The 71,720-nt window shown below is 47.0% G+C and overlaps 1 protein-coding gene and 1 pseudogene across 3 annotated transcripts; one reads left to right on the top strand and one right to left on the bottom strand.

Annotated features, from left to right (window-relative positions):
- Positions 1-16,013: 16,013 nt before the first annotated feature.
- AKAP1 (A-kinase anchoring protein 1) lies at positions 16,014-45,898 on the bottom strand. 2 transcript variants are annotated; one of them, XM_006095595.3, is made up of 11 exons: positions 45,771-45,898; positions 27,749-29,420; positions 25,008-25,141; positions 23,283-23,409; positions 23,000-23,127; positions 20,864-21,041; positions 19,962-20,112; positions 19,419-19,486; positions 17,899-17,972; positions 17,607-17,669; positions 16,014-17,095 (listed from the first exon to the last, which is right to left on the bottom strand). In XM_006095595.3, the coding sequence occupies exons 2-11, from the start codon at positions 29,394-29,396 to the stop codon at positions 17,021-17,023; spliced, it is 2,646 nt and encodes an 881-aa protein (XP_006095657.1). In that variant the 5' UTR covers positions 29,397-29,420; positions 45,771-45,898; the 3' UTR covers positions 16,014-17,020. The 2 variants fall into 2 exon arrangements, with proteins under 2 accessions (XP_006095657.1, XP_023615348.1); XM_023759580.1 differs by lacking the exon at positions 45,771-45,898 and adding an exon at positions 35,268-35,411.
- Positions 45,899-63,470: 17,572 nt separating this feature from the next.
- LOC102426932 lies at positions 63,471-64,236 on the top strand (annotated as a pseudogene). Its single transcript, XR_001349568.2, has one exon. The product of XR_001349568.2 is annotated as a myosin regulatory light chain 2, smooth muscle major isoform pseudogene (transcript).
- Positions 64,237-71,720: the final 7,484 nt, after the last annotated feature.

Raw genomic sequence — 71,720 nt, 5'->3', positions numbered from 1 at the left:
ACTGAATCAGGCCGCCAGTAGGTCCTGAAAGCCCCATAAGTCTTCTATGGATGAGCAGATCCCTTAATCTATTATTCTACAGTCCTATTTATATATATTTATCCATATGGCTATATAAATAGGGCTCTGAGACATATACGTGGCAGGTTATTGCTGTAGCATAGTTGTTCTCCCCAAGAGGAAAACAAAAATGATGTATGGCTGAGGCTCTTTTCCATGCAGAAAGCTCCGGTCTGATTTATGAAGAGCGAGGTTGCAGCCACACGCTCTGAAGGTAGAGAATCTGTTGCAAAGTTATCTAAGAACAGGACACTCTCAGCTCCCGATGCCAACAGGCAATGGAGGGTGTGGCAGGAACTCAGAATCTTAGAGCAGTTGTTTGTAGGCGCTTGCCATATCCCATTCCATTAAGTGGGATTCCTTTGGTTGCAAATTTAAGCAAAAAAAGGGGAGCTTGTTAGAAGGATCCTGGGTGTCTCCAGGAACTGAAACAGAGGAATGTGGCTGGACCACCAGCATCTCTCATTCTCTCTCTACCCCCACGACCACCAGCATCTCTCATTCTCTCTCTACCCCCCACATCTCTCTCCCTCCCTCCCTCCATCCCTCCCCACACCCCACACCCCATCTCTGTTTCTCTCTGCCTTGGCTGTTCTCTCTCCCTCCAGCATGACACTCTCCATATGGAAGAAAACGTGGCCGCCAACAGCTTCTAATGTTGCCTCTTAGGGCTTCCACTCACAGACTTGGTCCCAAGCACAGAAAACCGTGAAACGGAACCCATGTGCCCTGCTTGGTCCAAGGGTCATGAGCAAGGTCACGAGAGACCAGAGCAGCTGCTGCAGGCATCGTATGGAGGGAGGAACCGGGCGTAGGAACTTGTCCTATGCCTTTGGCCTGTGTGAACTCAGAAAAGGCCCTCCACTCTCCGGGCTCCAGCATCCTTAAGTGTAAAATGTGGCTAATGCCGGCTCCCTAAGGCAGAGACCTGAGATGGTTTTATTCCCTGACGCAGCCCCAGGACCTAGTCAATGCTGTACATATGGTGATGCTCCATGAATAGCTATTGAATACATAAGTGAATATAGAGCTCCCTTGTAAGATCGTTGGGAAGATTAACTGAGATAGTAAGAGCTAACATTTAGAGAGCACTTACGTACAAGGCACGGTGCTACGCATACACGTTAATATACAAAGTGCATTTAGAATCATGCCTGAGGTGTGTGTGCACACGTAGGAGAAAACCGGGGTCCCAGAAGTTAAACACCTCGCCCGAGGCCACACCCCTAGTAAATGGCAAAGGCAGGATGGATGCAAATCCACGGCTCTCTGAAGCCACTATGTTGCCCTCCCCATCACGGACACTCTCTAGTCCACCCGATTCCATGGGTGGAGAATAGAGACCTATGAACACATCTGGGCTATGGAGCGTGCGTCCATACGTGTAGAAAGCACTGTGAATGCTTCATAAACTGAGCAACTACGCTGATCACCAATGCATGCACGGCCACTGCAAAATGCATTCTGTCCCATGGCACTTAATGAAATACAAATTCATTGTAAATCATCCCTGAACTCACAGTGGCCCAGGATCATGTCGTATTTTCTCAATTATCCAAGACTGCAAGAACATCTGTTTTTAGGGGTCGTGAAAATTTAGTTTTGAGTACACTCAGATTAGGAACCTGAGCGAGGCCCACCTCCTCACGTCACAGATGAGATTCAGACTGGGGTTGGGGGGCGGGGAGCGGGGAGTGACTGGCCTAAGGCCGAATACCACAGAAATGGGGGACACTGCCTCCTTCCATCCTGACCACACCAGGTACTGGTGATGCTGTGGAGCCACACTGCTGCAGAGGGGGTACAATTCTTACAAGAGCAAGTTGGCATTTCTAGTGATGTTGAGGGGGTACACCCCAATCACCCAGCAACTGCACTTCTAGGATTATGCTCTAGAGAAGCAACATACATGAATAAGGAGACATATTCGAGATAGTTCACTGGAGCTTTAAAAAATGGAAATAGCGTAAAGAAATAATTTTAAAAATTTTAAAGAATGGAAATAGCATAAATGACCATCAAGAAGAGAAGAGAGCCCGGCCAGCGTGGCTCAGTGATTGTCAACCTATGAACCAAGAGGTCACGGTTCGATTCCCGGTCGGGGCACATGCCCAGGTTGCGGGCTCGATTCCCAGTGTGGGGTGTGCAGGAGGCAGACGATCAATGATTCTCTCTCATCATTGATGTTTCTATCTCTGTCTCTCTCTCCCTTCCTCTCCGATATCAATACAAAATATATTTTTAAAGAGAAGAGATTGAAGCATTCGATGACTTTCGATTAGCAGTTAGAAAGAATAACCCAGTTGCATCCAGGCATAGGAATGAATCTTGTGATGGGAAAAACGAGGTTGTCTTGTGGTGAGACCTTAGTCTCATCTCCTCTCTAGGCCTCAGTTTCTTCATCTGTAAAATGGGAACTGTGACTAGGCCAGTGGTTTTCAAGTTGTGTGTGGCGAAGCCCCAGCAATGCTTCACGGGTTCTCCAAAAGCATTTGATTCCAGTGTCACCTTTCAAACGTATTTTAAACTCCTTGACAACTGCAGGGCAGCATGCGCACTCCAGTGGCTCTGTGGAAAATGTTAACCCATTGCACCCCGGCATGGCACCAACTGGACCGTCTGCTTCACTCATTTTCTACAAGCCTCAAGCTCTCCTGGTTTAATTGGAGCATATCCTGAGACCACAAGGCGAGCAGCTGGTAAAAGCCGTTGCCATTTTCAACTGTTTAGCTGAGAACGTCAAGGTTTTTGGTGTTGTTTTTTTCAATATTGGGTAACCCAAGCAAAACAGTGATCATTTGTATGTTCTGGAAGATGTGACTTGTCATCCATAATTACAAAGGCGTGGGTGTATGTTTTTCGGCTTTTCAAATGGCATTGTGTAATGCAGTACAAATTTTTAAATAAACTTTTTCTGCTGATCATTTTGCATTCACAGAAAAGTCATAAAGACCGGCGGTTGTGGCTCAGTGGTTGAGCATTGACCTGTGAACTCGAGGTCAGGGTTGATTCCCAGTCAGAGCACATGCCCGGGTTGCGACCTTGATTCCCCACGGTGGGGTGTGCAGGAGGCAGCCGATGAATGATTCTCTCTCTTTGAAGTTTCTATCTCTCTCTTCCTCTCTGAAATCAATAAAAATATATTAAACAAACAAACAAAAAAGATAGTCCCGAGATTTCCTGAATACCCTTGACCCGGTTTTAGTTTCTCCTAAAACCTGCTGCTGTACATCACCATGGCATGTCTATCAAAACGAAGCAACTAAAGGGGTGTGTCACTGTGACATAAGCGCCACATTTCACGCAGCTCTCACTGGTCTTTCCACTAATGCCCTTCTCTGTTCCAGGAGCCGGTGCACTGCATTTAGTCAAACTGGTATTTTCATCAGCCTCAGCGTTCTCATTTAACAAGTTACATGTTACAAATGTAAACCGATTGCTCTAGACCAGCGGTTCTCAACCTGTGGGTCGAGACCCCTTTGGCGATCGAACGACCCTTTCACAGGGGTCGCCTAAGACCATCCTGCATATCAGATATTTACATTACGACTCATAACAGTAGCAACATTACAGTTATGAAGTAGCAACAAAAATAATTTTATGGTTGGGTCACAACATGAGGAACTGTATTTAAAGGGCCAGAAGGTTGAGAACCACTGCGAGTGTAGACTAATAAAATATCTACTTAATCTATTTTGCATAGTGAAATTCCAGGAAGATCTTGGGGAGGGGTGGGGGGGTGGGGGTAAAGGAATCCGCTGTTTTTTTGAAAAGTTTGCAAACTGGAGGAGCTGTTCTTTCAGGCCCCCCCCCGCCCCCCCCGCCCCCCAGCTCAGCCTCGGGGACACACAGGGCTGGTCCTATCAGGACTTGCCAAAGAGCTCAGTGCCCTCAGCTCTCAGTATGGGAGTTTCCACTCGTTTTAGGTTATTCGTCCTGGACAGATTGGGATGCTCTTCTCTAGCACAAGGAGCCAGGTGTTCGTTTATTCATTCATCCTTTTGACAACTACTTAAGCACCTACTATGTGCCAGACACACTAGGCGCTGAGAATACTGATGAACACAGTAGACAAATTACTGCCCTCGGGGAGCTTTTATTCTGGTGGGGAGACAATGATAAATAAGAGAGAGGAGTAAACTACATGGTGCATTAGATGGTGATGCATAGAAAAACACACACAAAGTGTTGGGTGAAATTTTGGATAAGAAAGGAAAAGTCATCTGGGGGAAGAGTATTCCAGGCAGAGGGAACAGCAAGTGCGAAGCCCCTGAGGTGCTCCTGTGGCTTGAGGATCAGCAAAGGGCCAGTGTGGCTCTGGGGGACTGAGGAGCCACAGACTCAAGGAAGGCATGTTGGCCTGCCTCACACGCCCAGGCTGCCTGTGCTGAAGGAGGCGATGGGGTCAGAGCGAGGCAGCACACAGCCAGGGCAGGTCTCCATGCTGCCAGCAGGTGCTGATCCAGGGAGGAATGAACCCTGCAGCCTTGGGACTCCTGAGAAAGGAGGGGAAACCTGGGAGGAGAGAAGAACTTGCATTTCATGGCCTGGGGGGCATGGAGATGTTGTCATTTGAATGTTAAACCCAAATATCCTCGACAGGTGGCTGGGTAAACAAAGCGAGGTACATCCATTCAATGCAGTTCAGCATACAAAGGAGAGACTGTGGATAGTGCAACCACATGGACAGTCTCAAAAAAATATGCTGCAAGAAGCCAGGCAGAAAAAGAATACACACTGTATGGTTCCATCTATAGGATTCCAGAAAACACAAACGATAGGAAGCAGGTTATTGGTTGCCTGGGCCGGGGAGCGAGGCGGGGCTGGGACAGGAGGCAACACAAGGGGATCGACTAAACTTTGGGGGGAGATGGATACGTTCATTATCCTGACTGTGGTAATGGGGTCACAGGTGTGTACGTAGGTCACAGTGTACCAGTTGTACACCTTAAATATGTGCAACTTTATTGTATGCCAATTATATATCAGTAAGGTTAAACATGTAAACAAACACTCCCCATAAAGGTAGGTTGTCAGGAAGAAAAAAATAAAAGATGTGACTTAATTTTGTAGCACAAGATTTTTTTTCTATTCTATTTTGTAGAAAGTCTATAGCTATATATTTAAAACATGATGACATCTCTATTTTATGGATATTATCATTACATACATAGTTATGTACTATAAGTATACTCTATGTATTATACATGTATTACATGTGTTTGATTTTAAATATTTTCTATTTTCTCTTATATGACGTTATACCTTTATAACTATACTTAACACATTGTACATAATTTATGTATATTCGTTATGTATAATTTTGCACTGACACATCTTATATGAAAGCACGCGTGTGTGTTTATGAAGAGAACACCAGATGTTGGCTGGGGTCTCTTGGCTCCCAACTGCGGGGTAACACTGATTCGAGCCCCCATTCCACAAGTCAAAGCTCTGGCCAAGCATCCTCCCAACCCCCAATAATTGGAAGCTCTAGATCCCCAGCCTCCTCCTAATCTGCGCTCAGCCCTGTCTCCTGGCATCAGTTCACAAACCAAACCCACATGTCCCCCCTCCCCACACCCCTAGCAACTTCAGAGACAAGGCTGATGCCTAAAAACCACACTATCTTGAACACGGGGGAGTACCAGCAGCACCGCATAGCAGACAGCTTCAAGTGGCACGGTGCTCCTCGGGCCACCCAGCCTCCCGTCCGGCTCCCCCCTTCCCAGCCCCTCCTCTCTGTCCCCTCCCTGCTGGACCATCTTCTCTGCCTCCCAATTCTTCTCTTCAGAGGAGGGCATTTCTGCCTGCCGGACACCTCTCAAACTCTCAGGCTGCTTTGCAGAACAAAAGGCTGAGAGACAGTGGTGGCCACTGACAGCTTCCTCCTGCCTCTTGCACGTATGTACGGGTTTGCACTCCACGGGCACATGTACTTACATGGTAAAGAACTAGATCAAAATGCTAACCCAAAAAGCAGCGCCTGGCCGGCCCCCCCATCCTCCCTCCCCATGGGCCCTCCAAATTCCTGCCTCTCCCCCTCACTCTCTGAAGTGTCTTTCCTTCCTGTCCTAACTGTTGCTCTGTGTCCCCACTCTCTCCCTCTGGGGGCTGTACTTCCTGAGTAAGTCGCAAGCCAGCCGGTACAAAGGCTGAATAAACAGTCGGTAGAAATTAGCTGGAACGTTCAGAGAGAAGAACAAAGACTTCCGACGGGAGCTGGGGATGGAATCATAATTGCCCGAGAGGAGCCGCCCGGCGCCAGGCTGCAGGAGACACAAGAAGCGGGGATGTTGACAGTGGCGGAGACGGGCAGGTGCGCTGAGGATTTGATAAGTGGAAGGGAGAGAATTCTAATGAATGAAGATGCTGAGGGAGAGGGGAATTGGGACTGAGAGAGGATAGGCGCGTGAGGACTCCTGAAGGCAGCCAGCTGAAGACATGCCTGGACAGGGCTGTCCCAGCCTCATCCCCATCCCCCAGCCCAGCTCAGAAGGAAAGGGCCGTTGAGGCAGGAGCCTGGCCAGCAGGTGTTTGGATGGTCACCTCACCCTGGGGCCATAATTACAGCCCAGGAGGCATTCCATGGTGGTCCCAGGGGATGAGCAGAGGGGAGACCAGCAGTTGGGTCTTTAATGTGGAGGAAATGATGGGGCTCCCTGGTCCAAAAGGAGGTAGACCACACCCTAGAAGGACCCCCAAAAGCAGACAAAGATGGCCTTGTTTCAGAGACTTCTACAGAGAAACATCAGCACATCCTCCTGTCCTCACCCCCACCCAAGCAACAGCTGAAGGACATAAACAAAATACTTACCCAGCACATGCTGGGAGCCAGAAACTTCACATGTAATCCCTCCCACAATTTGAGGTGGCACCATTACTACTGGCCCTAGGTTACAGATGCGCAAACTGAGGCCTGGAAAGGTTAAGTAACTTCTCTGAGATCACAGAGCTCTTAGCTAGTACGCAGGCCCCGGGCTTCGTCCCTGTGGACTGCCTTTGCAAGTTGGGAGGGTTCAGCCTTAGGGGCACACATTTGTGGTCGGATACCCTGGTGTTCAAGGGTCTAAAACCCAGCAGGATATGGCCTTTCCTTTATATGACCTCACACCATGTCCTGTCAAACCCAGCGTGGATCCCCCGGAGTCTAAGGCGGGATGGGCCCCACATGTCCAGACCTCCTCGCCATGGTGCATGGGCAGTGAAGTGCTCTGCGCGAGTTTCCTCATTTAACCTCCTCCCGCTCTGCCTGAACGCACCTCCCTCTGGCTTTACGGGGATCTGAGGAAGCCCTTCCTGACAGAGCTGTGAGAAGCTAGAACCCAAAGGACAAGGAAATAGTCATGGAGTGACTTTCTGGGCATTTCATCCTCTGTTCACCGAGTTTTCACTGACCAAATATTTTTGAGGGCCTATGATGTTTCATATGCCAGAGTTTCAGAAACTTAAAAAACTTATGTCTTGCTTTCAAGGGATTCAATACCAAGAGGTGATGTCACAGCAAAAGGATACAAGGTGTGCTCTGGGGACAGGCGGAGGCCGAAGGTGTGGGTTCAGAAATACTTCCTGGAGCAGGGACCTCGCCATGTGTTAGGGAAAGAAGGGAGAGCCAGCAGTGGAGAGAGTCCTGGGAGACAGAGGTCAGAGACCTTAACCTTTCTTCTTTTTTAACAAAAAATATATTTTTAGTGATTTCAAAGAGGAAGAGAGAGGGAGAGAGAGAAACATCAATGATGAGAGAAAATCATTGATCGGCTGCCTCCTGCACACCCCACACTGGGGATTGAGCCCACAACCTGGGCATATACCCTGACCAGGAATCGAACCGTGACTTCCCTGGTTCATAGGTCAATGCTCAACCACTGAGCCACACAGGTCAAGCGAGACCTTAAACGTTTCGCAGTTTGGAAGGACTGGCGTTGAAGGCCGAGGGTGAGGTGAGCCCGGAGGCCCACACGGGGCTCTACAGCCTTTCAGGACGGCATCAGTGGTCTCCCCTGAGGGTGGTGAGGTCGACTGGTGCCCACGTCAAACCTGGAAATGAGAAGAAACCTCCCAGAGTGGTTTCCCTAAAAGAAATGGAGACGCCCTGCCTCCCCCAGGAACGTGCGCGTTCCTGTTGCTAAGAGGCTCTGTGTTCTGTGTGTCCTCAGGTCCGTGGACACGCCATAAATATTCATGGCGGGAAATCAAGGGGAGGCCCACCTGCTCCTGGAGGAGACTGTCTGAGGCTCCTGACTTCCGTCCTCCTGCCTTTAAATGCTAAGTCAAAGCCCAGGCAGGGCTACTCCTTCTAAAAGCCCCGCTTCCCTAATTTGTTTAACAAAAGACATGTCCATGCTCTGTGGCCTCTTAATTTCTGTAGATGTTAAAGTGCAGAGAATTAAAGAATCAATGGGCAATTAAGGAGGCACTGGCAGGTTCTGGCCAAGAGCATATTATTTATTTATTCAGCCAGCCACGCTCATTTTTAAAGCCTTAACTTTCCATTTTGTTTCTGACATCAAAAATGAATCAAACTAAACTGTACACATCATAGCAGAAAAAAATTATTTGCATGATGCATTGCCCCTATGAAGGCTCAGTAGCCACCTGCAAAAGGAATTTTTGTCTGTCAGGGAAAAAATAAAAAGATGTAAGTTCATTCTGGCACTGGCCTCCCCTCAGGACACAGATCGGATTGGAAAGATAGAAATAAGGTTTTAATTCGCGAGTGATTTTTCCACCTGGTCTCAAGCTTCTTTTTCATTTCTGAGCATCCATTTCCTGGATCGTCTTGAGAGGGTTGCAAGATTTTAGTCCATTAACACAGCGGTGCTTTGGTGAAATTTCAGAACGGGAAGAAATAAACAGCCATTAGTGGGCACAAAGGCTGCCCCAAAGGCTCCTGGACTGGGGGGCCTTTGCCCTAAAATGGGGGTTTCCCAGTGACACCATTTGACATCCCTTATCTAAAAAGAAAAGTACAAAACCACCACCCAGTCTCTTGCTCCTTAACTGCTCCCTGGTTTGTAGGAGTTCTGTCCACACGTGGACAATTTGGAATTGTTCCTTCACTCTCCCCTCCCCCACTGCCCCCCTTGCCCCTCCAGCAAGCCCTCCGTGCCCCAGGTCCTACTTGCTTACCCAAGCTACCCCAAGGCCAATTCTAGGACAGCAATTCTCAAACTTCAGTGTGCACCAGAACCACCTGGGTGGGTGTTACAACACCGTTTCTGATTCAGGGGGTCTGGGGTGTGGCCTGAGAATGTGCATTTCAGGTAAGATCTGAGAATGAGAGAACCCCTTGGAGAACCTGTTCTAAGGCAACTACTATAGGAGGGAATATTTCTAGAAACTTGTGCTGTGGCGCCATCTAGTGGTTCGAGACCAGAGAACTTCAGGGTTTGTGTGGAGTGTTTGCTTGTATGTTTTTCTTTTAGGTAAGTTTTTTATTGAAATTAAATGATCTCTTTTCATCCTCTGAACAATCACAGGGCAGAACTAAGACTGGAGGACAGATCTTTTGAGGCCATAAACTCTACACAGAGCCCCCCAATTTGAGAAACACTATCTGAAAGGGTGTGACCTCTAAATGGTGTTCCCTTACCCAGCCTTGCCACCCTTTAGAAAAAAACAAGTGTGACTGCATTTCATTTAACCCACTATAACCACAGTATTCCTCTAACATGTAACCATTCTTCTTCTCGTAAAGTATATATTTTCCACTGACAACACAGCTCAACTTGGACAAGAAACATTTCAAGAGCTCGACAGCCCCAGTGGCCAGCGCCTGGCTTACTGAACGTGCAGCTCTCCATGTGGCGCGCAGTCCGTCCGAACTCAGCGACGAAGGACGAAGGAAGCGTTCAGTGATCTGAATGTCAGCATCATTTGTGAGCTCTTTCCACCAGGGTCCATACTAAGTACTTGACATGCTTTTGCCAGTTCAGCCTCACGCCAACCCTGCTGTGCTCTCAGGACTGGGGATGCTGTGGATTGACCGCTACCACGTCCACATGTCCACGTGGCCCGGCGGGCACAGAAGGAAGAAATGGGGCAAGAGTCCGAGCTGGGCTGCTGTAGGTAGTGAGGACTCCGGCAGGGGAGACAGAGGCTGGAAGCTGGAGCCCAATCAACAGAGACGATGGGGATGAGAATTTAACTCTGAAGCAGATTCGGGGTGAGGGTAGGAGCCAGACTGGAACCACACGTCTGGTTGGACAGGACTCACTGGTGGCGAACAACAGATACAGTTTAGGGATTTACTGGAGGGCAACTGGGGAACCTGGCAGAACTCAGCAGGCCTCGGGAGGGGAGCTAACTGGGTGGCAAGCATTTAGAGCTGTCTCTCTGGACCAGGGTTCTCCTTCCCAGCAGCACATCGGAGTCACCTGGTGAGCCTTTTAACATCTCAATATGCAAGTAACTACTGAAGCTGAACATATTCCTACCCCGTGGCCCAGCAGTGCCAGGTGCAGGCCCAAGAGAAATGAAAACAAATCCACCAAAAACACAAGAATGAATCATAGCAGCTTCATTCATTACGGCCCCAAACTAGGCCTAAATGAACATCAAAGAATGGGTAAGTTGCAGTGTATTCATACAGCGGAATGCACACACCCAGACACCATGGTGAGCGGAAGCAGCAAGCATCCTTAGTGGACGAGTCCATTCATACGACGTTCCAGAACAGACAAAACTAATCTCAGAGCGATACAAGAACACTGGTCGCCCTGGCCAGTGTGGCTATTGGTTGGAGAGTCGTCCTGTACACCGAAGGGTTCAATTCTCAGTCAGGGCATATACCTAGGTTGCGGGTTCAGTCCCCAGTTGGGGTGTGTAGGAGAGGCAACCATATCCTCGAGTGAGGATAAAAAAATTTTTTTTAAATAAAAGAATACTGGTCATCCGGGGAGAGGGTATAAACCAGAAAAGGGCATGAGAGAAGTCCTGGGGTCCAGGAAATATTCCTGTATCTTCATCTGCTGATTACCCATTATGTGTAAAAATGCATCCCATTCCACACTCAGATCTCTGCACTTTATGCACTTCAACGTACATATATTATACTACAAAGCTCATTTAAAAAAATATACCTCTCTGCTTCATATACCACATCACTGGTTGGCTGCATCTCTGTTCTAGTCTTCACGCTGGGACCCAGGTGCATGGTCTAGTCTGCACCTGGAATGTGGTTGACGCTGGGCTAGAGGGAAGGCACGTGAGCCACACGCTGCCTCTTGCAGTGTCTGCCTTGGGACGCACACCACCTCTACCTACCTGTCCTTGACCAAGCCCAAGCTCAACAGCAATAAGACGTACAATCCTCCTATGAGGCAGGAAGTCGGAAGTTCTGGTAAGGAGACTGCCACTCCATCAGGGATGCTCAGCTAACAGCTGCTGCTGTATCAGGGCAGAAAGGAAGGTTCGGATGTGCAAGGATGCATGTGTGTTTTGAGAACAAAAAAATTCAGAAACACTCCAAAGAAATTAGAAGCGAATCATAATTACAAACTCAGGAACAGGTATACAACAAACAGATGAGCAATGAAACTGGTGAAAAAGGAGGTTGGGCTAAAACATTTTTTTGATAACATGACTCAAGTTTAATGTCACCATTAAAAGACCCTTGACATAGAGGTTTATGTGAGAAGTTTGGAATTCTGAACTTTATTCTATATGTTCCAACAAAACCCAGGAGACAGTGTGTGTGTGTGTGTGTGTGTGTGTGTGTGTGTGTCTGTGTGTGTGTGTGAAGGACAGAAATCTGACATTCTGCTGAGTTTCTTAATGTTTAAGGAGGAAGGATGCCCTAAGTATGTGATACTGAGAGAAATAGAAATCAGAGTTATCAGAGTTATTAGCACAGAAATAAGATGTTAAATGATACATTTAACAGAGGGGAAATTTTTAATCAAGCAAATAGAGAGAAAAGAAAAAAAATTAAAAAACAATAGAAAAATGAACTAAATGGCAAATAATACTGCAACAGTGATCACAATTAACAAGTTAAACTCACTTATGGACTTTGCAAATTTCACTTAAAAAGTAATCCTAGCCCAAGATGGTCTGGCTCAGTGGATAGAACATCGGCCTGCAGACTGAAGGGTCCTGGGTTTGATTCCAGTCAAGGGCACGTACCTTAGTTGCAGGCTCCTCCTGAGCCTGGGCCCTGGTTGGGGCTCGTGCAGGAGGCAATCAATCAATGTTTTTCTCACACATCGATATTTCTATCTCTCCCTCTCTTCCACTCTCTCTAAAAATCAATGGAAAAATAGCCTCGGGTGAGGATTAAAAAAATAATAATAGTAGTAATAATAATCCTAGCCCTGGCCAGGTAGCTCAGCTGGTTAGAGCGTCATCCCGATATACCAACATTGTGGGTGTATCACAATGATTTGGTATATGGAGATGTAACTCAATTGATTTCAGAGAGGAAGGGAGAGAGGGAGAGAGAGATAGAAACATTAATGATGAGAGAGAATCATCAATTGGATGCCTCCTGCATGATCGAGACCACAACCCGGGCACATGCCCCTGACCAGAATCGAACCAGGACCCTTCAGTCCAAAGGCCAATGCTCTATCCATTGAGCCAAACCAGCCAAGGCAATAGAAACACATTTTAAAAATAAAAAGTAATCCTAGCAACATGTTTATAAGCCCCTCACCTAAAGCGACAGAGAAAAAGGATTTAAATTCAAAACAAAGCACCAAACAGGATACTAGAGCTATTTTAATGCTGATGAGGAAATACCTTTCATGAGCTCTTTCAAACTAAGCAACATAACTGAAACTCACAAAAGAAGCTGTAAAGAGAAACTGGAAAACATGACAATAGCAGAATCATTTACTTTTCTTAGAAATGAACACATAGTATAGCCACCCCCCCCCCCCCAAAAAAAAAGAGGGTGGAGGGAAAGGGCAAAAAACAATAAATTTGAATAATTTACAAGCCTAATTTCACAGATTACATAAAACTTTATATCAAACCAAAAACATGCGTTATTTTTCAGAACACTGACCATGATCCTCTTCCCCAAATCATTCTGAAATTCATCTGGGAAAATGTGCAGAAGAACCCAGCACTTCCTTAGTGAGGTAAGAACACGCAGAAAGAAGGCTGTTAGCATGTGTGCACCTGCGGTCAGAGGTTGTCTCAAGCCACCTGTGGCTACTGAGCACCTGAGCTGTGGTTAGTCTGGATAGACAGCCTGGAAGTGTGACATATATACACCAATTTCAAAGACTGAGTAAAATAACTCATTAATATTTTTAATGTCCATTACATATTGAAATGATAGTGGGTCAAACTATTATTAATTACAGCTGTTTCTTTTTCCTTTGTATTGTGGCTCCTAGAAACATTTAGGTTACACTGGAGGCTCCAGTATTTCCATTGGACAGTGCTGGTCTAGAAACACCCAGATTCTCCATCTTCCTGCCCAAATGTCTCTACGACATTTCTCAATGGAGACTATGCTTTCCTCTGAGATCAGCATACGTTAGAAGGCTCACCCTGTTGGCCTAGATGCTACAGGGGTTTCCTGATGTGGTTTACATTACTAAAATTTTAATTTTTCATATAAGCAAAATAACTAATCTCTCCTGTTGTAATGTTTTGTTTATTTCATTCTAAGTTTCAAAACTTTCCCATGAGCCAATCATTTACCCACAGTGGCATTTATCTGGGGAGACGGGACAAGGCACCGTCCTCCTCCTATGGCTTCAGAGGAGCCATGGCTGGGAGAACCCGGCAGGGGCAAAGCCTGGCTTTGCGTCTCAGCTCAGTTCCTTCCAAAACCCACTTTCTTCCGTCACTACCTTCCACCTCCAGGGTCAGTCCCTGCCTCACTGGGTTGTCGTGAGGACCAAGTCTACCTATAAAACAGCAGTGTCCGGAACAGTGACCCTGCTCCATAACTCTGGCTGCTAAATGTTTTATCCTAATCCTGTGATGGTTAGAAATACCACCACGTGGCATAACTGAGGCTGTATGGGACGTACCAGAACCCAGAACCCAGCCTCCCATATCTAGCAGGGCCCTGAGGACCAGAGGGGAGGTCACTAACACCAGTATCTGAAGTGAGAACAGGCTGGGAACTCGAGCCTCCTCCGCCCAGCATCCCACTTCCCTCCAGCACCCCAGGCCACCGACCTCTCTCCAGCAATGGCTTTTCCTGGGAGTTTTCAAACTCACACTTAAGCTGTCCCCTGGGTGGTGCACAGGTAATTAATTCAAAGAACAAGTCTAAAAAGTACATGCCAGGATGGTGGCGCTAGACATCTATAAATATGTTTCTCCGTAAAAGCGACAAGACTGTCCTAGCTGGTTTTGTTCAGTGGATAGAGTGTCGGCCAGCGGACCGAAGGGTCCTATGTTTGATTCCAGTCAAGGGCAGGTACCTCGGTTGCAGCTCCCAGTCCTGGTCGGGAGCATGCGGGAGGCAACCAATCAATGTGTCTCTCTCACATTGGTGTTTGTGTCTCTCCCTCTCTCTTCTACTCTCCAAAAATCAATGAAAAAAATATCCTCGGGTGAGGATTAAAAAAAAAAAAAAAGTGACAAGATTACTGGCAAAATGGTCAAAATCAACTTTTCCAGAACCCTAGAAAGGCTCACAACAATCGGAGAAGTGTTTTTTCAAAGAGTACATGCCTTCAGCAACCTCCAGCGTGTTTAATAAACCAACCCCAAAGGCTCAGCTGAAAGAACCTGAGACACGTGGGCAGCCCACCTCCTTTCCCCCACTGCTCTCCCCTCTCTCCACGGGGCCTTTATCCAGGGATGCCGACCCCATTGCTTGTCACCCAGGAGACATCCCAGAGGGAGCCCCTGGCTTTGGTCTCTGGTTCATCCACCTCCCCATCTTCCTCCCTGCACCAAAACTGTGTGGTTCCCTCCATTAAAACCCCTCGATGGCTCCCGAATATAAGTCCAAATCTGCACACCAGGCTTTGCAAGCTCTCCCCAAACTAACTTGAGGTCTTCCATATTCCCTCGCTGCTCCAGTGATGAGGGCTGCACAGAAAAGGCCAAGACCTGCTGTAACACGACTTGGCTGAATCACACCGATCACCGCTGGGACTGGGGCTACCGACAGCCTAGACTGCATGAGAGCTCGTGTGGCCCCTCTGCACAGCAGGCGCAGGTCCATGATTTCACTTCATGGGCACCATTCACCACCTCTTCCTACAGATGAGGGAAACTGAGGCTTTAACCATGCGTTAGCGAAGCTCTGTGGGAGAATTCTTTCAGTGTGAAGGACCCTGGGGCTATCTCAGCTCCCTAGAGACCCCCAGAGGCCTGAGCCTGCCTTTGAGGAGGGACTGGTAAGTCAAGATGTATCATCTGCTCTCGACATGTATGTATATTTTATATCATTCTTAGCACTATGTGGTAATAACTTAATAGACCTTTAAGAATGCATAACCAGCCCTGGCCGGTGTTTCTCAGTGGTTAAAGCATCAGCCTACACATAGAAGGATTGTGAGTATGATTCCCAGTCAAGGTCATACACCAGGGTTGCGGGTATGGACCCCCCGACCCCCACCCCCCCCACCCCCACCCCCCGTCAGGGCACATGCGGGAAGCAGTTGATATGTCTCTCTCACATCGGATCTCTCTCTCTCTCTCCTCCCTCCTTCTGCCCTCCCTTCCAATCTCTTTGAAAAGCAATGAAAAAAGTATCCTCTGGTGTGGTTTAACAAAAGAAGAAAAAAAAAGCATAACCAAAGAATTCTGGAAACCAGCGCTTTAAACTCAAGCTTGGCCGTTTTTGAGATACTCACTGGGGAAGCCAGAGGACGCTTGCTGCCACCTTGTGGGTCACGGAGGGGAAAAGGCCAGGTGGAAATTTCTGGCTAACCTGTCTTCAAAGAGCCATAGCTCTCCAGCCCCACCATGCTACAGCCACCCTCTTTACTCCCCAACCCTTTTACCATGGAACAAATGAACTCAAAGCTCTAGAGTATACAATTCAAGATTTATATAAGCTTAAGTTACTTATTTTAAAATTGCACAACGCGGGAGAACAGTTTAAAAAAGAATCAAACACACCATTGCAAGGTAATTCAATGAGCTGCTTTTTTTTTTAAACAAATTTGTACAGAAAAAAAAAAATCCCGGATCACAATCTATATCATACAGTCACCCTGTTCAATATGTGGGGCGCCACGGGAGCCCCAGTGGAGGAGCTGATGGGCAGCTGGACTGCGGAAGTGAAAACCTTGAGTTCCCTTTGTTCTCCAGTGTATCTTGTATAAAATATTACATTTTTAAACACGTATTTACAGTGTTTGCACAAATAGAAAACGGTTACAAATCACAACCAGGCTTGGCCAGGTAACAAACACTTCCCTTCTCCCACGGACCAAGGCCAGAGAGAGGTCTGATTGCTTTGTATTTACATATGCATTAAAAAGTCTGTCTTCTTAGACACCTAGGTGAAGTTTATAAAAACTGGTTAACATCATAAATTCATTTATGTCAGCTGTACAAATAATCAATACCAATTAGTCAGTTCATGTCCTGCTCCCTGAAGAAAGATTTTGAAGCAAAAGAAACCCTCTCAAACAAGCAACACATCCCTTGGCCTGTCTGCTCCCATCGGTTTGGCTTGGGGGTGAGGGGGAGTGGGAAGGAAGAAGAGAGGAATGGGCGGGAGGGGGAGAATGGGACAACTGGTTGAGACAGTTTTTCTTCCACTTTTTTTTTAACAGCTTAGAACCAGGTTAACCTGACTGGCTTGTTAAACACCATCCTATGGCTTTAAAAAGAACCCACAGCTCCTTCCTTGTCTCAGAGACAAAATACCTTTCTCAACATGACTGCAATATTTTAAAAAAACAAACAAAACAAAAAAACAGGACTTTCTGAGGAAGACAACATTTGTTATTCTGATGTAAAGTCTTTGCCTTGAGTGTCAAGCCCAATTCCAACAGTGCAAAAAAGACTCGAGCGGCTGTGGCAGGGGTCAGAGGCTTGCGTAGTAGCTGTCTACCCACTGAGCAAGTCCTCGCTCCACCAGCGACCGGTTTATCAACACCACCTAGAAGAGAAAGTCCCCTTGAAAGCTCTGCCCACGGCACCCAGGGGCCATGCCTCAAGCCAGCGCGATGCTCCCTCTTACAGGTCCAGGCGGCCACCGTGGCAACAGGTGCACTAGTAATGGCGGTGGGGGGGGTGACTCATTTTCTGGGCCAACAGGGGCATTTACTTCTGTATTCTACTGGCATGAGGACAGGCTTTCCAATGCATTGAGAAATCTAAGCTTTAATACTACGCGATGGAGGAGAGGAAAACGCAATGGACAGAAGGTCCAGCAAGGCCCACCGACATTTTGGGCCAAATAATTCTCTGTTGTGGGAGCTCTCCTGTGCACTGTAAAATGTTTGGCAGCATCCCTGCCCTTTACCCACTCCCAACTGTGTCAACCACAAAGGGCTCCAGACATCGCTAACTGCCCCTGGGAGACCCTGGTCTGTAGTTACATCCTCTGATTAGCTCCACGTCAATCATCACTGCTGGCCAGTAACGCAGGGAAACAGGACAGAACTTACTTCATCTCCTACCACGCTCCACAGTTGGATCAAAGGAATGCCAGTTGGACTGTAATTTGTCACCTGAAAACAAACAGAAAAACAAGTCTGTTTAGAAGTGACCTCGTGTGCCTCTCTGTGAAGACGGCTAGCCAGCCCAGGGCAGGAACCACAGGAAGGCAGGCACTAAAAGGTCAGCTCCCAAGAGGCCCAGATGCTGGATGAGTGAGGCCGGTGGTCCCCGCAGAAGCTGGGAGGTTCCTCAAACAGAGCCTGTGCAACCTGCCCCACTTCCCCCCCACCAGCCACACACCTGAGCCAGCAGTGCTGTGTTTCCAGTCATCTCGCTCACAGCTGCATCCGCCTCAGGAGAGAAGTGCTCATCGTCTTTAGGAGAAGGAAAAGCAGCATTTAGACTCTCACTGAGGCCAGGTGCTCTTGTCACCTACACACTTCCAGGTGTGTTCCAAGTAAAAGGCCTCAGATACTGCCACAAAGCCTGAGACCTTCACCTGAGAGAGCCACCGTTGTCAAGAATAGAGCCCAGGTCTCTACACACTCAGGGTCTCTGCTGTGTGCTATCCACCTACAGGGACCAGATGGACAGAAACTCTGCCTTCAATGGAAACATGATCACCACCGCTTATCTGGGGGCTGACCGGGCTAAGCATGTTGGATACGTTCTTCCACTGCATCAGTTAACACCCTACAAGATGGAAGGGGCTACCCTACTTTATAGGTGGGAACATGTAAGACAAAGGCAGAAGGTCAACCAGCTCTGAGAGTGGTGCAGGTGGAATTCAAACCCAGGCAGTGGCCACACAGCCCAATACGGGCAGTAACTATAGAACGGCAGGCAGGACACTGAGGCAGCTTTGTTCGTCAGATTATAGAAGTTACATGCAAGAACACACCCAAGGCAAGAGATGGTAAGGAAGTGAGAGGCAGGTTTATGAAAGTCTGAGAATATCTTATGGAGGAGGGAACCTTTCAGCTGAGCCTGGATAAGTCCTGAGACAGATAGAAATGGAGAAGAAGGCTGGGCATGGTCAAAGTAATAAAGAGAAACAAAAATGAAGACCCTGCCTAGCATTCTAGCCAACAAGACTACTACAGTCAGACTATAGTGCTTCTAAAGCATTTCATTACTTTAGACAAGAACATGATTAGATGGGGCAAACCTGGGAGGGAGGAGCATGAAATCAAGGGACTAGTAAATATAAAACTCCTGGTCATAAGTAGCTGCTACCTGACCAGTGTCCACATCCCAGCTTCTAGGTTCATGTAATTTCCTTGGCCACTCTGAAAAACAGGTAAAGCCCCATTTTCCAGAGGGGGGAGGTAGGAATTGAGGCTAAGTAATTTGCCAGTCACCTTCCCTCAGGCAATGTGATCAGTCTAAGACACCACAGTGGACAGGTGTGTGTTAGTGTGGTCCCCACAGCGCCCCCAGAAGCTGAGGCCCAGCTGAGGAGTGCCGATGGTCTCAATGCCTGCCCTCAACCTCAGGTGCTAGGACTCTGGGTCTGGACTACATCTGGAAGGCACCTGCAGCAGAAGCCTCTCTAAGTTGGAGGCCCAGGTAAAGTCTAGAGCAGTGGACCTGGAAGGGTGGTCCATGGGCCAGCAGTATTAGCCTCACCTGAGAACTCAGAAATATAAGTTCTGAGGCCTCGGCCCAAAGCTATCTATCAATCAGAAACTGACAGTGCCAGCAATCCATGTTAGCATAAGCCCTCCAGGTGAAAATGAGGCTCTCAAAGAAAAAGACCTACTCTCAACTGCCCGCCCCCCCCAACACACACCCCCCTGCCAGAAGCCCACACCTGTTACCTGACAGGGGCATCACGCTATCCAGAAGGACTTCTGCTCCCTGGAAAGGCAGGGTCACAAAGTCAGACCTAGAGCAACAAGAAAGGAACACATTGAACATGGCCCTGAAGGCCAACTCCACTCCAGGCTGGTAGTTATCTTCTGTTAGTGCCATGAGCCCAGCAGTCCAGGGTGAAGCAGAGCAGATACTCATGACGGGCAGCAGATACCCATGATGGACTCAGCCCCCATACACCTGAAGGCAGGCTGCCAGTTCTGCCACAAGCCTGACCTCAGAGGGTCTTCTTGCATCAAACTCCTAAAAAAAAAAAACCTGCTTTGCTTTTGCCATATGATACTCAGGGGAATTCTTCTAAGATAGGCCTATCTGGCTTAGTTTGGCTGAGGTGAGCAATGGAGTTTGTTTCTATCAGAATGCTAAAGCAGAGCAGGTAGCAGAAGAATTAACTGCTCTGTGTCCCAGGCTTAGTAGAACTGAGCCAACCAACAGAAACCCATCCCCTCCTAAGCAAGTGTGTGCCTGTGCGAGGAGCCTGGACTCACCGGATTTGCCGGAGCACGTCTACTTTCACTCTCTTATATCCTCCGTAGTCCACATAGCGAATCTCAACTTCATTTGTCTCCTCGTAGGAGGCCACCACTTGGGCTCGCCACCAAGCACCATCCGCACCGGGGGCTGCGCAGATGACTGTTACTGCAGGGCAGGAGAGAGCTGTGGGCAAGCCTGGCCCAGGCCAGGGCACCAAGGGCTGCGCAGTCCAGGCTACCCACCTCCCCACATTCCTTCCCAGAGGCCTGCAACTCCAAGATGCAGGGAACCGGAACGGCAAGGAGTCTCTGAAGCCTCCCCAGAGCCTAAGACTGGCCAACAGAAGCACCTGGATGTGGGTCATTCAGCCTAGCATGGGTGCCATCCAAACATCATCCAGACCAAAAGCATTCACCTACATTCATGTGCTCTGAAACTTAACTGGAGCCTCAGACGGACACAGATGAACCGGAATAAAAAGTAAAATACAGCCTAGCCGGTGTGGCTCAGTAACTGAGTGTCAACCTATGAACCAGGAGGTCACAGTTCAATTCCCGGTCAGGGCATATGCCCCAGTTGTGGGCTCAATCCCCAGTGTGTGAAGTGCAGAAGGCAGCTGATCAATAATTCTCTCTCATCATTGATGTTTCTCTCTCTGTCTCTCTCCCCCTTCCTCTCTGAAATCAATAGAAATATATTTTAAGAAACACAAAACAAAAAGCTCCACTCCACACCATGGCTCCGTCAGCCAGTACAAAGAGCAGCTTGTGCTAGCCAGGCAACTCAGCCCAGAGTACTCCATGCCAACGGCAAGAAGTCAGGAATGCTGGTCCATGAAGGGTCCCAGGAGCAGAACAGGCCACCCCCAAACCTCTTCCCTGGCCTGGCTCCTGCCGACCTGCGCGGCAGCACTTACTTTCCACCGGGGTGGGCAAGGTGGGGATTCCAGGCTGAGAGTAGCAGAGGTACATTTGCTGGTCCAGGCTGCGCAGTGCATGGAAGGTAGGGTGCGTGTGCTGCTGCACAAACAGGTGCCCCGCGTTGACCTGGTTGACCACGATCACTTCCACAGTGATGCCATCTGGGAGCATGAGCTGTGGAGAGGGGAGGGGTAGCAGGCACTTCAGCAATCCTTCTCTTCTCATGTTTGGGTTAAGCCCTGAGGTCCCAGGACAAGTCTCTGAACTGGCACCTCTTTGAAAAGAACATGGCAACCCAAAGCACATGGCACCCAGCTGGCAGGGATTCGAAGAAAACTACTTGAGCATGCAAAGTGCTTAGACACCACTGTGGCCCTTGTCCTGCCGTACCGTAAGTAACCACTAGAGGCAACCTCACACAGGGCTGGACAGGGAAGCTCCAAGGAGCAGGCTGTGGGGGTCGTGCCGGGCCTCCCACTGACCTGACCAAGGTCTATTGGCCAGAGCTCCCCATCCCCCACCTCCAGCATCTTGAGTCTATAAGACCCCAGGAAGGCCAAAGGGAATGAGGCAGCCATTGAGAGCAAGGTGCCAAGGTGGACAGGCCGTCAGGCCCCTCAGCTAGCTCCTCTGGGCCTGCAGCTGACCCCAGGAGCTTATGGGTTGACAGCATCTTTCTACTCTACCTTTCTGTCAGCAAGGGTCCACCGTCAAAGTCTGCAACAGTCAGAGTCATATTTGCTCTTCTCTGGGCTCCACAGACATCCTCCCAACTCATTTCATGCTGGGATTTGGAATGTAGGGTTGCTCCGTGGCCAGGCCCCACCTTAAAGGCCCTGGAAGAGGCCAAGACTAGTCTCTGAAAGAACTGTCCTTACATCCTCGCTTTCCCGATGCTAAGCTACAGAAACCATCCTGGTGCTGTGGACACAGCAGCACATCTCGTGCATCCTCCATCCAGGTGGCACAAGAGGCTTGGCTGAGAGTCCTGGCCTCCACCCCTCTAGGCCCACTGAGCCACACAGAAAACAAGGGAAGGAAGCCACACCAACCACTCAATTATCTAAAAATAAAGAGTGGGTCTGGGGCCAAGCCTCCTGAGGAAAACACTGATTCAGAAGTGAAGGGTGGGGTGAGGTTCAGCCCACTCCCAAATATCCACGGGAAAGGAAAAGGGCAGCATCCCTTCCCCCAAGGCACAAGGGTCTCTGGGGGGTGGCGGGGGGGCAAGATACAGAACCAAAAAGCCCAATGTCCTAAACAAAAGCCAGGCAGGCAATTTTCTTGAGGCAGCATGTTCAGCCGCGCGCATCATAATGACGTGCTGGTCAGTGAGAGACTGTATATACAATGCTGGTGTCTCGCACAGCCCAGGTGTAGTAGGCTGTACCATCTAGGTTTGTGTGGTTACAACTCTTGTGTTCACGCCAACAACAAAATCGTCTAACACACCTTTCTCGGATGAATCCCTGTCACTAGATGGCACATGACTGTGGTCTCAGTAAGATGAGGCCCAAATAGCGGGGAGGTACACTGTAGGACATGAGTGACAAGCCCCAGAGACTCTGCAATTGCCCAGGACACAGGGACCCCTGAGATGTCAGCTCCTTCTCTTGCCCAACTCTCAGGGCAACCTCCGAAGAGCCACATGGCTTCCTGGGCCTGGCGGGGGTTACTGCTTCTCCTTTATACTCTAGGTACCTCCTGGGAAGCGGGATGGGGAAGGGAATCCTTCATCAGGGCCACCACTAGATTTGCCTTAACTAAGGGAAAGCCCATTTGAGCCCCCAGCAGGGGCCTCATCCAGACACTGCTCCAGCTTCAAGGAGTTCCACACCAGCCTGGACCCGCCTAATCTCCTGGGTGGACTACAGTCCTTTCTAGGCAAATGCCTTGAACATATAGGGTGCCCAGGTGGCAGAGCCAGGGGAGAGTGGTCCTTCCAATCAGGGACTAAGAGGCACTCCAGCTCCTGAGCCTTCCCCAGAGGACACAGGCTAGAAGCTGAACTGACCAATGAAGGCTAGAAGCGAGAGGGCAGAGGCATCAATGAGCTCTTGGCCATGGTCTTGGGAGTTTCTTGTTGGGGGAAAGGGATGCAAGAAGTCCTGGTCCCCCAGGAACATGCTCACCCAGGAAGTCATTGGAAGAGAAGGCAGTGCCAGTGAAGGCAGTGGGGGAGCGTAGATATTGGTGAGGTTCAGTTCCTTGAACTTCTTCCCAATCAAGTTCAGTGCCTTGTCTACATGATGCTGAGAACCTAAGAGAAGGAGGAAGGAGTCGTCACAGCAGGTAAGACAAACAGAACAAAACCACACCCCATTCCACAGGACTTCTAGAGTTCAAGTGCGCCTTTAAGGTGTTAAATTTTGCCTTAGAAAGAAAGGCATCTAAAGGGGCTTGAAACCCACTGACCTTCTATATGGCAGATCTGGACATTCTGGGTGTAAGGCAGGGCGGAGATGTAGATCTTGGCACCAGATGTTTGCTTCAGAAAACTCACATACCGCCCCTGCTTGCCAATTAGCCGACCAACTAAGTGCTGAGAAAAAGAGTTAGTTAATGGGAAACCAATTCTTCCAAAACCACTCCCAAAGACCTACCTTTGTTTTTCACAAGGTCAAACTCAAACATATTATCATCTGTTAACATGTCAGCACTCCTTTCCTTGGCACTATTCTAAGCACTTGCATTTACTCACAATACCTATGAAATGGATACCTTTTTAATCTCCATTTTACAGATGAGGAAAACAAGCCCAGAGAGGCTAAGTAACTCACCCAACATCACACAGCTACTAAGCAGCTGCACTGCAAGTCTGGCTCCAGGACTCAGCAGTTCCCATTTCATCCCCGACAATGTGGTCTGAATCCAGAAAGCTGCAAAGGCAGCATTTTCTTCTCCCAGATCCAGATTATGAGATGTTTCAGCACAAGGGTGGATTTACAACTCTTCTACCTCCTCAAGTCTACTCAGGACCAAAGATAGAGTCTCGATTTGAAAATAAAGGTCTAAGAAAGAACCTTTGGGCTCCTGCTGCCAATTAACAGCAGGCTGGCGCCTTCAGAGCCCGTAGCTCACAGAATGCCCAGCACACCAGACTTCAAGGCAGAAAGCAGGAGCCAAACTTAGCCATGACATAAGAAGCTCTGAATCACTCCCAAACGACCCCACCCCCATGGAGCTCCTAGGGGCCTTGTCCCTCAGCGCCCAGAGCTGCTCGGGTATGCCCTTTGCAGCCAATAAAGGAGAAGAGGGCATGTTGGTTATCAGGATCACTGGGGGAGCAAACAACTGAGAGAGCCAGTACCATGAGCCCGAGCTGCCTGCCTGACCCTGAGTTCAAAGCCAGCGAAGTCTTCACACGGCAGGAAGCTAAATGTCCCCGGAGAATGAAGTGGGCCAATTATTTCTGAGCCCCAGAGATAAACATCAAGACCAAGCTAATAAGTTATAAGTCAGAATAGCAAGAAGCTAGAAACTACTTAAGCACCCCGGAATTGGGGAGCAGTGAAGTAAATTGACATTCACACAATGAATAATGCAGTTAAAATTACATTTTCAAAGAGAAGCACAGGAAAATTAAATTGTTAAATATTTAAAAGCATTAATTAAAGCAACATAATCTCAGTTGTGTTTAAAAACCACAGGGTACATACAAGACGAGAAGGAAATAAGCCTTCCCAGTCACTCTCGGGGGTAGGATTAGAGCTGATTTTTATTTTCTTTATACATTTCTATACTTCTCAAGTTTTCTAAAATATGGATTTATGCTGTGCTCAATTATAAAATACTTTGCATTGGAGAGCTTGGGCAGAGCACAGTGAGGGACTCCTTGCTGGCCCATGTCCTCTATCTGGTTTTGCTAGCATCTCCAAGCAGATCGGAGGCCCGGGACACACACAAAAAAACAGAGGCCTGGAGTTAGAAGAGGACAAGAATAGGACACTCCCAAGGCAGCTGGAGAAATTCCATTTTGCAGGAAGTTCTTTGAACCTTGGCAAAGTAGAGCATTCCCTTTCCCCTCAGCCTTGGGCTCACGAGGGAGCAGCCACTCCAGGTTGACTGTCCCTCCCCTAAACCCCACCCCCAAGCCCAATGAACCTGGGCCCAGGGGAACTTTTAGCTTGCAGCCCTTACCTTTGGCACCTCAATCTCCCAGATGATGAGGTCGACCTTCTTAGGATTGGAGCCTCCCTGGGCATTCTGGAAACCGTCAGTTTTCCTGAGCCCACAGCAGCCGTCCACTGAATCCATGCTGTTCCCGTCCGAGCCTGCAGGGGAGGAAGCAGCATGCACAGACACCCAGACACCAGCTCAGAGCAATTAATAACGCACAACTCCCAAACTCACATTCCTGGGAGGCCCGAGGCCCCCACCCCCCGCCCCCTCCTCAAGCTTGGCAGGTGACTGTCAACTGGAAGTCTAGAAGGTTCAGAACAACCCCAATGAAAGGAGGGCTGGGGGTGTAGATATACCTAATTTTAGCTTGTCATTTACAGTCCAACTTACTTAATTGGCAGCCACACCCAGCCACAGCTGCTGGAGCAGACAAGTGGTGAACTGGGAAGAAAGAACTGGCCCAGGAAAGGGGAGTCCTGAGTGTGGGGGAGGGGAGGGGCCAACAGGTTCACATGCTCCCAGGAGCCAGATATTAGATGCAGGTCTCCCCTGAGACCAACTGGTCACAGCCAGTCCACACCCTCTGACAATGCCAGCCCCTCAGACCAAGAGTCCCTAGGTCCCAAGGCCCCTGGCCTAGGCTCACAGTCAGTGGCCTTCAGCCAAGTAGAGCTAGAAAAAGTCCCCTGTCGCTGGTACGTCCGAGGACCCCATTCTTATTCCCGATCAGGTCCCTGCCAAAAGTGGACACAGGAATGAGACCCTCCTTTTCCCCTGCTTAGGCCCGACTTGTGCAACTCTGAATGCTCTTCTGAGCTCATGGCGTGTCTCTAATGCCCTGGTCCAAAGACTGAGCTAAAGCTCACTCCCAAGAGGACAGGGTGGGCAGCAGGAGCCTAGCATTGACTTGGGCTGCTCCACTCTTGACCAAGAGTGTACCAAGGGGACCATCAAAGAAAAACAGAGGGCCAAACCCACTTAAGTGGCTCTCATTTAAATATGGACAACTCGATTGCCAGAAATAGAGGACTCCTGAGATTCTACTAATTAGGTTATCTTGCACTGGTTTCTCCAGACCCTGGGCATAATCCCATGTACTATCTGGATGCAAAGGAGTAAAGCTTAGGAGATTCACTCCCAGCTAAATCACCATCAAAGTGACCTCATCCCTTAACATCACCTGTTGCGGGAGGTGATGGGCCAACAGGTCCACATGGTCCCTGGAGCCAGATATTAGATGCAGGCATCCCCCAAGAACAACTGGTCACAGTCAGTCCATACCCTTCTAATAATGCCAGCCCCAGCCTCTATCCGACAGAGCAGGACTGGATGGTACCTTCCACCCCGATGACACTCAGAGGTGGCTCGGACCACGCCAGGACTCTAGCAGGCTTCACTCAAAGGCCATCTTCCAGCTTTCTCACACACAAGGCAGAGCTACCATGAGAATGGAGGTGGGTCGGTAAGACACAGCCTGGTACTTGGCACAACTGAGTGCTCAGTGATTGGCACTACCAGGCTTCTATCTACCGTCCCCAACGTCCCCGCACATCACCATGCTCAGTCACAGCCTCCTCTTCCGCGAGGCCTAAACTTGGAAGCCTTCTGCATAGCTACTATCAATCTAGAATTGGCAATGACAAGGCCAGAGGGCTTGTTAATTAACCTGAGGGGCAAGAGGCAAAGGGAAACCCCTTTATTCTTAAGATTTTTCACCCATTTTAAAATGCCTTAAAAAAAAAAACACACAACTTTTAACATCCTTAAAGTTAGAGTGCATCTTACAGTCTCTGGCCTACTATATTCATGATAGGCAGCATTTTTTTTTCTTCCCAAGGTACACAAAAAACAGTAGTGTCATAATCAATAGCACCTTAGAGGTGGTAAAATGTAATGTGTGGTACACACCAGCAGCTGCTCAAAGTACCGAATTCCCAAGAAAGAGTCCCAACCTGCCTCAAGGTGAAATGATAGGAAAAGGTCCCAGGGCAAGCCAGTCAGAGACCCGGAGGGGAATGCCTCTTCCCAAGAGATCAATGAAAATGCCCCAGGGGAGCTGCAAAAACAGGGTCAGGAGCTGCTGACCTGGAAGTTAGCGGTCTGAACTGTCTACGCTGGGGTCAGCACTTGAAAAACCCAGTGGGCACTTCGTTACCCAAGTGCCCTTCTTTCCCGGGGGTGGACCTGCAGCTGCACAGAAAGAAAATGGCTGAGGCGCTCTGCAAAGGGGACAGCAACACGCAGCAGAGCGCGAGCCTCCCACAAGTACGCAAAGCTGGGGCCAGTCTCTGGGCACTTACCAGGAAAGAGCTTCTGGAGAAGGAAAGCAGGTGAAGACATGGGAACAAGCACATGGTTAAAAGGAAATAAACCATTAAAAAAAAACCTCACACCTACTCTCGGTACTCAAGAGAATTAAAGCTAAGGAGGCCTCTCTCCATTAAAAAAAAAAAAATTAACAGGTTAGGGTTTAAAAGAGAAAAAGAGGCACAATTAGGTTAATCGGTGAACCCAACCCAACTTTGATCTGATTTTGTCAGATGGGCTAGGGAGGGTCACTGGCTGCCAAAACAAGTTACAACTCCCATGGCTTTGGGTTTAAGGCAGCCTAAATTTTCAGTTACCCACCAGCTCTCCGCTGTGCCCTGACTTTCTGCACGCCGATTGGGACACAGAAGTAGCAGAGAGAGAGGCAGCCTTTCCTACTACATAAAGGGAGACCCGCGTCCTCTGAGTGAGGAACGCCAAGACCCTCCTACCTCCCGAATGATCTGCTTCCGCATCCATGGTCCATCCATCCTCAGTCCCCAAGTCTGACAACTCCTCCTTCAGCACCCCATTGCTGAAGGGCACAGTACTTTGTGGCAGTGGTGAGGTGGTAGCATTGTCCCTAGGGCTTGAGTTGATCTCTGTACAAGAGTCTTCGAGCCCTGAAGTGCTGACGGAATCTGAGCACTGCCCGGAGGAGGATTCTGAAGGGACACCCTGGCTATTGTCAGACATGCAGGTGACACAGCCAGCATCTTCCACCAGGACGCTTGTGTTGTCCAGCGACTCTCTGAGGGGGGCGGCTGGTGGTGGGCAGGGGGCCAGGGCGATGTGGTGCACAGAGTTCTTTGGCTTTGTGTCCTTGGTGGGGCTGGACAGAGGGCTGGTCAGGCAGCTCACATAGGTCTTTGGTGGTGGTAGCAGGTCCTCTGCTGGCAGGCCTGGCAAGGGGAGGGCAGCATTCGACGGGCCCAAGGCTGACTTCGACGGGTCCAAAGCTGACTCCAATGGGTCCAAGACTGCCTTCGCTGTGGCTGCCTCCACTGTGGCCTGAGTGGGCTCCAAGGCATCTTGCCTGAGGGCAGTGTTCTGGCAGATTGGGGCACATCTCTCCTCCTTCTGCCCTTGGAGCTGACCGGCTGAGGCCTGATACATGCAACCTGCCATCTTGCCCACAGTGGTGGCCAGCACTTCTTCAGTTGCATCCAATATCACTTTGGAGATGATCTGGTAGGCAGCCTGCTCAATCTCCTCATTTTTATCCAAGGACTCCTCTTTGCTCAATTTTCCATCCCAGGCTCGGCCTCCTTGGACACAGGGTGCCACTGTTTCATCATCCTTGGCCTGCTCCACATGAGCCAATTCATTAAAGCTAGTCATCAACTTCCCTGCTGTGCCCCCCTCCACCTGAGGTGGGCTGCTCTTCCTTTCCTCTCCCCCTCCTCCCAAGGGAGTCATGCTGGGCGCCTTGATGCTCTGTAATGCAGAGCCATGCTCCAGGGACAACACACCTTCTTCTAGCCCACTTTCTCCCAACACTGCGTCGCCAGTGCCTTCAGCCCCCATCTCTCTCGCCTTCTCCCCAGGGCCATGCTTCTCTGTGGGAGCTGCAGACTGGCCTTGCTGGCCCCACCCTGCCTCGTGCCTGCACACCTCAGTGGCTTCGTGGGGGAACCGAATAGCCTTTGGGGATGGAAGGGCACACTCTAGAGGAACAGGCTTGGCTTCATCACCCATCTGGGCTGGTTCCACCCTTGCACTATCATCTCTGCATGTTCCTGGTCGAACTCTCGTGTCTGTGGTGTTAGACAGGCTGCCTGAGGACTCTGATCTACGACAGGCTGGATGTGACCGCAGCAAGGCCGGGGGTTCTGTGGGGGGTTTATACACAGTGGCCAGCTCCTCTTCTGCTGGTTGTGTGACACTGGGGGGTGTGGACACTACTGCACGACAGGCATTTTCCACAGGGGCCAGTTCCTCGATGGCAGGGCCGGCCCTCAGCTCCACAGCACTAGCCTCCACCTGTTTGTCATGGCTGCTGACGTGCTCTTTTTTACGAGAGAAAAACCACCACCAGCCAAGGAGTGCTAGCATTCCAGGCAATGCCAAAGGGAAAAGCGAACGGAATTGAATGGCCATCCTGGAGGCTTGTAGTAGTTACACCTGGGAACAGAACGAGAAAGAGATGCCATGAGAGCCTGGTAAGAGGTTCCTGATGTGACTGCACAGGAAAGACAACAGACAGGGGACAGCAGAGCTGTTGGCTCTCCCTTTCCCTGCCCTTGAAGGGATCACCATCCCTTCACACCATGACTCTGGGTGAGCCATTGGAGGTGGGTGAGCAAGAAGAGACACCCCCTTCTGCTCCCTCATCCACACACACTCCCTTGAAACAAGCTAAGCCTTCTCTTGAATAAGTCCCTTCCTTCATCACTTCTAAATGCCAAATTCTCCCTATGTTTCCCCAAGGAGCTAGTTATGTTTAGTGTTTTAGTTCACTAAACTCCCAGATATCTTATCTATTTAGATGGCATAGGAGCATTTCTCAACAGCCATGGAATCCACATGTATATATCTCCCTCACATAACCATGAGTCAATGAAACATTAGTTATATAGCAGAGACAGCCAGAACAAAGGATGAATAAGAGCTCAAAAAGGATAAGGAGATGCTCCAGGGAAAGGGACCAGCAAATACACACAGTGGCATAGAGACACAGGTCGTGCTTGGAGAATCAAGTCCTGGGACTTTACTGCAGGGTCTTGACTTCATCCTGTAGAACCAGCATAGGTGTAAAAGGCAGACATAACAAACTGTGTTTGCAGGTGATTGGGGAGCGGGAGAAACAGTATATGGAACAAAAGGAACATGGAGACCTAGGTCAGTTAGAGCCAGGAAAGGAGAAATGATCATGGCCTAGAAGAAGGCAGCAGAAGATGACAGGTATGAGGATTAGTTTAGAGGTATAGTAAGTGCTTTGCAGAGCAGGGTGAGCTCTCATTAGAGGTATGTAACAGACTTATTGAGAACGCTTGAATTCAGTGCCTACTATGCCAACAAATTTTATTCTGTATGGAAAAATTGTAAGTCTTCTTAAAACCTCCAATCCTTCATTGATATGGTGAATTGCACCTTAATTTGGATTTGTGCTTAATTGTAAATGCTTTACCAACTCTTAGTGGTTGTATCTACTTATCTAAATGTTTTCTGGCAAAAGCAGAGCATACAGCTCCCCGAGTGAGCCTGATGATCAGCAGAGGTGGGAAACACTGTTCCAGGACTTTGCATCTCAGAGCACAGTCTGTGGACCGGAAGCATAGAGCATAACCAGGGAACCTGCTTATAGTATCTCAGTCCCTCTCCAGACCTGCTGTACTGCAAGCTGCATAACAAGCCTCCAAGAAGATTTACAAGCACGTGTGTGAAGGTGCTAGGAAAAGTGCTTCTCTAAATGACAGGGGTGGGCAGGTCACCTCCAGAAAGTCCCTCATCTTTAACGATAAACCTTCCTGCTAATATCTGAAGATGAAGCAATGAGACTGGAAAATACAAAGCAAACCTAAGCAGCAGCCCGGGCTCAGAAGGCTCTGTATTATACCCTCCAGGTGGAAAGCTTCAATAATGCTAACAGCTTAAGATTCAAATGAGAAACCTCACTAGATACTTCTCTTGCATCACCTAATCTTCAACCACCTGGTTTGGAATATGTTACCATCTTAAAGATTTAAAGAACTCAAGGTTATACAGTTAAGGGAATGGAACTCAGGTTCTACTCCACATTAAATCCAGGATCCACTAATTAATGGATCTGTGGGGATAAGACATTTTATGGGCCAAGAAAAGGGGAAGTTTGTACTGCTCTTAAAATTTTATGACCATATCCTATGACCCCCAAATTCCCATACCTGGAATCTTTTCTTAAAAAAAAAAATTAAAAATAACTCTGCATAGGCAGAAGTCTATATATAAGAATATTCACCGGAGTATCATTTGAAACAAAACTCATAGAAAAAAATGCTAAATATATTGTAGAATCTGGGGACAAATCATTGTTAGAGAAGGAAGCTGACTTTAGGTACTGACTTGGAAAAACTGCTGTGATGCCAAAAATAAAAGCTGTAGACCACCATGTGCGCATGAGGTCTGTGTCCATATAATCATCCCATGAAAAAAACTGGGATCCTATTGAAAATGGATAGTCTTCCTTCTTTTTGGGAAGAGAGTTTTTTTATAATTTCTTTCTCAGTGGTTCTCCAATTTGGCTGCCCATTAGCACCACTTGGGATGCTTTTAAAATCCCAAGATGGCACCCAAATCAATTAAATCAGAATCTCTGAGGGAAAGATGCAGGCACCAACTTTGTTAACTGAGGTGACTCCAATGTGCAGTCAAGTTGGAAAGTCACTGTTTTGTAACAACTTGCACACACCCAAAAAAGTGTTAGGTTATGGGATATTTGCTTTGTGTCCAACATCGTTCATATAAAAATAAATAACATTTGAGAAGGAAAAGAGGCTATGGGGGAAGGATGCTCTCAGGAAAAAGTAGTATACAGGAGACATAGCCTATTGTCAGGAGATTAAGTCGCACCCAACAGGTCACATGCAACAGGAAGTGGGGCTGGGGTCTGAACTCAGATGTTCTTCTTGTCAGTAAATTTAAATATCTGATTCCTTATTAACTAGACAATCCTATTTCAGCAGGGTGTATAGTTATGAGTCCCATAGTATTCTAGCAATTCTCTGATCTCAAGAAAAAGATTAAATGGAAAGGGGTAGACAAGACATAGGATTCTTTTTCTTCCTAACAACCCATAGGTGGCAGTCTTCCATTTTACACAGGAAGGGCCCAAGGCCATAAACTCAAATGGGAGGCGGGGGTCTAAGTGGGGGGGGGGGGGGGGGGATAGTTGTTATCCAAGACATAAACTGCCTCTTAAAACACTGGGATACCCCCCACACACACACATTGGAACTAAAAGTTGAACCAAGGGGTCCAGCAGTTGATCCCACTCCACCACTGGAGATTGAAGAAACTGGCTGTAAGGCATACATACATTACAGCCTGGCTTTGGTCCTGAATCCCAGGAGATCCATACCGCATCCCAGACCCTGTCCTGCCATGTCACTGACTTCCCCCAACTTCACATGTTCTGCTCCAAGTCCTAGTTCACGCTCAACACAGAACCAGCGGCCTGGGGCCACTATACATACTTCCTGCCTGCTGCTCTGTAGCTCACAGAGGCACCGCTACCACTCACCCACCTAATCCTCCCTGCCCAGCTTGTTTCCAGAGACTGAGGCTCTAAGCCCCCAGACCTACCATCTACAGCCCCCCTGCAAACAGGCAGCTGTAGCTACTCTGCTAATTACAGCTTAGGAAACTTTCTATACCATTTCCAAGCCAGACACCCCTGTTGTTGTGCCAGGAGGGCCTCCTAGAAAGCATTTAATACCGCTACCCTAGTGCCATGTTACCCAACCCACAGATTTCTGACGAGGTCCTACCTGGGTCCCCAGTGCCCACCATTCACATGCTGGACTAGAGCTGAGAGACCTTCCCTCTGCTGAGGAACCAGAAGCCAGTGGCCACTATTCTTCCAGGCAAAGCCCTCCTCTCCATGACTGCCTCTAGGGACAGAAACTGCCCTGGAGTGGAACTGAAGTGCTCCGGGCACTTGAGATAAGAGGTAAGAGATCCAAGAGGGGATGAAATGGTTTATTTTTCCCTTGCCACCAGGGGATGGTGGTTACATATGAACTTCTCCACCAAACACAGAGCCAAGAGCCCCTGGAATAAGCAGCCCATACCACCCAAAGGTGATGTGAGAGCCTAGCTGGGTTTCACTGAAGGCATCTCACAGGGAGCTCCTGCTGACTGAAGCCCCACTTCCTGCCCATCAAATAAAGTCCCTCACTTCCTTAGCCCTCAGTTCCTAGAGTCCTACACTAGCCAATCTCACCTCACTCAGACTGACTTCTGTGAAATGGTAAGGTGCCATTTTCCCTGATTTATGTGAACACAGAGCCCTGGACTTGTGGCGCAGGATGTACCAACCTTTCCTGAATTCTCAGACAGAGCTGCCCCATGTGCATGCACACGTTTCAGCCTAACAAGGCTCTCTGGTACCTTCCTCCCCAAACAGACTCTTGAGTTGCTCTCTCTGCCCTCTCTCTTTTTTAAACGTGTACCTCTCAAAGATGTAAGTGGCATTTAATAGTGAGGATCTAAAAGCCTTCACACTCGCAAGTAAACTGAATGAAGGTGGCTGCTTCCCTCCCCCACTCCAGAGGCCCAGGCCTCTCAGGCAGGATTGCCCCTGCCACCCCCCACCCCCACCCCCATCAGGGAAAAGGATGCAGAGCCCGGGCTTAGGGTTGGTGGGGAGGAGACTTGGCTAGTTTGAATCTGTTGGAATGAAATAGCTGCCTGCTTATTTTTAGCAGGTCCATTTACCCGTAAATAGATGCACGCTGGCTAGCTGCCCAGTGGTCACACAGAGCTGAGGACAGGCACGTGTGTCACAGCCCCATAAGACCTTCGTGCCCACCTACTCACTCCAGGTTCTGAAAGGATTCCTTCTTTCTCCCAGAGGAACCTGCAGCTTCTCAGAACAGCTTACCTCTGGAGAAGTAATTGCTTCACTCCCAACCCCGAAGACCAGCTGGGGCATTGCAATCTAGGGCCTTCTGCTAAACAAGAAAACAAATCTCTGGGAATGGTACAAAGAGTGTTGGTCCCAGTGAGTCAGCCTATTTGTCTGCAGTTATTGTGGAAAAAGAGCTGCATGTAATTAATCAACGGGAAAGTCCATCACAAAAATAAGAGCCTAGGTGCCAAGAGTCTCCTAAGTCCAGTCTGGGCTTGGACCTGGTCAGTGAAGTTACATCCACTCTGTGTTCTGAATGGACTTTTACACAGGGGTGGGCAAAGGCAGGCTTACATGGAAAATAATACAATAATAAACAAGTAATAATACAAGAATAAGCTCTGTGTTTTGCATACTCACAAGTGTAAACCTACTTTTGTCAACCCTGTCTGGTTGAAATTTGAACATTTCTTCCATTATTCCAGGGTTATGTGTTCACCAACAGAAGGAAGCTCAAGACACTCCATCTCCTGAGAACTTCTTGCCAAGGGGGGTAGGCGCTTTTCCCCTGGAAGGGGGTCTTCTAAGGACAGGGAATGATCCAGAACCTAAAGCCTAGCACTTGCTGCCACTGCACTGGGAGAATAACACCAGGCTGTGGACCAGGCCAAGGCTCCTCCATCCCTCCCCTAACCTTAATACCATGCCTCACTTGCAACCCTCGAGTTTGCTGGAGAAAGACAAGAGTGCCTTTTGGGTTGCATTAACCCAATTTCTCATCAGGTTGAGGATATGAACATACATTCAAATGTGTTTAAATTTCAGCAAGAAAAAGCTTCTGTCCACCAGAAGCTCACAATCCAGATGGAAGAGCCAGTGTCTCGCTCACACATACACACATATCAGCTGAGCCCGGTTTCAGAAACAGGCAAAGAGGACCCAAGGAAGGTTGTCTCAAAGGCCAGAATTCCCTTAGGTTGCAATGGTAGGTTAATGACATCAATTAAGGTTCTAAACCCAATGTATCTTTGGGAGTGAGAGCAGAACAAGTCCTGGGAGCAGAGGCTGAAGAGCTGGCCAGGGGCCAGACAAAGGGAGTCTGACCTTTACTGTCAACGCAATGGGCAGTTGCGACATGGCCAAAGCAGAGCAGGTCACAAGAGGCAAAGGCCTGGCTAATCCCCAAGTGGCAACTGAAGTCCAATATTGGCAGCCACTTAGTCACAGGGAGCTACTGAGCACTTGAAATGTGACCAGTGTGACTGAGGAACTGAATTTTAAATTATATTTAGTGTCAATTTACTTTAAATAGCTATATACGACTGGTGCTACCTAGTGGACAGCACAGTGCTAGAGGATGTTCCCAGAAGACCTGAAGGAAACACAAGAGCTGCATAAATGCTGAGAAAGCTAGTGCCTACCTTGCTGGGCAATGTTTGGTCCTGCCGCTGAGGGTGGGGAACGATGGCAAGCTGGGTCACTCACCCTCAGCAGCATGGCTGGGGGCCCAGGAATCAGAGTGCTGGAGCCATGCCTCACTTGTGTTGGTCTCAGCCCAGTCTCGGTGTTCACAGGGTTGTTACCTTCATCCTTAGGGTGCGTGAGTGAGCTGTGATTCATGTTGGCCCTAAAGATTCCAAATTAGCTCACAGTGGGGCTGTGAGGTCCTCCTGCCCAGGGCTGTTCCCCACACCCTTCATTGTGATGGCCCCACAGAGCAGCCCGGTCAGCCACCCTCCTGGTTCTGGATCACAGAACACTCCACAGCCTGTTCTCCAAGAGACTGGAGGCTCCACACAACAATGTCTGGATGGGCAGGCCTACTCAATAAAGCCTTTTCCAACCAAAATGGGAACCAGAGCCTGGTACCAAGAATTCCAAGTAAGTAGAGTCAAAAGTGAAAAATCCCATCTCTGAACATAGTCTCCAATTAAGAGCTCTTCCTCCTCCAGTTCAATTAAAAATTAAACTCCCAGTTTGGAAAAGTTGGTTAAAGAGGAAAACACAAGTGTGAACTACCCAGCCTCCCTCCTTCTCTGCTGACCACTCATGGCAGGTCCAGTCTCATTAGGCTTCAAATGATAAAGGGGGAAAAATCGGCACCTCCTACAAAGGTCTTTCCATTACTTCATTTGGGGGCAAGGGAAATGGTTTAAGATTTTTTTACTATGATGATAAAGCAGGTGCCACCAGTGTTCCTGGGTACACAGAGTTCCTGCCCATGACCACAGAGCACTACACAAGACTACCCAAAAGGTATGACATTCTGATCAGACAATAAGCTTATCTAAAAGCTAATAAAGATGACATGTGACTTCAAAAGGAATCAGAAAAGATGGTGTGAGTCAAAAACCTTTCATAGCACCATCTCAGGGGACAAAGCAAAGAGGTAGACACTGCTTTTACACATGGCAAACAGTGCCCTATAACCAACTCCGAGATCACATAAAGGCATAAGGAATTTCTATTCACCAAATATGTATTGGTACCTACAGGGTACAAAGCACAGTGGGACACAGAAATGAGTCAAACAAACACACTACTTTCGAGGCACTTACAAGTCCTTTTGGGGCAGAAAATACCAAAGACTTCTCCTCTGGTAGACCTATTACTGCCACTGACCAACTGACAAGTTTGGTCCAAGAGTCAGGCAAGTGTCCTGGCCAGGGTGGGGAACAAACATGAACCAGGCTGCCAGTTTCTCCAGATTAGGATGTTCTAATAATGCCCTGGGGTGGGAGATGGGAGGGTAGCAGCTCAAATGGAAGGCAAGGGAGATTTGGTTGGCCCATTCAATATGCAGACTTTCATTCAATACCCATTTTCACCACTACCTGATGCCCAAATCCACATCCCTTCTCATTTAAACTACTCCATAAAATAAAGCCAGATCTACTGGCATGCCAGAAGGGTTATGAGGGCCTAGTTGTCCTTGCCAACTTTCTAGCAACCCTCCTGTCTCTGGCCACACCTCAACCCAAGCCTACAAAGGGGCTTGTCCTTGTGTATGAACCAGCACACTTTCTCAGCAAGCTACTAGAAGACAGGCTCCACAAAAACAAGGGAGTAAATCAAGAAAAGCTAATAAAGATGACACGTAACTTCAAAAGGAATCAGAAAAGGGAGGGGTAGGCACAGATCCAGGAAGCAACACAAGAGAAAGGGAGAAGGAATTTCCAGGATGAAGGGGAAGCAGAGCCAGGGACAGGTACATTCCAGGAGCAATATGGAACGCTAGTACCTGGTATGTTTAAGCAAATGAGAGGAGCTTGATAGCAATGGCTAAGGCTCAGGGAAGAGTCAGAGAACTAATGCGAGAGACACAGAAAACAAAGCTAAACAAAGTAAGTTAGGAGAGGAGAGGGAAGAGGATGGCAAGAAAGGAAATATGGAAAACTAAGAACTTTTCAGCTACTGTATAAGCAGTATTTATATCATAACAATGCATACTACCTCTATACTGAGGATGAGGGAAGAAAAAATGTAGGAATGAGCCAAATCCTTACCTTTCAGAGTAGAAAAGCAAATCAGATAAATAAAAAGGAAGAAAAGATGGAAAGGAAGGGAGAAGTATACTATTTAGAAATACAGAGATAGGGAGGACAACTAGATGAAAGCAGCTGCCTCTAGAAGAGAACAGGACAGGAGGGAGAGCACTCAGGGCAAATGGCTGTTCTTTCAACCTGTGCATAGTCAAAAGTCAAAACTTCCTACCAGCAATATTTTCATAGAAAATTAATATATTCTTAAGTATTAAGTAGCAATGGATGTTCTATTACCATACAGCTTTTATGTTTCTTTAACCATCATAATAAATATGTATGTCATCTCATCTATGTATAAATTTATGCTTTATTTCCCATAATAACTGATGCTAATTTTGCTTCAGAGACACCCTCCCCCCCACAACTGCCCTGCTGACAACAGTAATAATCACAAAGAGAATATGCTTATTAATAGACCCTTCGGAGCGAGGCATCTGGTTCCCACACCACTGAGGCCTAGCCAGCATCAGGTAACAGGACCCCTTGGGCCTAGTCATTTCATAAAGATCTGTATACCCAATGTGAGCCAGGTTCTGTTGAAGATGCTAGAGCCCTCAGGAAGCAAAGGTGGAGGGAGGAGTAGGTAGGGAGTCACATTTCAGATCGCAAGATACTACAAAGATGCAGCAAGCAAATGTAATAAACCTGCAGCCTCTCAACCGCTTCTGAGAACTGAGCCCTAGGCATCCTTTGTACATGATGAATTAACTATACCCCTGGGCATCTAGTACTGTACTAGTTGGGAGAGTTGAGAAACAGTCACTCGGCCATCTTCCGTGTTCTGCGGTTTAGACGAGGAACCAAGGTGGAGAAAAGCTGGATAAACTGCATGTGGGAGAGGGGAAGCTTTAGACAGAACAGTCAGGGAATGCCCCTCCAAAGAGGTGGCAGCAGAGCTGGAACAGTAAGCGGCAGCCATGCCAAGGTCTGGGAGGACAGGGAAAGGAGAGGGGAAGAAAGTTCCAGGCAGGGAGAACACGTGCCAAAGTCCTAAAGCAGGAACAAGCTTGGCTGACTCAAGAGGCAGCAAGAAAGGGAGGTGAAGATGAGGTTGGAGGGCTGCTGCCAGAGAAACTGCTCCCCAGCCTCACTGGGCAGGCGCAGTGCTGAAGGTCAAGAACCCAGAGGAACAGGTTCACCAAACTTCCTCCGGAGAGGGAAACCAACTTGCCCCAGCAGCCAAGGGGCTATAGTTTCTAGACTAATAATCAGAGGCTGATTCCAAATCTATGCCAGAAACAGGGTGCCTCTGTGGCTGGTAGCACAGCCGGTGCACACTGTGTGAGTAAACAGGCCCACTTTTTACAGCAAATACATTTGTATGAAGCCTTGGGGTCACACCACTTATTAGCCTGGTGGATGGGAACAGGGACACACACACACACACACTCTCAGCCCCACATAAGTCCTTGCCACTTCTTTGAAATACACTTCGCAAAAACAACCTCGCTCTCCAGCCAACATAAACCATAGGCAACAGAAGGGGCCTTATATGGCTTGAAGCTTTCTTAATCAGAAACAGATAGATGGGCTGGAGTTGGCAGCTCCAAGTTAGAGAAAAGGAGGAGCCAAAAAAACAGGGCGGGGAAAGAAAGGACGGCAGTGTGGAGCAGAACTCATTTGTCAAACTCCTTTTTCATATCTCATCAGCCTCCTTCTAACTGGCTCCCTGTAAGAATTCCTCCTGAGGGACATTTGCCTCCTCTCATGCTCTTATTTTGGTTACACCAGTACTCAAGCTGCCAGCACATCCACAGTTTTACAGAATTTTTTAGTGTCTGTTTGGTGGCCTGCCCTTAAGTTGGGTGACTTCCATGAAAATAGGTTGATTTCCTTAGAAATTGGCTGCTGGGCCACAAGTGGTGTCATTCCCCTGGACAGCAGTCCTGAGTCCCCCCGCTCACTGGGCTGCCTTGGTCACATGCCTGCCTGGCCCAGGAGGCAGGGTTGGGCCCCAGCCACAGATCCAAAATAGAAAAGGCAGCCCCAGGGACCTCTTAAGCCTACCTCTCCCCCACCAGCACCAGCACCAACACCCCATGATAGCTTCTAGGGTGGCTTTATTCTCCTTCCTCCCGATTAGAAAGCAGCAGCACTCAGGACCTGCTCTGTACACTGAAGCCACATGCACTTGGCCCTCCTAAAGGATACCAGCTGCCCAAAATAGCACGACAGCACAGGCTTGGCCAGGTGGGCCTCAGCAAAGTCAGAGGACAAAGCAAGGAGGTTTTTCTCAGCACAGCCTTTTCTCACCAGAGACAGAACGAACTCAAGGTACATCAGACTGCAGGCCTCCTTCCAAGGCAGCTCAGGGCAAGTCCCTCCTGCTCCTTTCTCCTTGGAGGGCAGGAAGAAGGGGCAAGAAGATTTACAGAAGTCTGGACTGGCCTTCAGATCTGCTGTCCAGGGCCAAGGTTGGAGGAGAGGGGGGTGGGAGTGGCAATGGAGAATGGGGCTGAGGGCTGGGCTTGAACAAATCCTGCTGCCTCCTCCAACAGGACCAAACTACTGCCAGGTAACAGCCTGTTGAGGGCCAGGGGATGGTCTCCTGACCTCCATGTGAGGTCTGAGAGGCCACATTATTATTAGCCAGAGAATGATGAGTGACTTCAAGATTGTCTTCTCAACCAGAGCTAAACCAAAGTCTTCAGAGCGTTTTCCAGGCCTTCAGGCATAGCTACTGTCTACAAGGCTTTCTTAGTCACAGTCATCATTTGTGCAGCTCAAAGGCACTGGATGGTTGCATAATTTTGATAAAACATGGCTTTGGAAAGGAAAAGCATTAAAGAGTAGGATCCTGAACATCGGTTTCCTGACAAATGAAAATGTCCTATAAAATGGGATACAAATATCTCCATCACGGGGCTGAAATGACTCAAAACACCTAACAGTCTGACTCAGCCTGTGGAACAAATAATTGTAATCTTTTAAAAATCCAGTTGTTTTCTGGATGAGGCTGGAGGGTTAATGGGGCAGTAAATAAAAAACAGCCTCTAAGCATGGAGCTAGAGATACAGAATGCTGATCCAAGTCCAAAGCCAGCCCAGCCCTGCATCCTGCATCAGAATACCTTCCTCATATACAAAGTAGAAATACGTAACCTCACAGGGTTGAGAAACAATAAGAAGAGAACAGTTCAGAAAAAAACCTCCTATGATGCCAGGTATACAGTAAGTGCTCAATAAGTGTCTGTAATGCATCTTATGCTGTCTGGCTCCAAGAAAAGAGTCTCTCGCATCATATACCAAAGGTCAGTCTATCAGGGTTCAAACTCAGTATGCCCAGGATGAGAGAAGGGGGCATCTGGAAATAAAGCCCACTCCCCAGAACTGGCCCCACACCAACACTTCAGGATCCCTACTCTACCGCAGCTCTCCCCACACCTTTTGTAAAAACAGGACTCCTAACACTGACATGGACTGGAGAGATGGAATGAAAATAACATTAGTTTGTAAGGTATCTGCAAACTGTTTAGCAAAGGACCCACACTGGGATCCTGCAGGAAGTATTCAGGTGGGTGAAGGACAAATAGATCAGCTGACATCTGAAGACAGGCCTTAGAGACCCAGCAAAGACCGTTATGATAATAAGCAGGCTCTCAAACCAAAATGGCTTTCCAACGGCTTAGCATTTGGCTCTTTGCTTCATACATTCCCAGATCCCTCACTACGCTCCTCAAACTGTTTCATAATTGATCACTGCCCTCCAAACTGGCAGATCACAACTTCTCAATGTGCCATGGAGAGAGCTAATAAATAATTTGTCACTAAAGCCGCTTGTTTTGTGGATTATGAAAGATGAAGCCCAAGTATATAATGCTTTAGCTTTTAGAGTTGGACAAAGAACTAAAACCAGTGCTGTCCAATAGAAAGTTCTGGGATGATGAAAATGTTCTAGACCTACATTGTCCAATACTGCAGCCCCTGGCCACATGAGGCTACTGAACACTTGAAATCTGACTAATATCACCAAGAAACTAATTGTTAAATTTTATTTTATGCTTAAATTTAACTAGTTACACATGACTAGTTAATACCCTAAAGACAAGGCAGCTCTAGACCCTCTCCCCTATGGATCAATTTAGATGAGACTAGAAAGGGTGTAATATATAAATATAAAAATATTTAGCACAGTTAAGAGAACTTAAAATGCACCTAAAGCTGGATTGGGTTGGTTTTTTTTTAAGTCTTTGACTTGTACTATCCACTAAAGCAAGCATCCTAGCCCAAAACCACTCCTCCCCATAAACAACCCTGCAGGCCACTCTATTCTTCCAGGAGTCCCCAGGCACTTCAGTCTAACAAGGTTCCAAGGAACATAATCTGAATGCCTTTGATGTTGACCAATCCTGCCTAGAACCAGGTTTCACCCCTGAAAGCTGTACCAAGCCCTCACCTCTCAAATCCAGGGCTCTTGCCAGCTAAGCCTAGTGGTGAAACAAGCCTTATCAGCCTGCAGCACTGTATACCTTTACTTCCAGAACTCACCTGGGGCCCCCACTTTGTTCCTAAGTGCATGGGCCTCAGTGGCACCTGGTTAAGTGAAGTCAGCCAACCAGTATTACCAGATGGGGATAGAATGTTTACTATCGACTGTTGCAAACTATCAAACCGAATTGTAGAAATATCCAAATGGCGGGGACCTGGACAGAACAAAGACCATATAGTAGGAAGAAAGGATAGTTAAGGAATAGGACATCTTGAAGATTGCTTATTGCTAAAAGCCAGTCCTCAGAAGGCAGAATGATACACACACTCCTTCACTCTAACAATCTGCTTGAAAGCAACAGAAAGATTAGGAGTAATGCCCATGGATTTGACTATGCCTTGGTTCTTCTCACAAAGCCCTCTAAGGGCCTAGCTTAAGTCCAAACCCACACTATCAGTTTCTCTACACCTCAATTTGTATTTCAATTGACCACTGAAACAATACCTCCAGCTTCACCCACCTCACTTGTATTCAGAGGTATGAGGATGAAAGGAATAGGGAGGTGTTTGCTCACAACTCGCCCAGAACAGTAGCTATCAAGGAAAAGGCATCCTCTAAATTTTAGTCCCCACATCCCCACCAATTACTTCTCCAGCCAGACTCTGTCCAACTCAAAACACTGTCATTGACCATGTTTTCCACTGTCTAGGTTTAAAATTAGGTACCAAGGCCAGCAGGTTTGCTCAATGGAATGTCACATATGATGGATACGTACTGTTAAATGATCATAAAAGTGAAACCTGAGTGAGGTATGAACAGAAAGGGATGTGGAAAAAGCAGAACTTGCCCTAGGAAGCAAAGATTAGGATTAAAATGCATCCCATATAGACAAGCAACTCAAACAGTATGACTTGATTTAAATGGTGAAGCAGCCTGAACTTCAAGTAGCGGAAAGACAGGTAGTTTAATCTAATTGCTTTGCCCATGCACTCTACCCCGCTTGAGAAGCCTCCACTCACACCTTAAATGGGACAAGAGGCGATAGGATTCAGCACCTCCCAGAGCAGAGGAATACTCTTCAGAATGGCAAGCTGAAGGTATTAACTTGTACGCAAAACTGTCGACTTCCCCACAGTAGCACAACAGACCAAGCTGCAGAGAAACCATTCCATTCTAGACTCACAGGGAAGATTAGGAAGGAGTCGCCTGGGGAGAGTGGGCTGGAAGGCACCAGCTCACCAGGCACAAGGGGTGCCCACTCCTCAAAGCCCTGAAATGAGCACTCAATCAAGTCATATTTGTTGCAGGCTAGAGCCAGGAGGCTGGCTGGCAATGTGGGGAAACCAATTTGTTTTCCTTTTCCTTCCAACCAAGTTTCCAGGCCAGAAGCCGGGGGAGGGTACTTTTAATAAAATTCAAATCACTCAAGTGATTCAAGAGAAAATGTCAGTCTCAGAGATTCTTTAAGAGGGAATAAAAACAAGGCCTGAGAACCCATCATGCACAGTGCAGGGTTTCACAAATATTTCAACTTGTCTTTAGGGTGAGGAGAGGGAACACTGTAAAGGCCAAAACTAGCCTTCACCCAAAAAACGATGGCTAGGACACAGGTCCAAAGCCCACCAATAATTTGGGTTACCAGGTAGAACAAAACAAATTGCTTTAAAATATTGATGCTCAGCAACCTTACACTGGGGACACATCCACTTGGCACCTGAGCAGGCCACTTACAACAGACACTCTCACTGGCACCCTGCAGTGTCCACGTGTCAATGTATTTCCTAGATACAGCTGGGAGGAGGAACTGATAGTCACAAGACTCCAGCAAGACACAAATCCATTAGACCTGCCTCACTCACATGCTTGAATGGGATCAGTTACCTGAAAATTCTAGGCCATCATCTAACAATACTCATGACAATAGAGCCCATTTAATTCAGGTTGGCACAGAAGCTTCAGTGATTTGCATACCTGTAGGATCCAGAGGCTCTCAACGGGCCAAGTGACAACTTCATCTGCGAATACACACAGGAATCACTACCCAGAACCCACAAAACTAGTTAAGAGGTGAAAGAGGAAAGATTCAACACAAGTCAGAAAGTTCCCAAAGCATAACCTCACGTGCTTCCAGTGCTCAGAAAGTCTTAAATAAGCAGGTAACCCACTTGAAAGCCAAGAACAGAGGAATCTGATATATGGCCATACATGCATGCTGCCCTTCTCTTCGTTTCAAAGATGCTCTGTACCTTTAAGAGCAAAGAAGATGGGGTGGTGCTTATTAAAGGCCAAGTTTTGCTTTCTAAATACTTTTTTAATTTGGGAAGGATTTAGTTACCAGAGCACGCTAAGGTTACTGTTTGCCAGAATTAATGGCTTATTGTGAACAGAGTTACTTCATCAGTAATTGCGACAAAGATTGGGGGGAGGGGGGAACAGCAAACCAATGAACAGATAGGACTGCACCGTATCCAGCAGCCCAGATTTCCCTGCAGTAGATAAATTTAAACACCAAGCAGCCTGAACTTCGAGTAGAGGAAAGACAGTTAGTGTCATCTAATTGCTTTGCCCATACACTCTAGCCGGCTCGAGAGGCCACCACTCACACCTGGAATGAAGTGCACCGGGTTTGTGTTAGCGGCGGCCAACCTGGGCATCACCGCTGGACAGGAAAATCGCCAAATGCCCAGGGCTTACTCGCAGTCCGGAGTCGGGGGGTCGGTGCCGCACCGCCCACCACCACCAGCTCCCTTCATCCCCGTGCCTCCCCTCGCGGGCGGGGGGCGGGGGGGGGCGGGGGGAATGGAAGGAAGTGTACCCTAGAGCACAAAAGAGTTGAACAGGAGAAAGGTCGCACCGAGGGGTTTAAGACAAGGGCCTCTCCAAGCATATTGAGACCGGGATCCGCGAAACTCGCTCGGTCCCTCCAGACCGCGGGCGGGAAGGTTGCGGGGTGCCAGCGGAGCGCGACACGTGACCTATGCGCCGCGGGGCAAGAAGTCGGCGGGCACACCAGGCAGGACCCGACGGCCTCCGGCCCTCCGGACACCCTTTAAGGTGTTGCAAATGCTAATCCTCTGGAGGGACACCAAGCTTTAGACTTCAGGACCCTAACTCTGTTCTAACGGTCCCTCCGCCCAAAACAGGGATCCAATCACCACCGGTCGCCCCTAGCCCATCATCCTCCCGGTTCAGCAAACAGAACCCTTTTCCCGGGCTCCCCACACTCAGCTCCCAGGGGCTGGAGTACCTGCTCAGGTTGGCCAACGCCGGGCCTGGGAGGAGAGCAACCCAGAACCAAGCAAAAGGGCCCAGAAGTTGGATGAGGTTCCTGAAGTGACCAATGCAACTCCAACCCCTCAGGAGGGAGAACGGGGTGCCCGCGGGCCATGGGGCACCTCTTCGCCCTTGCGAGCACCTGGCCCTGCCCACAGCCCGCTCTGCCACCGCCTCTCCCGGCGCAGACTGGGTACACACGACCTTTGAAAAGTAAACGCGTGCGAGTTAGGCGACCTTGGGTGGGACGCGCTCGGTCTCCCAGGAAGGTGTGCGCGTTCGGGGAAAGTTAAGCCGCAGAGCGGTTGCCCGGGCATCGAGTCCTCACCCCCGCCCCCGAGGATGGGGACGCGCGTGGGGGGCACCGCGCGGCTACAGAGCGCCGCCCCAACCACGCACACGCGATCTGTCAGCAGGAGCCGACGGGCAGACAACCCAGACCGGGGAGATGAGGGGGCGCGCAGGCGACAGGAGGGAAAGAAGGGCCTGCTTGACAGCAGGCTGCGGGCCGGAGCCTCTCCGTCCGCACTCAGGGTCCGGGGCCTCCGGCAAGCAGGGCACCTGGACGCGCATCGCACTCCGCACCTGCACCCCAGGCTCCCCATCACCCCGACGGCGTCGTCCTCCCGCCCCGGTGGGTGGTCCCCGGAACAGCCGCCCTCATCCGCTCCAACTTACCAGCTCCTCGGCCACCGTCGGGATACAGAGTCCTCGCCCGCCGCCGCCCCCCGACCCCCGCCTCAGCCCTGAGGCCCGGCCCCACAGAGCTGCGCTCCGGCCGCTCCCCCACGTGCTCGCCCAGGCCGTTGGAACACAGAGACATTAAATACTGAGGACGCGCAGCGACGTGCCCGCGGCGCAACGCAAGGCCCCGCCCCCCGCCCTCAAGCCCCAGCTCTGGCCCGCCTCACCTGCGCGTGCGCGCCGCGGGCCACTCCGGCCTGCGCCTCTCCCAGCTGCGCCAGAGGGGGCGCGGTCTGGAATGCTCCGCCAACATCCCGCGGCCGCCACCCGCAGCCGGGACTTGCTCGAGCTCTCGCGAGATTATCTGTAATCGCGGCTGGGCTCGGGAAGCGGGCCCGGCTGTAACCTTAGGAACCCCGAGAGCCTTCGAAGCTCTGCTTCGCAATCCCAGCGCGGATTCTCCTGAAAGGAACACTCAATGGCCTCTGAGCAGTCTGAAGGGGTCAGTTAGACCATCTACTTGCCTACCTCGGCACCGAGAGCCCCCCTGGAAACCGTGAGGGGCTGAGCTCCCCGTGCTTCCCCGTAGCCATCATTACCTTGAAATACATCATCAGGTGACCATTAATAATTGCTCAATTGCGTAAAGGGAGTACCTGGTACCACTCTAATGCAACTTTCTTGCCCATTTTCAAAACTTGATAACGTCGAAGTGAAGCAAACACTTTCCTCTCAATGGGTTTGGGTTTTGGAATACTTTCTGCCAAGAAATAGTCACCGGGAGTCACGGACTCCTCCAGGAAACTTGAAGAAATAAATTGCCCCTGACAAATCCACAGGGTGGGGTTCTGCTGGCCAGGCCTGCTCTTAGTCCTAAGAATAGGGACTTTAAGTGAACATTTATTGAATAAAATATAAAAAAAGAGATCATGCTAAAAAAACGAACCACTACTTGGGAGAAATGCTTAATCTTCACTAGTGATTAAATGCAAATTTAAATGACAATGAGATATCATTTATTGCGTTTTAAGTATAAATTCATATATGTGTGTGTGTCTGTCTATACACACATATATCCCAATTGCAGGGTGTAATTAGTGCCATGAAGGAAACAAATAGGAAACTGAAATAGAAAAATTGCAAGACGAGACCTATTTTAGGTCCTGTGGTTTGAAATGGCCTTTGGTGAAATCTAAACCTACTGGATGAGAAGAAGCTGGCCTTGCAAATTGTACATGGGAATAAAGGGTTGGGAGTGTGTTTCAGCAGAGGCAACAACACAGGCAAAAGCAGGAAACAACTTCTGGTATACTGACATCAGTGTGAATTGCATATAGCCAGGTGGGAAGAGTGCCGGGAAAGGGGGTTGGAGAGATAGAGGGAGGAGGGTTTTGGGGGGATGGCAAGGGAACTGGGCCATCTTATAAACCATTTATTCCAAAACCCATCTTAGTAAAGCTTGGATTTTATCCTATTCTGCTCAGTCAGTCCCAAAGCCAAGCATACTTCTACCACAGGGCCTTTGCATTTGCTATTCCCTCCAACGAGAATATTCTGCAGAGCTCACTCCCTCACCTCTTTCAAGTCCTTTGCTCAAAGATCACCTACACAGTCTCAGTGAAACCTTCTTCCCTCAATTCCCTATTTAAAATTGGAAACACACACACAAGTTCCTGTCCTTCACACCTTCTTTATTTTTTCTTTATAGCTCTTAGCTCTATCTACATACTATATACTTCATTTATTTCATGACAGTAGGCATTATTGAGGGCATGGCACACATGGGGCACTCAGTAAAAAATATGTTTAGTGAATAAATGGGAAGACATTCAAGAAGGCTTAGTAAAGACTGGCACAATATTATTTCTGTTTTTTAAAGGGATCTGTTGCTACTGTGGAAAGAAGGAACTAGAGAAAGACCAGCGTACAAGCAGGGAGAACAGTTGGGAGGCTGCTGCAGTGGTCCAGGTAAGAAATGATGCTGACCTGAGCTAAGAGTCATGGCAGTGGGCATGAAGAGACTGCTTTGGATTCAAAATACAGTTTGGAAATAGTAGCAGCAAGACTCGCTCATGTTGTTGGAGGTAAGGAAAAGGGAACAATGCTTCCTCTGGCTTGAGTTACTGTGTGAAATGGGAAGCAGTTTATTGAGATGGGCGAGACCGTGGCAGGGAATTATTAGTTTCATTTTGGACCCATTAAAATTGGTACTGTTTTGTGACATCCAAGTGCAAGTAGTAATTAAGTTGGATGTGCAAGACGAGCTCAGAGAAGTGGTCTGGGTGGGAAGTATAAATATGTATTGAAAACCATGTAAAAAGTGGATATTTTTTTTAAAAGACAATGTCCTGATGGTGGTGGAGGTAAGAAATGTCTAAAGAAGAAACTGAGAAGAAGATGTATATTTGTGAGGGGACAGGGGGAGAGACAGGTAAAGTCCTAGAAGCCTTGGTAGGAAAAAATGGGGAGAGAGAGGTAGAAGAAAGAGGGAGATGAGGCAAGAATATGGTTATGAGAAGGAGGGACAGAAAACAGGGGACAAATGAGATTAATATGTCAGTCATATCTTCTGTGTGAGGACATGGGCAAAGCCTGCCAGGATAAATGGAATGAGGGAACAGCGGAGATGTGGAATACTAGGTAAAGTACAAGCTACAAATCAGCCCAGCCGGTATGGCTCAGTGGTTGAACATCCACCCATGAACCAGGAAGTCACAGTTCAATTCCCGGTCAGGGCACATGCCCAGGTTGTGGGCTCTATCCCCAGTAGGGGCGTGCAGGAGGCAGCCAACTGATGATTCTCTCTCATCATTGATGTTTCTATCTTTCCCTCTCCCTTCTTCTCTCTGAAATCAATAACAACATTTTTTTTAAAGTTTAAAACAACTGATCCTTTAAAAAAAAAAAGACACAACTCAAAGGGGAAAAGATGAGAACATAGAGTTAACTGTATTCACAATTATTCAAAGGTCTAGCTGAGGAGGTGGTCACAAAGTCAGGGCAGTTCAGAGGTCACAGGGGAACCTTAGTATAAGATTAGAAGGTGGAGGAATGAGAAGGAAGGTGAGAATGGAAGGTAAGCCTAAGAACTTGGCCTTGACGAAAGTAAAATTACATTATTAGACTTAAACTGTAACATCAGCTAAAAGTGGGTAAAGGTCTACTTAAGGCAGGGATTTTAACCTAGGATGCATAAAACAGCAGTGCCCATCTAAGGGAGAAGGTACCCAATTCTATCTAATCAAGTAAGTGCCCTCTCTGATGAGTGGAAATGGTCAGATCAGAACCGGACACTATTATTCCTCTAAATCCTATAACTCACAGCGTCATTCTGACTCTTTACCCGCCAAGCAACTTTCTGATAATTCTCTCCAAAAAGAGAGGCAGTGATTGACCTATGGAAGGCACTGGTCCACCTGACAGGTTGATTTTTATGTAACTGGCCTTTCTGTTTTCTACATCTTGAACATCTTGTGAATGTTTTTCATTTGAGTGAACTTTCAGTTCTAAGACTCAAACATGAGGAAACCTCTGAACCTGTCAGGAAGCTGAGGGAGGGCTTGATATAGGATCCTGAAGGAATTTCATGGAAACATCATCTTGGGAGGCTCTTTAAAAAAGTTGTCTTCTCTTGGCAGCCCCTTCAACTTCAGGGGGTACATACTTGAGAAATGTCCTATCTTTCCTACCAGAAGCATCTATAGAAAGAACTTTTCTTTAGTGCTAACAAACATGAACTGCCTTTACTCCTTCTGCTTAACTGAATAAACAAATGAAACGAAACCCTTCTCTCTCTACCCCACTCTCTGTTCCCTAAACGGAAGAGGCATTTGGTTCTGGCCCAGGAACATGGGTGTCTGCAGGGAAGAATAAATTATCTACTCATAGAAAAGTCAATGGAAAGAGTTGGGGAATAACAACACTAATGGCTAATACTTGATAAGCAGTTAATGCCCAGTACTGTGCAAAGTACTTCATCCTAATCCTTCACCAACCTCAAAAACTAGATGCCCTTGTTATACTGTATTCCTATTTTATAGTGCTTAGTTACACAGCAGTAGAGGCAAGAGTTTAACCCAAGAAATCATGGATTAACCAATTTACCACACTGCTGCTGGAGGCAGACCTAGAGATCCAGGAAGCAGTGTTATATAGGAACATGTATGCTATAGACTGAATTGTGTCTCTATAAAAAAAAAAAAATGTGTTGAAGTCCTAACCCCCGGTACCTGAGAACATGACCTTATTTAAACACAGGGTTGTTGCAGATGTAATTAGTGCAGTTGAGGTCATACTGGAGTAGACTAGCCCCCTATACAATATGACTGATGTCCTCATAAGAAGATGGCCATGGGAATACAGGGAAACACAGAGAACACCACATGATGGCCAAGGATTGGCATTATGTGTCTATTAGGGGTCCAGTGCACAAATTTGTGCACCTTGAAAGGAACTGTGGGCCACGAGGCTGCGGTGGGCACAGGGGGGGTTCTTGGCCCATCCTCTGCACACCCACCCGGCCCCTCCTGCCTTGGCCCCTGGTCCCCTGTCTGTTGACAGCTCTGCTCCGGCCCATACGCTAACTGCGCTCGCACCCACTGACAGTGCGGAGTGATTGGGGCCGACACCACCAGTGGGTGCCAGCGGCGGCTGCTGCCCCGATCATCCCTCAGGAGCAGGGGGAGGTGGAGAAGCCTTCAGGGGTGATCAGGGCCAGCAGCTGCTGCTTGCACCCACTGACTGCGCCAAACCATCAGGGCCGGTGCTGGGCACCGGCAGCGGTTGTGAACGGGGCCAGTGCTGGCAGCAAGTGTGAGTGCTGGGTGGGAACGCGGTACGCGGGAGCAAAGAATTTTCAGTAACCACCAGAGGCTCGCCCTGATGACAGCGACCGGCGCCCCTCCTTGGTCTGACACCCCCACTCACCTGCTCCACCATTCTGCTATGGCCAACACCCACCATGTCTTGTGCTCTGCCGCCTGCTGCCAACACCCGCCATGTTCTGTACACGCGCCCCCTGGTGGTCAGCGCACATCATAGCAACCGGTTGTTTGGTGGTTGGTTGTTACACTGTTCTGTATATTTGCATATTAGCGTTTTATATATAGAGATATGCCAAGAAACACCAAAGATTGCCAGCAGACCACCAAAAGTCAGGAAGAGGCAAGGAAGGATTCCCCTCAGGTCTCAGAGGGAGCAGGGCCCTACTGACATCTTGTGCTAATTTGTTATAGCAGCCCTAAGAAACTGATACAGAACCCTTCTCTCTTGAACCCATAGATGCCAGGTGGTAAACAGAAATGAAAAGTCATTCAGCAGGTGATCAAAGGGGGCTGTCCCCTTCCTGCCCCCTGGACCCAAGATGTCATGGCTCCACCAGGCAGAGGCCCTATGGCTTTGGTGAAGGGCTTCAAATAGGCACTCCCCAGGCTCTGGCACCATCACCACCATATATTTCTTGGGAATTTTCCGGCTATATAGTATATTTAAGATCTTAATTCCAGTTCTGCTCAGTGGGTGCTTGTGGGGGTATGGCTGCCATTTCCCAGAGCCCCCTCCACGCTTCCCAGCTTCTTCCGATGGCAGTTCAGTTCGGAAGTGGAGACTAAAAAAGTCTGCAAACTACTTCAGGCGGAGTGACTGAAGTTCTACCCAAAACCAGTGTAGATCCTTCAACTATAGCCAAGCTCATGCATGTAGAGAAACAATGAAATAATCAGAGATTGTTACCTTCCTCATTTTGTTCTGTGGGAGATATCTCCTGGCCCAACTGTTGGGAAACTCCCAGGAGGCCACTTGACCATGCTGGATGCTTGGCTATGGATGTTTGAATTGCTCGGACTCTATAAGAAAACTGCAGTGAGCCCTCTCTGGCAGGATTTATAATTTGCTGTGCAGCGTTTATCTTGTTAGTTTGCATATGTTTCAGTGTAGGTGAGGTGGCCTGAAACAGCAAGATCTAGAAGTCTCAGATAACTGCAAGGAGATAGTAACTTCCCTGGGGATGGGGCTCAGATACTGCACTCAAATTTTCCATTTTCCCCAACCTCTACACATCCCTGCTGTCTCTCTGGAACCATTTTCTTGCTCTATCCATTCTAAAACATGGCACATTTCTTAGTACTCCTTTCTTCTTATGATGAGGCACTCCAGTTTCCCACAGACTAACTGTTCCACTCAGGTCTGCCACTGCTCATAGTGGTATTGTGCAAATTGGGCAAGAGGCAGATAGCATTCTGTGCCCGGCTTCATGGTGAGCAGAGTGCAGTAGCACAGTCTAGATTTCAGTCCCTCCTTGCCCTTGGGCTGGATGTCCTTGAACAAAACATGACCTGCACAACCCTCCATGACATTCCTGCAATTCAGAGTTTGTCCTAACAGAGCTGGTGCTACCATGGCACAATCAGCCAACCAGGCCTCTGGGGGTTTTGTGCACCACGCTGCACTGGCTTCATTCATTTAATTGCTGCCAAAGCCTAGAGTCTTGCCTTGCTTGGCACAGGTACTTAAAAAAACACTTGTAACCTCAAGTCACTTTACCTAGCCTCTCTGTTTCCCTGTCTGTAAAATGAAGATAGTAATAGGACCTATTCATGGGGTGTGGAGATTAAATGAAATAATCCATCTAAAGTATTCTACACAGTGCTGAGATCAAGAAATAAAAGCTTTATTCTATTTCAAGGGCTTTTATCAATCCATCAAGAGCAAGTCAAGATTCATTCAACCAATATGTATTAGCAACTCTTTTGTGCCAGGCCTTGTTACTGTGGTTACCAAAGTGAATACTCCCAATCTCGTAGGAAAGGCAGATGTGAACACAGGTAAAGGCCATGTGCAGCGGGGTCAGTGCTGTGACAGAGGTGAGTACAGAGAAGGGATGAGAAGTGATAAATGTCAGTGAGTTTCATTCTGCTTGTGTTAGGGAAGCTTGAGTGTCTAACTCACTGGTACTCTTTCTGCATTTGACATTCACCAAAATAAAATGTCTTGCTCCAGTGATATATCATTGCACAGCAAAACACCCCCACAATGAAAATGGCTTAACACACTCACTGGTTACTAGCTCATCAGGATGTTTTGTTTCAGCTCCATATATTGTTGGCTGGGTGATTTGACTGAGATTGGAGGATCCAAGATGGTGTCGCATGTCTAATGCCTTAGCTTCAATGGTAGGAACAGCTGGGCTGGTCAGGCATTTATTCCTCTCTTCTTGTGGCCTCTCCAGCAAGGAAGCTGGACCTCTCTACATGGGCCCAGACCTAGGCTGCATGACTCAGGTTGCATTCTATTGGTCAAAAGAAGTCACCGGATCAGCCCAGATTCAAGGGAAGCAGGCTCCATCCACTTCCAGGTGGCGGAAGAGGCAGAGGGTTGTGGACATGGTTAACCTACTTCATCTGTTCTATCATATTCCATTTACAGCCAATTTATGACTTAGAAGGCATCCAAATGGTGAGATTCTGTGGCTGCTTCAGAAATCAATGATGTGAAAATGCAGTGTGGTGTATATATATAGCAGTGGTCAAACATAGGGTTCAAACCCTTATTTCAGTACTAACTTGCTATATAATCCTTGGGCAAGTAATTCAACCTCTCTCCCCACCCTTTCCTCATCTGTAAAATGAGGGGCAGTAAGAACTAACTTGCCAGGGTTATTTTGAGAATTAGAATGCAAGGACCGCGCTGGCTCATGGTAGGTGAGATATTTGAGCAGTGCCGTAACACTGCTGTTGATATCAGGTTTCTCCCCTTTCTTCTTAGGACTGGTATATGTGGACACGTTGCTTCCACCTGTCATGGGAGCATTCAAAAGACTTTTAGTATTGCCAGCCCTTCCCTGAAAACCTCAGCAGTTATATCATGGACTTGGGGCTTGGCTTTGTGAATTTGTTCAAGCGTTTGGAAAGTAATTTAGTAATTATTAACAAGAGTCATAAAAAACGTTCATATCCTTTGACCCAGATTTCCAGAAATAAAAACCAGATTTTCAGAAAATTATCCCAATGGAATTGATTCAAAAGAAAAGCAAAATCCATACACATCAAGTCCTTCATTGCCATTTTCTCTAGAACAACTAAAAATAGTGAAACAGCTTAAATGTCCAATTGTATGGAAATGGTTAGCTAAATTATGATACCAATAAATACTTGCTGGAATATTATATAATTCCTAAAATGACAATTAGTATCACTATAGGATAGCATGGAAAAATTTTTAAATAAAATGCTAAGTGACAAATTCAGAATTCAAAGATTTATTTACATGGACAAGGACTAGAGCCAGAGATGGAAAAACAACATTTGTTAGTGTTTGGGAAGTGGTTTTGGAATTAATTTATTTTCTTTAAAAATATTCTTTGTTATTTTAAATCAAAATCAGGAGAAATATTTAGGTGAGACCATATGGGGAAATTGTTTATTAAAAAAGAAAGGCTACATATGCCTGAAACCTATAGATTTTATTAACCAATGTCACCTCAATAAATCCAATTAAAAATCATAAAAATAACAAAGAAAGGCCACAACATAAATGCCAGAGAATAAATTACAGAGCTTTTAAGAGTACATATGCTTGGCCCGGCTGGTGTGGCTCAGTGGTTGAGTGTCGACCTATGAACCAGCAGGTCACGATTTGATTCCTGGTCAGGGCACATGCCTGGGTTGCAGGCTCAATCCCCAGTAGGTGGCATTTAGGAGGCAGCCGATCAATGATACTCTCTCATCATCGATGTTTCTATCTCCTTTTCCCTCTCCCTTACTCCCTCTGAAATCAATAAAAACATATTTTTAAAAAAAGAATACATGCACTTAAGCTTCTCCCTGGAGGTTCTAATTCAGAGAGTCCCAGATAGGGCCCAATTATTTATAGTTTTTCATAGCTCCGCAAATTATTTTCATGTACACCAGGATGAGACCCACTGAGATAGACACTCATTATCCTTTCAAATGACCTAGTAAATACTGTCTGATCAGAAATAGCAATACAAGGAAAATGTACATAATTAGAATGTTTTTCCTCCAATAAAATATGTTCCTACTGGTAGGCCTCTTCCATTTCCATGTATTTAGTTGTACTCTGGTAAATGTGTAGCCGGTGTACATAATCCAGAACACAGAATAGACAGCTCTCGGTAAACATGTGTGGTTCTGTGAGCGTAAGGGAAAAACATGGCATAAGAGCTGGTGGCCTGGGGTTTAACAGGAAGAATAATAGGAGCAGAAAAAAAAATCTCATCTCCATATCAGTCAAAAGGTATTGACGGAATTTCAAGGACGATCTCCCGCTGTGACCAGCTGTGGTCCTTTCCTGAGGACAGAAGTACTGGGTAATCTCATGAGATTTAATATGCATATTTTTCGTTCTTTTTGAATGCTGGCATTAATTGTAGGGAGTTATTGTTAAAGATTGAAGACTAGAAACAGAAAAAGCCAAATACAGCTTGTTCTACCCAGCTTAGCTTCCATAGACTATAATGAGTCAGTAGTTTCTTTGAGAAAATCCTGGAATTAACCAGTTTTCATGAGGAGTATGTTTCCTGAGACCAACATTTCCCAAAGTGTGCTCTTTGTAAAAAGTAGTTCCTCAGAAGACTGGAAGGCATTGCTTGAAAAAGAGTTCCATGATGTCAAATCACTATATTGTACACCTAAAATGTATATCACTAATGTAGCCCAGCCAGTGTGGCTCGGTGAGTGACAATCAACCCATGAACCAAGAGGTCACTGGTTTGATTCCTAGTCAAGGCACATACCTGGGTTGCAGGCTCAGTCCCCAATAGGGAGCATGCAGGAGACAGCCAATCTATGATGTTTCTCTCTCATTGATGTTTCTATCTCTCTATCCCTTTCCCTTCCTCTCTTTCTAAAAATCAATAAAAACACATTTTTAAAAAACATCACTGCCCTAGCCAGTTTGGTTCAGTGGATAGAGCATCGGCCTGCGGACTGAAGGATCCCAGGTTCCATTCCAGTCAAAGGCACATGCCTGGGTTATGGGCTCCATCCCAACTAGGGGGCATGCAAGAGGCAGCCGATCAAAGATTCTCTCTCATCATTGATGTTTCTCTCTCTCTCTCCCTCTCCCTTCCTCTCTGAAATCAATAAAAACATGTTTTTTTAAAATAAATAAAATGGAACTCTCCCTTGAAAACCAGTTTTTGTGTCATACTCAGCTGCTTACATTTCTTTTTGTTAGAGTCTAGCACATCTGAGTTCAACATTCAGTTATATTTCATTTGTGAACTGAATTTCTCTTCCACTTAATAACAGCATCAGCAGCTTTCTTTTCCAAAGGAAAAAAACACTATGGTTATTGTTATTTTTTAAATCACCTAAGAAAAGGTTCTGCATGCCCAACCATGAGCAAAGAACCACAGTCATGGTGAGAGGGAATATTGGTCATTCATTGAACTAGTACCCACACACTCAGGTGTTTAAGGTGTTTGTCCTGGAAAAATGACAAGTGACTGCATGTCACGGATCTTCAGAGTCACTCAGAAGTATTTTAAGTGGTGATTGGGGCACTGACAATGCCAGGGTTGATAATTTATTACCTGTTCTGTTGCTATCCTTTAGCCACCGCTTGTCCCTCATGTCTTCTATTTTACTAAACAACTGCTTACCATCATTGCCTTGCTCCACAGCTTCCGTGTGCTGCCTCCCAGCACCCACACTTGTGGGCTGCCTTTCCAGGGCATACCCTGAGTGGGTGTGTCAAGTTCCAGGTCCCCACCCCATCCAGTACTCCTTGTGTCTTCAATACTCTGCACCAGGTTAGCTAGAATGACCGCATTATCAATAATGCATTGAGCATTGGATGTACTGACTCATGGAAGCAGTTTTAAATACCTCTGCTTGCTCCAGGGAACTACACCAGGAGAAAATAAAGGCATCTGTGAGATATCTTGCATCATTAAATTATCTCAGATGAGCCATCCTAAACTCTAACAAGTTGAGCAAGATTTTCATTGACCACCTTATGCCATCAAATTAAGCTATGGTTCAAATGTTTGACTCAATGGCACTTTCATGCTCGCTTCAACTCATTGGACCCCTTGCCTAATCATTCTGTAGAGTGCATTTAAGTTGGTTTTATAGAAGCGGGAGCAGCACGCTTTTATTGTTCTTGGTGATTACGGGTTTTATCATCTTTCCTCTGAGGATATATTTTGACCATATCTCTGACTTATTGTGTGGTGAGTCCTTGGTTGGGAGACTACTGTTCCACTGTAATAGTATTCCTTTGAGAAAATGAAATATATATGTATTTTTCATTCAATAACTGTCCTAACTTTTAAATGATCCACTCTACCACTGAGGACATCATGAGAGTTCTGCCTCTGATTTGTGCACTGAGGTGTGTGTGTGTGTGTGTGTGTGTGTGTGTGTGTGTGTGTGTGTTGCAGATAGTGAAGGACGAAGTGTGTGGAACAGATATGATCCTTGGAAGAGAAGGTCCGATCTAGGACTTATAACTGTGACAAGTTCCCTAAATGACAATAAAAGGGAAGGATCCTGCTGATTGGGATGACTTTGAGCCAGGATTTCCCCCAAACACTCAACACCTTCAGCTCCCCCTAGTTTTCCTCCTGTGGAAACTTCTTCTTTTATTCCCTCTCCAATTACAGTGTACCTTCAATAGTATTTTGTATTAGTCTCAGGTGTACAGCATAGGGGTTGGACAGTCACATATTTTACAAAGTAATTCTCCCTATATTTCATCAATTCATTCTTGCTCTTACTCTGAACAAAATGGAGCCATTCCTTCTTTTCATGACCCTACTTTGACTAGAGGCCTCAGCATCTTTCCCTTGAAGGCTCAGGCTCTCCTAGGCACCCGTGATAGGCCAAATAATGCCCCCCAAAATGTTTACATCTTAATTCTCAGAACCTTGACTGTGCTACCTTACACAGTCATTAAGTGAAGGATCCTGAGATGAGGGGATTAATGAAACCCTGGAGTCTCTGTGTGAGACCAGCATAATCACAAAGGTCCTTAGGAGAGGGATGCAGCAGCGGTAGACCCAGGGAAGGAGACGTGAGCCAAGGAATGTGGACAGCCTCTAGGAGCTAGAAAAGGCAAGGTAACAGTTTCTCCAGAAAGAAGGCAGCCTGACCAATATTTAGCCCAGTAAAATCCATTTTGGACTTCTCACCTTCAGAACTGTAAGAGAATAAATTTGTCTGGTCTTATGCCACTAAATTTAGGGTGGCTTGTTACAGCAGCAAAAGGAAACTGACACAGTACTCATGGCAGGCATTGACGGGAAGATAGAGCCATCTGTGCAAATGAGGGACCTTAAAGCTGAGCTTCATTAGCCTAATGGGAAATCTGCCTCTGCCTTCTCTCCCAATCTCTCCTGGAGTGGCTCCTTTCTCCCCGTCTTTAGTATGCCAGGAATCCCACTCTCCATGGATCTCTCACTGGTTCCTCAAACAGCATCCAAATTGGCCACCACTGCCCTTAACCCAAGCAGAAGGGGCTCAGGCCTTGAGCGTTGGAGGACCGCACACATCCTGAACGCAACAGATAAGTGTATCAACAAATGTAAGGATGCCCATCAGTTGGGATTTGGCCCCCAGTGCTGGCACAGCACAGTCTATACACCCAAGAATTTGCTTTGTTACATTTTTAGTCCTATGTCGTTGAAACAGAAAGGGACTGAGACCAAATGCCATGAACATTTGTAGGTTGTGCTGCTGCTCACACGGAGCTAGACACAGCTTCAGAGTGTGAGGAGGAGGAAGCACTTAAGAATAAAAGACAAACCAATTAACATGTCAAATCCTTCCTCTCAGATGGCATGAATAGACTCTTGTATAACAAGGTATTACCCAGCGGTACATGGTTCTGCTGTTTGCAACCGTTGCAAGTGACAGCCAAAAATATTTTGTGACATTAAATAATTCATATTGCTCTTAAATTTGTGTATCTGCAGGTCTAGATGCAATAATTATGAAACATTATATGAATTGGCAACTGAATGGACAAATACAGTGGCAACTAGATGCATACCGAAGGCTAGAATTATGAATTTTAATGTAAAAAATGTAATAAGATGTGAGTTTCCCAAAAATGTAGATATAAATGTCAGCTTTATTCAAATAATTTTGAAAATGAGTACAAGTCAAGATCATCACAGAGATAGAAAATTCAAAAGTGGAGCTCAGAGAAGAAATAGAAAGCAGTCTGCTTACATTTCAGAAAACTGGAAACAATGAAAGTGAGCAGACTTCTGCTGAGCATGACCCACATAAAATTTGCAGACAGGACTTTCAAATTATTTAATAAAGATTTCATCACTAATCCAATGAAAATGAATAAAAAAAGTCTTCCAACCCACAATTTGAGAACCTCAGATAAAACCCCTGACACTTCATATTCTTCAAGAAACGAAGACCTAATTATTGATTAAAACAATGAGGACCATAAAAAAAAGAATTATTTATAACAAAGTTATGACTCAGAAAGCCAAATGCAATTCTGGCCTGTCCATTAACATCTGAAGGAAATTGCATGTATAACGGCTGCCACTGAATGTGAAAACTGAAAAGCTCTGAGCTGCACAATGCTTATTGGATTGTGATCCTGAAAAGTGGCTGTCACATCCTCCTGACAGTGTAAACAGGTCCCCAGAGAATGCAATCCAACTCAGATTAATGATCACAGTTTTTCCATGGCACAAGCATGGCAGAAAATTTAATATTTAATTTACAGCAAAATGATTTTAGATGGAGAAAGAAATTGTAGAAATAACTTTTATATGTTTTTATATCCTGAATCCAAAGACATATATTTTGTTACTGCTGTGACAGTTTTACGATGAATCCTTAAGATCAGTTTTAGTCAATTAAGATATTTGTGTCTGAAAACCCTTCTGTTCTTGACTGAAGTGAAACATCTGTGGCTCAGTGGTTGAGCATTGACCTATGAACAAAGAAGTCATGGTTTGATTCCTGGTCAGGACACATGCCTGTGTTGCAGGCTTGATCCCCAGTGTGGGGTGTGCAGGAGGCAGCCAATCAATGTTTCTCTCTCATCATTAATATTTCTATCTCTCTTCCTTCCTCTCTGAAGTCAATAAAAATATATTTAAAAAATAAAATAAAGTGAAACATCGAGTGCACACAAAAAAATTCACATGCTACTCCTAGAATTCATTTTTAAAAGACTGAATAAGCAGCAAAACACTAGTATTGAAAAGAGGCAAACAGTTTTCTTATATGATGTATGGTGTCCTTATAAAATAATATTAATGTGCAATTTTTAAAATATATATATTTTTTATTGATTTCAGAGAGGAAGGGAAAGGGAGAGAGAGAGATATTTGAAACATCAATGATGAGAGAGAATCATTGATAGGCTGTCTGCTGCATGCCCCCAACTGGGGATCGAGCCTGCAACCCATGGCCAGAATTGAACTTGGGACTCTTTAGTCCGAAGGCCGATGCAGTTTTTTTTAAATATATTTTTTATTATTATTTCAAAGAGGAAGAGAGAGGGAGAGAGAGATAGAAACATCAATGATGAGAGAAATCATTGATTGGCTGTCTCCTGCACGCCCCCCACTGGGGATCCAGCCCACAACCTGGGCACGTGCCCTTGACTGGAATCGAACCTGGGACCCTTCAGTCCGCTGGCCGACGCTCTACCCACTGAGCCAAACCAGCTAGGGCAGTGGTTCTCAACCTTCCTAATGCTGCGACCCTTTTTTTTTTTTTTAAATATATATTTTATTGATATCCCACAGAGAGGAAGGGAGAGGGATAGAGAGCTAGAAACATTGATGAGAGAGAAACATCGATCAGCTGCCTCCTGCACACCTCCCACCGGGGATGTGCCCGCAACCAAGGCACATGCCCTTGACCAGAATCGAACCTGGGACCCCTCAGTCCGCAGACCGACGCTCTATCCACTGAGCCAAACCAGTCAGGGCAATGCTGCGACCCTTTAATACAGTTCCTCATGTTGTGGTGACCCCCAACCATAAAATTATTTTTGTTGCTACTTCATAACTGTAATTTTGCTACTGTTATGAATCGTAATGTAAATATCTGATATGCAGGATGTATTTTCATTGTTACAAATTGAACATAATTAAACCATAGTGATTAATCACAAAAACAATATGTAATTATATATGTGTTTTCCGATGGTCTTAGGCGACCCCTGTGAAAAGGTTGTTCCACCCCCAAAGGGATCGCGACCCACAGGTTGAGAACCGCTGAGCTAGGAGATGATCAAGCATAATGATGCATTTGTTCTAAGCTCCTGGTGTCCCCTGTGATGCTGGCATATCCAGCCACTGGTGGAAGTTACAGTCAAGGCCTCTGTATCCAGTACCTGTACTTCCATACTTACAGTTTGGCTCACACATCTTGCCTCTCTCCGTAGGGGACCATTGCTGGTCCACAGCCACTTGGGAGCACCCTCGAGTTAAGCGCCACCTGTTCTTCCTCCTGACAGATCCCAGCCGGGGAGTTCAGTCGGAACCTTTCACTTTCACATCCAGCCCGAGCCAGGGAACTGGGTGTGTCCCTCAGACACTTGGCGGGAAAGCTGGTTCCCAACCGTTAAGAAGCAATTAACACGGAGGCCACCCCTGTGGGGAGAGGCGGGGCGCTTTCTAACAGCATAGCATCCCAACCTCCACCAAGCAATGCCTGGCCAGATCAGCGGTGGTTTTAAGTGTGGCTGAATCAGTATTTCGAAGTTCTGCTTCACCAAATTTCCAGAGGGCTTCTTGCACACCCCACCCTTTGCGACTATGAGTCAGCCTCCCTTGGAACCAGAAAACAGGTGGCAAATACAGGCGTATTACATGCAAAAATGCAGCTGGACTAAACAAAGAAAGATTGAAAGGACATTTACACGGTGATATGATCCTGTGCTTTTGTCTGACTTTTTTACTTTTTTAGGACTTCAGTTTTGTTCATTAACGTGCAATGAGAACTTAGAGTCAGAGGAAATACAAATGTAAAATCCTAGATGGTAACCATTTTCTTCCAGTCATTCATAGTTATCTCACCCAAATCTCATAGCAATGAATTTTTTTTTAAGCAACTCTCCCCTATTGAAAAATTCCAAAACATCTAATTTGGAATTTTTTCTTTTTTCTCTTATTGTCTTATATGCCTTACCTTTTGGAAAAAAATTTTTGAATATATATTTTTATTTATTTCAGAGAAGGGAGAGGGAGATAGAAACATCAATGATGAGAGAGAATCATTGATTGGCTGCCTCCTGCACGCCCCCATTGGGGATCCAGCCCACAACCCGGGCATGAGCCCTTGACTGGAATCGAACCTGGGGACCCTTCAGTCCACAGGCTGGTGCTCTATCCACTGAGCAAAACTGGTCAGGGCTGAAAAACTTTTTATTATGGAGAAATTTAAACATAGATAGTTCAAAGAGCAGATGGTCAGTGTAATGAACTTTATGCATAAGCATCACCTGCCATACCAACCAGGATCCTGTGGCTAACCCTGTCTAATCCACATGCTCATCCACTTCTCCTTCCATATTTTAGTTGTTTAACTAGTACTTTTATTAAGGTATGCCTTTACTAAATGTTTACCTTTATTATGGTAAAATTTATGAACATAAGCTGGATTCATTTTAACATACAACTTGATGAGATGTTTACCATACAACAGATATAAAACACCTTTAAACCATCGTCATTATCAAAATACAGAACATTTCTATCATCCTCCAAATTGCCTTGTGTCCCTTTGCAGTCCATCCCTTCCTCTGCTTCCAATCCCAGGCAACCATGATCTGCCTTTTGTTGTTGTTGTTAATCCTCACCCAAGGATATTTTGTCCATTGATTTTTTAAAAAAATTTTTTTATTGATTTCAGAGAGGAAGGGAGAGAGAGATAGAAACATCAATGATGAGAGAGAATCATTGATTGGCTGCCTCCACTGGTGATCGAGCCCACGACCTGGGCATGTGCCCTGACTGGGAATCAAACCGTGACTTCCTGGTTCATAGGTGGACGCTCAACTACTGAGCCATGCCAGTTGGGCCATTGATTTTTTCATTTCTATTTTTTAGACACAGTGGAAGAGAGGGAAGAGGGGGAAGAGACAGAGAGATGAGGGGAGAGAAAGAGAGAGAGTGAGAAACATCAATATGAGAGAGACACATCAATTGGTTACCTCCTGAATGCACCCCGACCAGGTACGTGCCCTTGACTGGGAATCACATCCAAAATCCTTTGTTGGTGCATGGGCTGATGCTCTACCACTGAGCCACACCGGCCAGGCATGATCTGCCTTTTTCCGACAGTATGTATTCCCTCCTGATACTATTTTGAAGCAAATGTCAGATAGCTTATTTTATCTATAAATATTTTAGTATACATCTCTAAGAGATAAAACCTACTTTTAAAAAGAATGATAATGCTATTATGATACAGTGTAATCAACAGTAATTCCTTAATAGAAATTATCTGGTGCGGAGCAGGTGCACAGCCTGCACACTAGGCAGGCATCCCCAATGGCTGTGGAAAGGGAGAGAAGTGGAGATGGTGAGCAGATCAAACAAGCTTATCAGCTGCTAGCTGCTCAGGAGCAGCCTGCCCAAACCCCATTGTGTCCTTTGCTACAAGCTGAGTACCCTCCGCCACGGTTGCCAAATTTTGGAAATAAAAATACAGGGCACCAGCTCTGCGCACTGAAAGGGTACCTTGTCCACACCAGGGAAGCCCCACCCACCGGAAGCCAAGATGTCCAGTAAGCGAGCCAAGGCCAAGATCACCAAGAAGCAGCCACAGCGGGCCACATCCAATGTCTTTGCGATGTTTGACCAGTCCCAGATCCAGGAGTTTAAGGAGGCCTGCAACATGATCGACCAGAACCAAGATGGCTTCATTGACAAGGAGGACTTGCATGACATGCTGGCCTCCCCGGGAAAGAACCCCACAGATGAGTACTTGGAGGGCATGATGAGCGAGGTCCCTGGGCCCATCAACTTCACCATGTTCCTGACGATGTTTGGGGAGAAGCTGAACGGCATGGACCCCGAGGATGTGATCCACAATGCCTTTGCCTGCTTCGACGAAGAGGCCTCAGGTTTTACCCATGAGGACCATCTTCGGGAGCTGCTCACCACCATGGGTGACTGCTTCACAGACGAGGAAGTGGACGAGATGTACCGTGAGGCACCCATTGACAAGAAAGGCAACTTCAACTACCTGGAGTTCACGCGCATCCTAAAACACGGTGCCAAGGACAAAGACCACTAGGCCTCCCAAGGCCCCCATGTCCAGCCCCTGTCCCAGTCACCTGCTCCACACACATACACAGTCTGCACCTGCTCATGCCCATGGGTCCCAATCAGGGGAGCCTCCCTCTGAGGGATTAGGGCCCAGCTCCCAGTGGAGGAACAGGCCCAGAGAGAGCAGTGCCAGGCAAGGATCACACAGCCACTGTGAGGCAGGTGTGCCCACTGTGACCCTCCAAGAAAGGATCATCTAGGGAGCTGGGCATTTCCAGCTGGTCTGGCTTTGCAGAACCCAAGCTACAAGTCTAAGTCCCCTCTGCTTTTTCGATAGGTTCTGAAAGGAAGTAGGAGAAAGCCTAATTAATCCAAGGAACCCGGGAGTGAGCTTTTCCTGGCACTTTGATACGAAGTTGTTCTTTAGGTTAAAAGATCTAAGTGACTGTTGTGACAATGTGAATCGGGTTTCATTCTTCAGCCACCCTTTCAGGAATAGGAAAAACAAAAGCCAACTTGCTCCGACGCATTGTATCAAATGTCAACACGATCTCACCAAGCACTGTCCTCCTCAGAGTTTATTTTGGATGTAACACACCTTAAGAACATGTTGATGAGCCAAGATGCAAACCCAACTGTTTGGGGGATTTGCGGGAGGCAAAAAGACCTCATGCTCCTTGTGTCTCTGAGAAAAAGGATCTCTTTAGCCTGCCGTCCCAGGCGCCTGCACATGGCAAATAGCATCCCATTGGATACAGTTGTTTTCATTGAAATTGTATTTATTGTGAGATATGTCATACATACAGAGGAGTAAAAGACACCCCACATATGTACAATTTTAAAAAAAAATTTTTTAATACATTTGTGGTTTTTTAAATATATATATATCCTATCTAATAATAGACAAACATGGTAATTGACCATACCTTCGCTATGCCTCCCTTTGGCTAATCAGCGTGATATGCAAATTAACCACCAACAAAGATGGTGGTTAATTTGCATACGTAGGCTCCAAGCGGCGGAGGGAAGACTGAAGGCGAGCCGGAGCAGTGAAGACAGAAGACTAAAGGCGGCTCCGGCCGGAGCAAAGGCCTGGGTCCCGGGTGCTGGAGGAAAATCTGGCCGGCAGCCAGGAGAAGGGAAGGCCTATTGCATGAATCTCTTCGTGCAACAGGCCTCTAATACATATATATATATATATATATATATATATATATATATATATATATGTAATATATATATTATTTTTATTATTATTATTGATTTCAGAGAGGAAGGAAGAGGGAGAGATGGAAACATCCATGATGAGAGAAAATCATGGATTGGCTGCCTCCCGAAAGTCCCCCACTGGGGATCGAGCCCACAGCCCAGGCATATGCTCTTGACTGGAATCGAACCTGGGACCTTTCAGTTCGCAGGCCGATGCTCTATCCACTGAGCCAAACCAGCTAGGGTCCCCTGTGTACAGTTTAATGCATCATTATAAATTGGATACCCCATAACCAGCAACCACGTCTAGACCACTCAGTCACGCATAAGCCCCTGTGGACCCCCCACCTCCATCACATTTCCCTCCTCCTCCAGATATGGTCACTATCCTGACTTGTAGAAATCATTTCCTTGCCTTTCTCTTTATTGTTACTGCTACCTGGGCACCGCCAAGCAAGCCTCTGTTTTTAAACTTCATATACATGAAATTATATTATGTGTATTCTTTGCGACTTGCTCCTTCCTCACAGTGGTTCTCAGACTAGCAATGGGTCCAGGCTTGTGGATTCAGGAGTATGCTGTCTTCACAAAAATCACTGGCCTTGAAGCCACACGGACCTGCTTTGGCCTCCTAGCTCAACCCCAAAGGCTGTCAGTTAACTGTGTCACTTGTCCTTTCCTCCTTTGCAAAATTGAAACAAATTGTACCTCTGGACATGAGCACCTCCAGAGCAGGAGATTACTTCATTTGTCATTCTGTTCTCCACAGCTCAGAGGGCTGGTCCCCGATGAACCTTGGGTGAATAAAGGAGTTGTGGTGAGATGATGCATGTAAGGACCTGCTAATACAATACCCGATTCAGAGCGAGTGAAGCTAAAATCTTTATTGTTATCAGTGATGTTTGTTTGAATAGGCACCCACAGAAACTGTGAGATAACAAATGTTCGTTGTTTTAAGCTGGTGCATTTGGGGACAATTTGTTACACAGCAGTGGATAAGTAACACACTGTCTCTTCTGGGATGAAAAGCATGCTGGCAGTTTTCAGAGCGTGTGGCAGGTGAGAAGATGCACTGTTCAGATCCCCTTTAAGAATGGGCTCCTGCCCAAATACAAGGAACACAATTAACTGACAGCCTTTGGGGTTCGGCCCAGCTTTCAAGATGCAATCATGCTCTTCCCAGAGTGCTCTCCCCAGCCAATGGGTGAGCTGAGGTAGTGCGGCAAGGATCTACCCATTTCTGCCCAACACGTGCCCCCTCTCATGGGTGGTCTTTGCTTCAGGGCTCCATGTTGGGCTGGCAGAGACTTGGACAGGTCTGCATTGGAGTCTTATGTGTCCATGAGTATCACTCCCCAATAAACCTTTCCATTCTCAACCCCATCTTAACCTGCGCTTCCCAGATAACCCCTGCTGTAACCAAGGACCACACCTGCTTCATAGAAACCCAAGCTTCCTCATCGGCCCAGACATATACAGACTCTGCCCCTTGCTAGCTCTGTGACCCTGGGCAAGGTACTCAACCCCTCTGAGCCTTTTTCTCTCACATGTAAGATGGGTGATAAAAAATGTGGGGCTCAAATGGGATATTTATAGAGTGTGTAACAGAATGCACAGTATATAGTAAGTGCTAGAAAAAAGGTAGCTATTGTCTAGCCACAGATTACATACCAACTAGTGGCTTTACATTGTCCATAAAGTTTTATTGGAAATTAGTTCAATACATTGTCTGTTGTATCTATAGTAGACCTTTGACATTCATGAGGATTATACCCTGTTATCTTTATAAAACCCCAAACTACCAAGTGCCACCATAGCACATACTGTCACCCATAAAAAAAAGTACAACTCGAAATTCTACATGACTCTTTTAGACCCTTAACAGTTCTATAAATAAGGAGTTAACAAAAAGAAAAGGAGTTAAAACTTTATAAAGCTGTCAAGTTATGCCAAAGCAACTTGGTGAACTGTTCCTCTTGTTTGCATTATACTTTATCACATCAGAGGGCCGAGCCGCCTCTGAGTGCCACCCTTTTAATAATCCCAGACATCTGAAATGTAACCTGTCAAAACCTGTTCCTCACACAGTGTGCCTCACTTTGGGAAGTAATTCCAAGCCAGAAAATGGGAAGCCATCCATGACACCTCCCTCTGTCTTAGTCCCCACTGCCAATCCAATGTCATGTTTTATCTATTTGTTCTCCCTTCAAAAAAACACCCTAAATCCACCCACTTTCCATCGCCACCAGCACCACCCAGTCTTTTCTCTTCCAAGAGCCTCCTAATTGGCTTCCTTTTCTTTTTTAGTGATTGATTGGTGAGAGAGAGAAAGAGAGAGAAAGAGAGAGGGAGAGAGAGAGAGAGAGAAAGAAACATCAATTTGTTGTTCCACTTATTTATGCATTCATTGGTTGATTCTTGTATGTGCCCTGATACCCTGACCGAAAATCAAACCTGCAACCTTGGTGTATTGGGATGACACTCTAACCAACTGAGCTACCCGGCCAGGGCTGGCTTCCTCTTGCAGTGAGAATAAAGACCAAACTTCTTGTCAAGGCTCTGCATGAGCTGGCCCTGCCCACTGTACAATCCACCTCCACTTCCCAAACACTCCCTCCCATTTCAAGCTCGCTCTTGTCTTAGAACCCTCCCCGGGGCCCTTTCTGTGTTTAGAACTCTCCTGGCCAGCTCTTTGCGTTGCAGGCTTCTTTGCCTCCTTAAGGTCTGAGCCTGAACGTCACCTGCTAACTGCTGTCTAAATGAGGTTCGATCCCTCACAGCCTCCTCCAATTGCTCTCAGCCGCAGCACCCAGTCATTTCTTTTGTTGCATGCATCTCTGTTTGTCAGGACATATTTATTTGTCTTGTAAAGGTTTCCCTCCGTTTCTTTGAATGCAGGGGTCTTGTCTCTTTTGTGCATTTCGTGCCAAGCCCAGTGCTGGCCACCCACTTTTTAACACTTATTTCCCCCGTATTTCTACCTTGTCATTGTAGAAAAGATTAGAAAGTACAGATTAAAAAAATAAAACATGCCCGGCCAACGTAGCTCAGTTGGTTAGGCATCGTCTGGTGCACAAAAGGTTGCAGGTTCGATTCCCAGTTAGGGCACATGCCTGGGTTGTGGGCTCCATCCCTGGTGGGGGATGTACAGGACACAGCTCAGTATTCTGTTCTCACATTAACGTTTTTCTCTTTTCCTCTCTCTCCCTTCATCTCTCTCTTTTAAAAAATAAATTTAAAAAAAATCTTTAAAAAATAAAGTGCCACCCCCAGCCGGGCTGTACTATCTCCTGTGTCCAACAGTAGTGAAGATTTCAAAGCAGAGTTGAGGGAGGAAATCACAATCCATAACCCCCAGAAAACGACAATTCCATTTTAGTCTTCATTGCTTCTTTCCAGCCAGCCCCCCCATTTGTTTGTCACATGCCCCCCCCTTTGGCTTTTCCCCCACATTCCTCACCTGGAGTGGCAGGTGGTGGCCCAAAGAGGACTTCCCTCTTCTCTGGGTCTTTTCCTCTCACTCCCCACTCACCCCTGGGCACACACCAATTGCTCTTGGAGTCTTGCCCAGGTTAGCCACCCTCTTTTCTTATCCAGCTCTATCTTTGCTGCCTCCCTTCAGCCCAGGTGTCTTGTTAAAAGATTTTTTTCCCAAATCAGTGCCATCCTCCCCCTGCAAGGAATCCTGGTTGATATATGAGCTCCCTCTACCAACGCACCCCATCCTGGAAGCTCCTTAGAAAAAGGACAATGGAAAAGTCTAGCTAGAGCTGTGGTGCCCATGGGGGTGAGGGGGAGGGGAGGGTTCAGCGGCCTCTGCCTGCACTGGCCTTTCCCCCACTTCCTCCCCTTCTCAAGGTCACTGGTTTCAAAGGTCTCGGCAAGTCTGTCCCGAGTTCCTATTTTTCCTTCTGTGGGTTTCTAGCTCCCTAACAGCAAAAGGGATTTGTCTCTGGTGAAGGTTGCCAAAGGTGGGGGCTGGAATCTCTGAGAAAGCAATTACCTTGAAGAGCCTTCCCTGGAGAACAGGCTCTTTCTCTTCCAAATGAGAAAATTCTCACTTCGTGCCAATTAGTCCAGAGGGCACTTGGAACTTTACCAGCTGAAATGCTAAAGACTCTTAAAGGGAAAGTGAGCAAGGAACACGGGCAGACTTCTGGGGGCTGTGGCAGCAGATAGGTGGCTTTAAAGGAAAAAGCACAAGGCAATAATGAGCTGTTACCCTGGTGGAACACACTGGAATACACTGTCAAAACCCACCACCAATGAAAGTTAAATATACGGCATATAAGCATAACCAATGGACGCAAGATACTGGGGGGTAGGGGAGGCCAGGGGAAGGTAAATGGGGGAAAAAAGGAGACATATGTTCTACTCTTTGTAATACTTTAAACAATAAAATAAAATTTAAAAAAAGAAAAGAAAAGAAAGTTAAATATACAGAACTCCCCCCACCCCCACCCCAAAGAGTGTAGATTTCATTGTCAAGTTCTACAACCATCTCATTTACCCTGGAGATGAAATAACTATTCTGAAACGGACTTGTAACTGTTCTAAAAAAGACTTACCTCAGAAACCTACTAATATCCATATGTAAATGGCTAATTTGATAAGATTAGTTATGTGTCTTACTAATAGAACGGCTGAGGATGGTTGCGTGTTTCTTTTTAATCCCATTGGCTTTGGACTGCACTACAGGATTTCTTTTGAGACAGGTCTGCTACCTCTGTTTGGCTTTGCCTAAAACAACACTCCCCTTTGCTTGCTTTGCTCAGGTGAACAACTGGAGAAGTCCAGAGGTGTGCAGACTGGAAGGAGGAAGCTTGCTCAGGTTAACATCTTGCCATGTGTAAGCACAAATTGTGGGTGGCCCTCTCCAGCTTCCTTGAGGAAGGCTGTGCACGCACCTGAAGCTTCAGTCCCCAGTGAGTTAGGGGATGGTGGTGTGTGTGTGTGTGTGTGTGTGTGTGTGTGTGTGTGTGTGTGTGGCGGGAGGTGGGGGGGGGCGGGGGCGGGGCGGGAAGGGGAGGGAACTTGCAGAAACTGTCCAGGCCCGTGGTTTGGCAGAGAAGACAGTGAGAAGGCAAATCTGGTCCCGGGAGAGTTCGATACACCAAAGGACATCAAACTAAACTATGTCATTGATGATGATATTTAATCCTGGAGAAAGTCACCTGGAATTAGCTATTTGCTTTTGAGTCTGGCCCTGATTTTGGCTGCTGACAAATTCGAATGCCAGGATTGCAGGTAAACATCACAGCAACATAGTGCACTCCCTTTGCTGCCCTCCGAAATAGCCACTGTTTGAGGAACAAAACAAAACCTGATTCCCCAGTCCTAACATATTCTAGATCTGAGCCCCAAAGTTCCCATGTTTTTACCAGATTTGATTTACTGTAACCAAAGTATATTCTAACAGTACTTTCTTTTGACTGGGCACTTTGTTTTTCCTTTTTAGATTGGCATTTTTTTTTATTTTTTTAAATATATTTTTATTGATTTCAGAGAGTAAGGGAAAGGGAAAGAGATAGAAACATCAATGATGAGAATCATTGATTGCCTGCCTCCTACTGGGGATCGAGCCTGCAACCCAGGCATGTGCCCTTGACCAGAATCGAACGCAGGACCCTCAGTCCGCAGGCTGATGCTCTATCCACTGAGCCAAACCAGCTAGGACAGCATTTTTATTTTAAAATATTTTCTCAGTGGTTCCTTACTCAGGGCTTGACTTGAGCTTTAGCAAATTAAAAAAATCTGGTTATTCTTCTAGGAGCAAAGTTAAGTGTTTTCCCAGAGAGATGCCAAATGCCACTTTATTTTTGGTTGCACGTTTCTCAAGAGGGCCTTTTAACCGTTCTTGGAGTAGGGCTGGTAATCTTGGGAAATGAGATAAGCTGGGAGACCTTTACCCTGCCCCACCTCCTCCTTTTCCTTTACACTTGAGGCAACTAAATTGGACGCTGGTGTCATGAATCCTAGAGTTTTACTTGGAGTTTCTTGCTGCCGACACTGAAGTTTTCTTTGGTGTTAGGATCAGGAATACTTAGGAAGCCAAGCCTAATGATATGGTCTCAAGGTACATTTGAAATGCTTTCTCCGACGGCAGTAATTCTCCTGGGTTTATAAGAAGGAGTGTAACAATGCCATTCCTAGTTTCTAAAAACCACATTGTATTTAGTTAGAATTCGGTTTGTCTGTACGTGGTCGAAAACCCAAACCACCAGTGGCTTAAGATAGAAGTTGGTCTTGAGATGGTGGAAAACTGGTGGCTCCACTCTTTAATGTTCTCAGGGACCATGGCTTCTTCTAGCTTCTCTCCTCAACACTTCTATACTTAGATCCTTATGGTCTTTACCCTTAACGGTGGCATTACATTCTAGCCAGTAAAATGGAATAAAATAGGGGAAGGGGGGAATGAGGGGAAAGGTATCCATTGGAGGTGTCTAGCTGCTGCCAGGGGAAGATATCTGCTTATATCCCATTGGTTAGAACTTAATCACATGCTCATACTT

This window comes from Myotis lucifugus, unplaced genomic scaffold, assembly GCF_000147115.1.
Source record: "Myotis lucifugus unplaced genomic scaffold, Myoluc2.0 scaffold_158, whole genome shotgun sequence".
Taxonomy (NCBI): domain Eukaryota; kingdom Metazoa; phylum Chordata; class Mammalia; order Chiroptera; family Vespertilionidae; genus Myotis; species Myotis lucifugus.
Note: the sequence above shows the minus strand (reverse complement) of the source record. Positions and strands in the feature narration are given on the sequence as shown.

What these genes read in the sequence shown, in the direction of transcription:
- AKAP1 (XM_006095595.3), bottom strand. Translation starts at nt 29,396, where the DNA reads ATGGCCATTCAATTCCGTTCGCTTTTCCCTTTGGCATTGCCTGGAATG. An exon ending in CTTGCCCACCCCGGTGGAAA is followed by an intron (nt 20,113 to 20,863) that starts GTAAGTGCTGCC and finishes CCTGCCCTGCAG; the next exon opens with TAACAGTCATCTGCGCAGCC. An exon ending in TAGCGTGATGCCCCTGTCAG is followed by an intron (nt 17,973 to 19,418) that starts GTAACAGGTGTG and finishes CTTCTCCTAAAG; the next exon opens with ACGATGAGCACTTCTCTCCT.